The following is a 72,089-nucleotide window of genomic DNA, read 5'->3' on the forward strand; positions in this document are numbered from 1 at the left end:
TTGCATCTGAAGCAGTGGGTGTTCTGTGTACCTTCAACACAGTACACACCAATCGTTTTTGGCTGATTTCCTATCTTGCTGCTGTGTAGTGGTTGTTGTCTGTGCCCTGACTGCAGTATACACCACTATATTCACCTCACCTATATAGCTAGTGATCTAGCTTTAACCACTTAACAACTGCCCATTGCCGATTAATGGCTTCAGGGCGGTTGTTTAACTCAGAGAGGCCGTTAATTAACGGCCTCCCAGAATTCTGCTCTCGCGTGCCCCGAGGTGTGCGCACTCGAGAGCATCCGTGACCGCCGGGTCCATAGGACCCGGCGCATCACGGTATACGACCGCTCATAGCGGCCGTTTACCACGTGATTGCTCCGTCAAATGACGGAGTGATCACTTGGAAACAAACCGGCGTCATGTTATGACGCCTGTTCCTCCCTCCCCTTTCTGTACCGATCGGTACAGCGGAGGGGAAAGAGATCGGTGTCAGCAGCGATGTGGGCTGCATCTGCAGTGCCCACATCGCTGCTCACCGAATTTAACCCCTCAATTCCCTGCCAATACTCTGCAATACCAGTGCATACTCTGCAGTACCCTGCCATTACTCTGCAGTACCCCGCCATTACTCTGCAGTACCCCGCCATTACTCTGCATTGCAGTACCCCGCCATTACTCTGCAGTGCAGTACCCTGCCATTACTCTGCAGTACCCCGCCATTACTCTGCAGTACCCCGCCATTACTCTGCAGTGCAGTACCCCGCCATTACTCTGCAGTGCAGTACCCTGCCATTACTCTGCAGTACCCCGCCATTACTCTGCAGTACCCCGCCATTACTCTGCAGTGCAGTACCCCGCCATTACTCTGCAGTGCAGTACCCCGCCATTACTCTGCAGTGCAGTACCCTGCCATTACTCTGCAGTGCAGTACCCTGCCATTACTCTGCAGTGCAGTACCCTGCCATTACTCTGCAGTACCCTGCCATTACTCTTCAGTACCCCCCATTACTCTGCAGTAACCCCCATTACTCTGCAGTACCCCCCAATACTCTGCAGTACCCTGCCATTACTCTGCAGTACCCCGCCATTACTCTGCAGTACCCCCCATTACTCTGCAGTAACCCCCATTACTCTGCAGTACCCCCCAATACTCTGCAGTACCCGCCATTACTCTGCAGTACCCCCAATACTCTGCAGTACCCTGCTATTACTCTGTAGTACCCCGCCAATACCCCGCCAATACTCTGTAATACCCTGCCATAAATTGCCATACCCAGCCATACTCAGAGATACCCAGCCATACTCGGTGATACCCTGAAGTACCCAGCCATAGACGCCCCCCACCCCTCACCGCCCTCTGGTGCTTCTACCAACTCGCCAGTACGATCAAAGCCAGAATCTTTTTTTTAATTTTTTATTTCAGGCTTCCCAGCCTAGAGGTGAGATGTGGGGTCATATTGACCCCCCAGATTTCACTGTAAAGAGGACCTGTCATCCCATATTCCTATTACAAGGGATGTTTACATTTCTTGTAATAGGAATAAAAGTGATCAAAAATATATTTTTGGGAAAAAAAATGTCAAACTAAAATAAAGTAAAATGAACAATAAAAAAATAAAATAAAAATTAAAGCGCCCATGTCCCCATGTGCTCGCATGTGCCACACATGTGAGGTATCGCCGAGAATGTTAGAGCGAGAGCAATAATTCTAGTCCTAGACCTCCTCTGCAACTCAAAACATGTAACCAGTAAAAAAATATTTAAAGCGTCGCCTATGGGGATTTTTTAAGTAGCGACGTTTGGCGCCATTCCACGGGCATGTGCAATTTTGAAGAGTGACATGTTTGATATCTATTTACTCAGCATAACTTCATCTTTCACTTTATGCAAACATTGGGCTAACAAGTGGTTAATAATAGAGCTTGCAGTCAGTAGTGTTAGGAGATAGTGCGTGCTGTCTGCGTGCTCTGTACCCAGTACATACCGCTATAATATAGGGCAGGCCCCTACTTTCAAACATCCAACTTACAAACATCTCCTACTTGCAAACGCAAGGAGACAGCAGCAAGTGAGATGAAAAAAGATGGACGACAAAACAAAATTATACAGGGGTGATAACCCTTCCCTATGTTTTCCAAAAAGCTTAAAGATATTTTTTTTGACTGGAGCTACACTTTAAAAATGTACCGGTTGAAAATGACAAACAGATTCAACTTAACACAACAAACCTACACAGTCCCTGTCTTGTTTGCACCGCCTGTATACTGCTGTTCTGAGTATATAGGGCCTGGGGGCCACACGCATTTCCTTTTTTTAATATGGGTACGGGGTTCCCCTTAATATGTGTACAAGACCCAAATAGGCTGGTAATGGGCAGGGAGGGCTACCCATGCCATTTTTCTGAATGATTTTCAACCATATTGCAGGAACCAGATATAACATTAAAACCGCAAGCAGTTTTAAATGGTGTTATTTCCGTTTAATGTAATTTTGTGCAGGGACTGTTCTAAACACGGGAAACACGTGGCACTTCACAGGCATACTATAGACACCCCCCAGGCACCATATTTAAAGGAATATTTCACTTTTTTTTTTCACTTTAATCGTCATTAAAATCACTGCTCCCGCCAAAACGGTAGTTTTTAAAACTTTTTTTTGCAGTGACCCATGTCCCCTGAGGCAGGAGTCAGGTCCCCAAACCCTTTTTAGCACACTATCTTGCATATTAGCCGTTAAAATTAGCACTTTCCAATTCGAACGTTCGAGTCCCATAGACTTCAATGGGGTTCTAACGTTCGTACCGAACGCGGGGGTCGTTCGCAAGTTCTGGTGCGAACCGAACCGGGGGGTGTTCGGCTCATCCCTATTGCAGATCAAACAGAGGCTAAGATGGCAACTTCCTTGGCTGAAAAGTATTGGAGGGTTTAGTTCCACTGCTGTAAAATATACTGACCTACACATATAATTTGAATTGAACGTAAAGTCAGTTTTTTTTCTATTTTTGGATACAGTATGGATTGCTTACTGTGAAAGTGAAGACCACATATACTGTAAATATGCTTGAAATCACTACTTCCCCCTTCCCTTCTTCCTACCTATGCTGTATACTGCTTGTAAAAAAGATCCATGCCTATACCTTATTTCAGTTCACTTCCATCCAGTCTTGGGATGCAGAGCCGGAGCTCGAAACAGGAGTTCTGGACAACAGGACTGAAATCCAGGAGGCATGATGTCACCCACTGGCTTCCATTGCCTATCCACCATCAGTGCTCCCTCCTCTCCTGTGTGATGGAGCAGCTGCTGCAGGGGACAAGAGCAAGTGCCAACAATAGACAAAGGAAACGGTGGGTGACATCATGCCTCCCAGAGATCTGCCCCTTGACGTCCGCTTCATGACACAGGGGAGTTGAAGCTTCTGCATTGTGATACTGGAGTGGACTGAAATAAGACATCTACACAGATCTTTCTTATCTTTTTTACCAGCACCAGGGGTTTACCAAGGGTGACATTGCCCACTATGGACCATGAAACATTTCAGAGGCTCAGTAGATCCCATTTTTCGCTAATGGGGCTGGATAAACACCATGTGCTTTGAGTTTAGAGTGTGTTGATGCACGTCAAATGCACTTGAGTTGAAACGCATTTATATGCTTTTTTAATGCATTGGTTAAAGCGGGATTCCACCCTAAATGGGAACCTCCGCTGATCGGAACCCCCCCCCCCTCCGGTGTCACAATTGACACCTTTCAGGGGGGAGGGGGGTGGAGATACCTGTCAAAGACAGGTATTTTCACCCACTTCTGGGCATAGACTCCCACGGGAGTCTACGCCATTTCCTGCCCTGCCGCGCTGTCTGCTGGGACACACACAGGTCCCAGTGACAGCGCGGAGATTTCCGATTGCGCGGCGCGGCTCGCGCATGCGCAGTAGGGAACCGGGAAGTGAAGCCGATTCGCTTTACTTCCTGATTCCCTCACCTCGAATGGCGGCGGCAGCAGCCGAGGCCCGAGCGGTCGATTGGCCTCGGCTGCCGGCATCGCTGGAACCCGGGACAGGTGAGTGTCCATTTATTAAAAGTCAGCAGCTGTAGTATTTATAGCTGCTGGCTTTTAATATTTTTTTTTTGGGCGGAATCCCTCTTTAATGTGATTGTGTGCGCGGTTTGCACAGCAGAAGTTGTAATGCTTTATTTTGTTTTTCTTAAAAATGCACTGCAACATGTTCTGACATGTTGTGTGGGTTGCACTTAAAAGAGAAGTAAAGGTTTTTTTCCCCCCCAATTATACGCACCTAGGTGTATGCTGCAGTGAGCTGCTGACTATCAGGCACCGCTCTCTGCTCTGCCTCCTCCTTGCTCGCTGGAGAGCTGAGCTGTGGAGGGGCAGGGAGCGGCCGGTGTTCTGTCGCAAAGTGCCCCCCACCGAATAGTGTCCGTGCAAGCGCAGGACTGAGCCTCACTTCAGCTGATTTTCCGATCAGCTGGAGTGATGTGACAAGGGTGCAAGCGCACATCGTAGGAGGCATCTCTCGATGGAAGATACCATTTCACGGCCACAATTGAAACCTATAAAAACAGCGGGGGAAGACCGTAGTTCTCACATTGTGCCTCGCTAGTGCGGGCGGCTTTACAGTGTGCTGATGATCCGGTTTTGTCTGTGTTGCAGGGCGGGTTTGCTGTGTTGAATGCCCAGTTTTGCTTGTGTCAAAGGGCTGGTTGCAACACAGACAAAACCAGCTCTTCAACACAGGCACTAGCCTCTCTCCAGCAGCAGCAATGCACAAACTGAGAACTGTGGCCTCCCCCGCTGTTTGCATAGGTTTATTTGTGATTGTGAAATGGTATCTTCCAACGAGAGATACCTCCTACTATGTGCGCATGTGCCCTGGTTACGTCAGCCCACCTGATTGGCAAATCAGCTGTTGTGCTTTTCCGTACAGTGTATGCGCAGTGCAGACCGGGTACTATTGGGGGGGGGCACTTCTTGACAGAACACCGGCTCAGTCTCTCAGTGGCTCGCTGAAAGGCTGAGCGGGGTGTCAGTCCAGGCAAATGGGGGCGGATCCAGACTCCCATTGTTAGGATGACACGGTGCCTGGGCTGATTTCTGTGACGTCAGCAGAGAGCGGACTTCAGCCCACTCTCTGCTGAAAATGTGTCACAGGAGTGCAAAACAAATTGCACTTCTGTGATCCATAGGAGAAATACAACCAATCGAGCTTTGGTTATACTTCTGCTTTAAATGCAGCATTTTCCATCTACACCTAGCACAACACACATAGATGTAAGCCAGGCTTATAGGAAATGAAAGGTTCCTGTTTGTCTTTACATTGGGCCTATGTTGACTAACGCAGCCCAACAGACGTGGTGTGAATGAGCCATTAAACACATTTAGGTTTGATGCACTTGGAGCGTATGACTTTACATAGATCTTGCTGGCAGTGATATCCTATGTAAAATCTTGCCCAGCTATCTGGAACTCTTGTGCTAACATTTATATGCATACAGAGTATATAAATGTACCCTATTTATAGTTGCATAGTAGGCGAGGTTGAAAAAAAGACATAAGTCCATCAAGTGCAACCTATGTGTGTGATTATATGTCAGTATTACATTGTATATCCCTGTATGTTGTGGTCGTTCAGGTGCTTATCTAATAGTTTCTTGAAACTATCGATGCTCCCCGCTGAAACCACCACCTGTGGAAGGGAATTCCACATCCTTGCCGCTCTTACAGTAAAGAACCCTCTACGCAGTTTAAGATTAAACCTAATTTCTTCTCATTTTAATGAGTGGCCACATATCTTGTTAAATGCCCTAAAGTTTTATCCCTATTGTGGGGCCACCAGTACGGTATTTGTAAATTGAAATCATATCCCCTCTCAAGCCTCTCTTCCATCGCTGTTTCTTAAATTGCCCTGTATTTCCACATCCCTGGTTAGGTCTGTATTGTTGGTAATCAGTTGGTCTAGTAACGATTTGTTTTCTAGGTGGTGCGTCTACCATCTGTCCTGCAAGACATTTAGGAACTGGCGAGCCTTAGACGAATGCGCGGTTCCTTCTGCCCAGTCTAGATAATTAAAATCTCCCATTATGATAACACTTCCCATCCTTGCTGCCAATCCAGATTGTGATAGGAGGTCCACCTCCCCCTCCTCCCTCAGGTTAGGGAGCCTATAGCATTATTTTCTCCTTAGCTTCATCCCTTTGGAATTCTACCCGTAAAGATTCCACCTCCTCCCTTGCTCCCTTAGTGATGTCATCTCTCACATTCACTTGTACATTATTCTTGATATACAGGCATACCCCTCCCCCTTTTTTACCCTCTCTATCCCTGCGATATAGGGAATACCCCTCAATGGTTGCCAGGCAATCATGAGAGCCAAGTCTCTGAATTTCAAGAGAACCAAGTCTCTGAATTTCCCACAAAATCGAAATCCGCCTATTGGCTGCTAGGCTCCTGCCACCTAATCTCCTTGGTTGCTAGGACGCAGGCGGCTCCAATAAAGTAAATTTGCTATAGGTTAGCACAAATGTTTACATGTATACTGTGTGAAATAAGCTCCAATTGAAAGTCCTTGAACGCAGTTTTTTGGTTTCTGCTCACAGTTATTACCTCTTGTTTTAACTTGACCCTCCCTTCTAGATTGTAAGCTCTAACGAGCAGGGCCCTCTGATCCCTCCTGTATTGATTTGTATTGTAAGTGTACTGTCTACCCACATATTGTAAAGCGCTGCGCAAACTGCTGGCGCTATATAAATCCTGAATAATAATAATAATGCTTTCCTCTGCAGACTAATGTGTATGGGCCCACAGAACACGATACTACGCCATTCACATATAAACTATGGATCTGAATGCAGAATATTCTAGGTCTGTACATGAAGCGTGGGGCTCATTCATACTACTGTGTTGTGCATTACAGTCTTTATGACCTCCAGGGACTGTGGCTTGCTGTGTTGAGGTGTGACTGGACTCTTTTATACTGAGCATGACATTAGGTGTGTGAATTATACTGTATTGTGTATGTTTTACTGTAATAAGGAGATTACTGAAGAACATTATGAGAAGCGTGCGGCTGGTGATTTCTCCTCAGCACATGGCAGCGATGGCACGGTTCTCTGTAGAAGCGGCTCCTCCCACCCCAGTCATCGGCGCCCGGCCCCTCCCCCAACTTCTGACTGACAGGGGCCGATTGATTGACACGCCGGAAGCAGTTTGAATTCTCCCGCCGGGTGACGCAATGGCCTGCAGGGGGCGTTCCGGGTGACGCAGGAGGCGGCAGATCGGGTGTCTTGCGAAGCTCCTCCCTCTCAGTAGTCAGTCAGCGTACATGGCGACTGCGGCAAAGAGCGAGCGAGAAGACGCAGGAGAAGCGGCTGAGCAGAGCGGAGAGGCCGAGCCTCTTCCCTTCTCCATATGAAGCTGACAAGAGCTGTAAGTAGACGCCGCTGTGTCCCCCGTGTGTGCGGTGCCCGGCTCTCCATTGTGTCACACAATAATGTGTCCGGCTAGTCCACACTGGTCGGAACCTTGTCTACACACACACCGGCCACCCCCCCCCCCCCCCCGCCTCTCCTACACCTCGGACAGCCTCACCCTCATACATACCGGGGCCGGCGAGGATTATAGCGAGCGCCCGGGCTCCCCTCCTCGGGTATACCGGCTACACCCGCCACCCACCCGGGTCTATCACCCCGCCGCCACCTGTGTGTCCCCCCAGCTCCCTATACACCGAGTCACCTTCACTTTGTAGTAGAGGGGACGCGGCTGTGTAGGGGGGCAACCTGCGCTTTTAGCGTACGGAGCCCTTACGTGGACGTAAATCCCGGCGTAGAGCGGATGGTGAATCGGGAGCTCCGTACGTAACGGCTTTGATTGACGTGAGGCCGGCCCAGCTGGCAGCTTCGGAATGAAGCCGGGCTGGAGGGGTGGGACTTCTCTCGGCGCAGCCAATAGGGGACTCGCATCCTCCTCTCCAGTCATCTGATTGAGCTAGGGTGACATACACACACCGCAGCCTAATTTGCATTTACTAGAGAAAGGCGAGAGGGTGGGATAGGCGGCGTGCTCCTCTATGGCGGATGTCCCATGATTCCTCCTTATCGGGGGATGACTGATACTGGAACAATATTGTCATGCGGTGATTCACATGGTCGTATGTGCCGCCCGAGGGCTCGGGCTTCTCCCTCCGCTATTGTGTGCTGTCACAGATAGGGACTTTGTTCTCCCTCCCACCACGTGTGTGGGCTGCCGGCTTCCTATTGGCTGAGCCGTGATCTCTCAGCGGTGCCCGGGGCCAATAGAACGCCCCCGGCAGATGTATGGAATTCCCTGCAGACTGGCCGGAAGGTGCGCGTCACTGGCTACGTCACCGCCGCGTCGGCTAATTTCCGAGAGCGAGGTCTGCTGCCGACTGCTTTGTCTCCTCATCCGGGCATTTCATCACACCTACTAGACCTGAGAATAATTTTATATATATATAAATATATATATTTTTTCTGTGGTATTGTTTTAACAATTCAGTATATAAAAAGTCCACAAAATATTTATAGTGCTCTTTTTTTTCGCTATGCATTTACTTATACAAAACGTATAGCGAACAAAGAGCACTATAAATTTTTGTAAAAAAAAAAAAAAAAAAAAAATATATTATTCATGTATTTCTGTGGATGTAGGCACACTTGCTAGCGATAATTGGCCATGAATAGGTAACACATTTATTTGGTTGTGGCATTGCTGGACAGTCCTCATTAATGCTATTTATCCCTTTTTGTTAGCTTTTTTTTTTTTTTATCATTTTAGGATTATATCAAATCCCCAAAACAGTGTTTTAACAATTCAGTATATAAAACAGAAAATAAAAGCGTGTGTGTGTATATAGCTATTGTCTGGTGGTGCTTAAAGTCCTATGAGATATACTTACTGTTTGAGAATTTACACTTGGAATGCGGTACTGCTCATCGCCTCTGTTATTGGATAACGTTAATGTGTGTTACTGAAATTTTGTAAACCGACATATGTTAATAAAACACTTTTTTTTTTTTTTTGCTACCTAGCAAGTTGCATAACTTGCCTATAATGAAGTGTTTCCCGTGTCCGCCTGGCTGCTGTGTAGTATTGAAATCTCCCCACTGCTGGGTCTTCTCCATAGAGTTGATCTTCTGGCGCTGTGTAGTAACATCAGCTGCACTGCTTTTTTACAGCTCTAGTATTGGTTGTTGGAGTGTAAATCTCCTCGTCATTCATCTGCCTGTCCTTCATTCACCGAAACTTTGTATTCTGACAATTAATACGATAGGTTTTATAAATGAAGTGGGATGAAAGGGAGGGCGCAAAACTTGCACTTGCAGTGGTTGATGTTAACCTCACAGTGCCAGAAGATCATTTCAAATGGGGGAGAAGTTTTCTGAAATATGCAGTAGCCAACCGTACATGTACAGGTAAGTTATATTCCTAGTGCTGCATGGGGGGGGGCACTTCAGTTTTAATCATGCTTCACAAAGTAGAATCCCAGACAAAATTTTGTTTTTTCCTGGGTGAGAGTAAAGGGCTTCTATCTCTGCTAGGTTTATTCGCTGCTCTTTGTGACCTTGTGGAACTACTACACAGGAAGTAATGGGGGAAACATGATGGTAAATAACTTGGACATTAACCACTTCTATACCTTTCTATAACCTAAAGATGGCTACAGCATGGTCATCCAGTTCTGGGAGGGTGTGAATGGATTTACTTTCAGAATCCTGCCCCCTGAGCGCCCATTGGACCATGCTCTGTGACCATTGTGTCCTTTGGACACAGCTGACGACATGGTAAAAGGCCGCTGTGATCGGTCCTTTACCCTGATCTGATCAGCTGTGTCCAATCACAGCTGATCACATGTGAACAGACTTGCTGGTTATCAGCAGTCCTTTCCTTAAGCGTTGTCTGAGGAATGGGTGCAAATAGCCATCAAGGCTACACATCAGTGAAGAAGAAAAGTGACTTTTGCAAAATGTTATAACGAACTCAAGAAAAATATGCGTTTTTGTGTGTTTTTTTTTTTTTTTTTTTTATGAAAAACCTAGTGGTTATTAACCACTTCAATACCTGGTGCTTTCACCCCCTTCCTTCCCAGGTCAATTTTCAGCTTTCAGCACTCGTGCACTTTCAGTAAGAATTACGCGGTGATGCAACACTTACCCAAATGGAATTTTTTTTTTTTTTTTAACATTTTGTTCCCATGGAGTTTATTTTGGTGGTATTTATTCACAAATCACCCCCGGTGCTGGACGCCAAAGCTGGGGAGGGCCGTGGGTCCAGCCAGGATTTATTCCACTTCAGGGGGTCCCTACGGCCAAGGGTCATCCCCGGCGAGGAGCTTCCCGGCACAAGAACTGTTCCCAATGCTCCTGTGGATGTATAGCGCTTCTCTCTTCCAGGGGTCTGTGGGGGCTAAAGGAGATGGTGGGTCTGCTCGAGAGAGGCGGAAACAGTGATTGTTGCAGCCCAGGAGCAGGCCACGGGTTGTGAGTCTACCTGGGTTTGCAGGTGGTGGGGTAAGTGTGACATTGCCCCCACCCCCTGGGGGGGGGGGGCATGAGATGTACAGCCTTGTTATGGGTACGGTCTTTTCTCATCTCCCCAGAGCTACTGGGCTGTAGTATAGAGGAAGCCTCTAAAAGCCAAAGACGGCTCCTTACGTTTATCATTGTCTCGGGTAAAATCACAATAGCAAAAAACTGGAAGTCAGCAGCAATATCATTTGACCAATATAAACATAAGCTTTCATGGATAATGTTAAACAAGAGGCTAACAGCAATTATACAGGATAAAATGAAACTGTTTGAAAAGGTATGGGATCCATTGATTGGTTACCTGACAAATGTCCCGTGGACACTAAGTCTCCGGGGAGAAACAACACAGAGCATGGAGTCATTTCCCCCCTTTCCTTCTCTCACTCCCCCCCTTCCACCTAATCCTATTCATCTTTTACTTTTTGAGATTTTGGTATTATTGGGTGGGGGTGGCCCCTCGGCGGATGGGGGGGGGGGGGTTACCAGAAGCCCCGTACATTAGCCGGGCCGAATGGTGCTCCCTAGGGCAGAGGGTCACCCTGAGGCCCGTATGATAATATGGTTCTACGAAAACAAGTTGTGGCAAGAGGCCCAACACGGGTATCCAGCCTCCTAATGGGCTGAAACCAATCAAAACTGTGTATCAAACTATATATAGGTTGATAACAAAAGTCAATACCCGGCCCCAGTTTATAAGGGGTGGAGGGCTCGCGATTTCAATGCCTGTGTTTTGCATATGTAAGTTATGTACTGTTGAGCTCAATGCCAAATGTCTATTTTGTTTTGCTGAAAAAAAAAACTATTAAACTAAAATTGGCTTTAGAAATTTTAGGTTGGGTCAAAAGAACCTTTCAGTCCATATTGGCAGCCAACATAAAGGGGGGACCACCAATGTTGTGGCAGACTTCTTAAGCTGATGGCCCAGCCACCAGGGGGAATGGGAGTTAAACCAAGACGTATTCCTTCAGATAAGTCAGCAGTGGGAAGCTGGACCTTTTTGCCCACAGAAGGAACAGGAATTTGGAGCGATTTTTCTCACCCACAGAGGGGGGATGCGCTAGCACAGGACTGGGATTGCTACCCAGCTGATCCTGGTAGCCTCGTGGTGGCCAAAAAGGACTTGGTTTCCTACTCTGACTAAATGGTCTGTCTCTTCACCGCCCCCCCCCCCCCCAATTCTCCCGCCCCACAATGTGTCCTGTCCAGGCAGGATCTCCTTCTGCGAGGGCTGGTCCTTCACCTTGAGCGGATTCTTCAATTTGACAGCCTGGCTCTTGAGAGGGAGATATTCAAAGACAAGGGATGCTCTGAAAGAGTGATTGAGAATCTCCTAGGAAGCCGATCACTATTAAGATCGACACAAAAATCTGGAAGGTTTTTTTCACACGGGTGCCAGGATAGGAGAATCTCTAGGCCTTCGGTACCAGTAATACTTTAATTTGTCAGGCTGAGGTAGACCAGAGGATTGCTCTGAACTAGAGGTCGACCGATATATCGGCCGGCCGATATTTGCCGTTTTTTAATTAATCGGCATCGGCCAATTGTGCTGATAAAAAGGCCAATTTAGAACAGCGGGACTTGGAAATGACTTCTGTAATAGAAGTCAGTGTAAGTTGCCTGAGTCGTCATAGAAACGACTTTCCTCCTCTCTGGGCAGTCTGCCAAGAAAAGAACAAAATGATACAATGTTTACACTTCTGAATGAATGAAATCATCTCAGTGTGTAGGAGTTCTCAGTTTAACCATTTAAAGACTAAATCTTTTCTGACACTTGTTGCTTACAAGTAAAAATCCTGTATTTTCTGCCAGAAAATCACTTAGACCCCCCCCCCCCCAAAAAAAATTATATGTATGTATGTGTGTGTGTGTATATATACATATATATATATATATATATATATATATATATATATATATATATATATATATATATATATATATATATATATATATATATATATAAATTTTTTTTTTTAGCAGAGATCCTAGGGAATAAAATAGTGGTTGTTGCAATATTTTATGTCGCACGGCATTTGCACAGAGGTCTTTCAAATGCATTTTTTGGGGAAAAAAACACACCATTTAAAAAAAAAAAAAACAGTAAAGTTAGCCCATTTTTTTTTTTTTTCGTCCAAAAGTTTTGACTACCTGTTTTTATCTAAATCATACATACAAGTAAACTGGAGGTTTGTTTTGTTTAATAAATGTTTAAGAAATTTTCTGTATCACTTATGAAGGCCGCTTTCACACTGGAGCGGGCAGGCGTTGATGGTAAAGCGCTGCAAGTTTTAGCGGCTCTTTACCATCATTTTAGCAGCACTATTTGGCTGCTAGTGGGGCACATAAAACCCAGCTAGCGGCCGAGGAAGAGGTTAAATGCGCCCGTGAAGCACCGCTGCCAAATTGCATTGCATGCGCTTCGGCAGTGGTGCCCATTCAAATCAATGGGCAGGAGTGGTGGAGGAGCGGTATACACCACTCCAAACGTGCTGCTTGCAGGACTTTTTTTAAGATCCTGCCAGCGCATCGCCTTAGTGCCCGTTCACACTACCACGACTTGTCAGGCGACTTAGTCGCCTGACAAGTCGCGCTCCGTTCTGTACTATGAAACCATTCTAATAGGAGCGACTCAAGTCGCTCCGACTTAGAAAAAGGTTCCTGTACTATTTTTGGGGCGACTTGCATTGACTTCTATACAGTCATCGTTTTGCAAGTTGCTGCTGAAGTCGTGTGCAGGTCGCGTCTGTGAGTCGCGCTGCAAGTCGTGTCGCCCCTGTGTGAACGGGCACTCAGTGTGAAAGCGCTCTTTCACACAGACTGCAGGGGAGCCGTTTTGCAGGCACTTTACAGGCGCTATTTTTAGCCCAAAAGCACCTGAAAAATGTCCCAGTGGGAAAGGTGTGTTAGATTTTATGAGATCAAGGGGGATTAAAAAAAAAAAATCGGCCTAACATATCGGCCCAAAAAAAAACGGCATCATATATCGGCCATCGGCCGTCATGATTTCTAAATATCGGCATCGGCCAGAGAAAAACCCATATCGGTCGACCTCTACTCTGAACACCTTAAAAGTACAAATGGCAGCCCTGTCTGTTTTTGTATTAGAGGCTTGTGCTGGAGCCTCCGATTTAAAAGATTTCTGTTAGTGAGGGAGAGGTTGACCCCGGTAAGAATTAAGATTCCCTCCTTGGAATCTGACTCTGGTCCTGGAGGCGCTGACAAAAGCACCTTTCGAACCAGTACTAGAAATTTCTGTTATATTTTTGACGGTTAAATTAGCCTTTTTACTGGCCATCACTACAGCCAGAAGTATAAGCAACCCGCCTCCCAATTTCATAAATCAGAAGAGATTATTTTGCCCCTTCTTCTTCTTCTCTTTTTTTTATTTTTTATTTTTTGTTCGTGAAAATCCGAAGAATTGGGAGAGAAGTAAAATTTTGTTTACTAGGTGTTTACTGTTTACTGAGTTAGGCCTTGAACTTCTCGTTCATCCTCTCAGGTGTGCCGTCCTGGAAGATGACTAGAGAAAATTACCAGTTACTGGTAACTGCTTTTCTAGGAAATCTTCCAGGATGGCAGGCCTACTTCCCACCTGTTTTGATGTAATTACTCGGGGAAAAGTTTTCCTCATGCCAAAGTAATAGGTTATCCTGGTGCCACTGAGGTGCAGGTGGCAGGGAGGGGCCCTTTAACCTCATGTGTTTGTTTCCTGTCAGGTGGACCAGTCATATTTCAGAATTGCCGTCCTGAAAGATTTCCTAGAAAAGCAGTTGCCAGTAACGCTGGTAATTTTCCCACAAATAGAGCTTTCTTTTGGTGATATTTGATCATTTTTTTATTTTATTTTTTGTGTGCTATAAAGACCGACAATTTTGAAGAAAAAAACTATTACTTTCTGCTATAAAACATACCCAATACATTTTTAAAAATCAAATTTCTTCAACAGTTTAGACTTGTATGTATTCTGTTACATATTTCTGATTTTAAGAAAAATGGCAATAAGCGTATATTGGTTTGCACAAAAGTTATAGCGTGGTACAAAATAGTGGATAGATTTATAGCATTTTAATATTATTATTTTTTTATTTAATTTTTTTTTTTTTTTTTTTTTTTTTGTGTAATTGCGGCTACAGATTGAATTCTTTTGACACTTTGGGAACAGTGACATTAATACAGTGATCAGTGCTAAAAAATGCACTGTATAGAGGACACTGGCAGGGAAGAGGTTAACATCAGGGACGATCAAGGGGTTAATTGTGTTCCCTGGGTGTGGTTACTAACTGTATGGGGAAAGGTCTGGTCACCGTTCTGACTCTGGGGAACAACCGTGGGCAGCTGGCGGACATCTTGTGTGCTGGACCTGCTGATTGGCTCCCCTGCTGGCCAATCGTGCATGCCCACACAGGCTAGTGCATGAAACTACACACCAGTACATCGTTTCGTGCAGCTGAGCAACTTTGGTGCAGTATAACTGCGGTGGGTGGTAGGCAAATGGTTAAATATCACCAGAAGAAAGCTCTAATTTGTCTGAAACAAATTATAAAAAATCCTTATTGGGTACAGTGTTGCATGACCGGCAATTGTCACTCATAGTGCGACAGCTCTGAAAGCTGAAAATTTACCTGGTCAGGAAGAGGGTGAAAGTGCCCCGTACTGAAGTGGTTAATAACCTAACCTCAATAAAAAAAAATTGCCTGAAGTTCCACTATAAATTAAGTACATCCCCCTCTCTCCTGTGATGTACAGCAGTATATTTATTTATACTCTGCCTCTCTACTTCTTTCTCCAGGGACTATAAGCACCTCCTCCCTTTTTTATTTTTCGCTTAGGTATATAACACAATTCTCCAATTTATTATAGAATATTCACAGCTGGCAAAGACCTCAGGTGACCAGTCCTCCAAGTTTACTTGTCAGTTCTGAATTATTCTGGATAAATTTATCTTGATCATTCATGGTTCACCTTTCACTAAGGGTGTTACAGATTTGCAGTTTGCAAGGCTTTGTATTGGTTGGTGTACTGAGGAGTTACATCCCGGTGAGTGTCAGACTAGTAGTGGAGTCTTAAGCCCCATACACCCTATCAGATTTTCTGGTGATTTATTTATTTTATTTTTTTCTTCAGATTTACCAAAACCATGTATTGCAAGGGCCTGCCCGATTGCATACAATTTGAAACGCCTAAGGTTTGACCTCCATATTATGTTTTTGGTAAATCTGAAGGAAGAAAATCTGATAGTGTGTATGGGGCTTTATACGTAAAGCTTTATTCTTCCTGGTGACTTAGTGTAATATTTATAGAAAAATGTGCCTTATGGTTTTTGTTGGATTTCTAAACGGGAATTTTTCTTTTGTTCTTTCAGGTGTTCTGAAAATAAGATGGATAGCAGCTTTGATTGTGATTGTGGTGAGCTGGAGCCACCTGATCATTAGCAGAAGAACTCTTCTGTAATTTAAGGTCTGCCACGGTTTCCTCTTCGGATGCACTGTACACAAACATCAAATTACAAATAATTTCTAGTGCTTACCAGCACCATAGAATGACGCTGCTCAGGACCAGTTCAACACTGAATGTATCTGCACTGTGAGGAGGATGATGATAGAAGCCTATATCTTGCATATTTATTCACATTTTTGTTCCATGTCAATTTGTTTTGCACACTAGAGCCACGTGCATAGTATGTCATTTCATTCCGTTTCACTTCCATTGAGTGTTTTTGTTGATGTTTACTGGAATGCTGCATCTCTTGTGAACTATGACTACAGTCATTTTTATACAATCCAAACTGAGCTTTAGAATTGTGGCTTGTGGGATCCACCAGGCCTGGCAGGCTGTTATGCAATGAGGATTGGAGCTGACCGGTCTGAAGAAGAGTGTATTTATATTTTTTATTTTTTTTGGTTAGGTTTTTGAAATCTTTTCTTTAGATACCAGCAGTGGTTTATCATCACGTGTTTAGGAAAATTGAAGATTTCTAGACGAAGGAAGTAAAGTAGCCAAAATGGCAGAAAAGTTTGAAAGCCTCATGAACATTCATGGGTTTGATTTGGGCTCTCGATACGTGGACTTAAAACCCCTCGGCTATGGTGGTAATGGCTTAGTTTTTTCTGCTGTTGATAATGACTGTGATAAGCGAGTGGCTGTGAAGAAAATTGTCCTGACTGACCCTCAGAGCGTCAAACATGCTCTGCGGGAGATCAAAATTATCCGAAGACTTGATCATGAAAATATTGTTAAAGTATTTGAAACTCTCGGCCCTAACGGAAGTTGCCTGACGGATGATGTGAGCGAGTTAACTGAGCTGAACTGTGTGCATATTGTTCAGGAGTATATGGAGACCGATCTAGCCAAGCTTCTAGAGCAAGGCCCACTTCGTGAAGAGCATGCTAGGCTCTTTATGTACCAGCTGCTACGTGGGCTTAAATATATCCACTCGGCTAATGTGCTGCATCGAGACCTTAAGCCAGCAAACCTGTTCATAAACACTGAAGATTTGGTGGTAAGAATCGGAGATTTCGGTCTTGCACGGATCATGGATCCCCATTATTCCCACAAGGTGAGGGTTTTTTTTTTTTTTAATAGTGGTAATGTAAATAAAGCCAGTGACGTTTGTTTTCTGATCAGTTCCAAATGTCAGGTATAGTTAGCACATGGACACATGCTTCTTGCTCTAGTCCAAGGATCTCCAAACTTTCTAAACCAAGGGCCAGTTTACTGTCCTTCAGACTCTAGGGGGGCCATTGAGAGTAGAAAAGCTGATGGGGGAGGGGGGGGGGGGAGACGATGCCCCATTGTTTGTGTCATTGTGCCCCATAGTTGGTGTCAGTGGGGAGGAATTGTGCCCATAGTTGGTGTCCGTGGGGAGGCATTGTATTCAACCAAATTGGCAAACGTATTGTCAACTTTAGAAGTATTCCAGTGTTTAAATAGCATAGCTAAAGAGCTTATCTGTTTGTTTCCCTTTTTTTTAATTTTCTCTTTGAGGCTCATAAGTACTATCGCCAGATGTGTGTGGTGTGCATTCTTTATTATGAAGTCCTCTTCATTATCCTGAGCAAGTGGAACCCTACTGGGGCAGCTGTGATTGTGTTTTGAGCCTCCTGCTTTGGTCTGGCACCTGGGAAGTTCTCTTTTGGCTTGGCAAATGCAGGTCAAACACCCTCTGTTGTATCTTTGGGTGGAGGACTTTAGTGCAATATTTTTTTCCAACCTTTCTGCTGGGGCCAAGTTTAACCTTCTTGACTTAATGGCTAAAATTCATGATTCATATGGACCGTAAGCTGAAATTTTGATTAGAATTCGCTCTGGCAAAATAAAAAGCATTTTAGACATTTACATACAAGATGAGATAACGCGATCAACTCTAATTTTAGGATTCCTGTTGCCATGTGAACCATGGTCATAGGAATTTGCAGTTGTTCTGTTGTGGCAAATTTTGTCACCATTTGGGTAGCTGACTGCCTTGGTTCTAAGCCCCGTGGGGAGAACATAATGGCTCCGCAGGAGAGATTCCTTCATTAAAAAGCGGTTCTGCACTCATAATAATACATTTGCCCGTTCTGTTGCCTCTAGACCGTACATTTGATAATGCCACATGTTTGTTTTTTTTTTTTTTTTTTTTTATTAATCTACCTTTTGTAATTCGTAGTTTTTTATTTTCCTCCCCTGCGGCAATGGGCGGTCTCTTTCGGGGATCAGCATCACTTCCTGCTGAAGCCCGCACTGTCTCCTGGGATCTCGTCCAAGTAATCCCAGGAGACATTGCGGCTAATGCACCCGAAATCTCGTGAAATTTCGGGTGCATTAGCTACAATGTCTCCTGGGATTACTTGGACGAGATCCCAGGAGACAGTGCGGGCTTCAGCAGGAAGTGATGCTGATCCCCGAAAGAAACCGCCCATCGCCGCAGGGGAGGAAAATAAAAAACTACGAATTACAAAAGGTAGATTAATAAAAAATAAAAAAAACATGTGGCATTATCAAATGTACGGTCTAGAGGCAACAGAATGGGCAAAATGTATTATTATGAGTGCAGAACCGCTTTAACACAAACTATATTGATGAGGGGGAAATCGAGCATTTTTATTTTTCTCCCCTCCCCCTTTACTGCCACCTGTGGTTAAAGGAAAGAAAATCGTACCATCTATGGCATGCCTAATTTATTTTACATTGTGAGAAATCAAGACTTGATGTGTAAAGTGTAGTGAGCAAATGTATTTTATGGGCTCCAGAATGATTTGGTATAAATGGTATTTGGGTTGCAGCTTCTCCCATAATAGTATTTGTTATAATAAAATGAATGGACGTGTTTCCATGATTGTGTGCAATTTTCACTGATTAAAGCAAAGCTATGTGTGAATACATTCCAAACAAATGGGACTTCAGAGATTTATAAGCTGTGTGCACATCCTGTTGTTGACTGTAATTGCAGTTGTCTCAATGGGGGAATTGTTCTGCAGTGCAACTTGTTTAACCACTTGCTTACTGGGCACTTAAACCCCCCTCAGTCCCAGACCAATTTTCAGCTTTCAGCGCTGATGCACTTTGAGTGACAATTACGCGGTCATACAACACTGTACCCAAATGAAATTTTTATCATTTTTTTCCCACAAATAGAGCTTTCTTTTGGTGGTATTTAGTTACAGCTCGGAGTTTTATTTTTTGCTAAACAAACAAAAAAAGATGCAAAAAAAAAAAAAAAAAAATCATGTTTTAATAGTTTGTTATAAAATTTTGCAAACGGGTCATTTTTCTCCTTCATTGAAGTGCGCTGATTAGGCGGCACTGATAGGCTGCATTGGTGGGCACTGATGGGCTGCATTGGTGGGCACTGATGGGCTGCATTGGTGGGCACTGATGGGCTGCATTGGTGGGCACTGATGGGCTGCATTGGTGGGCACTGATGGGCTGCATTGGTGGGCACTGATGGGCTGCATTGGTGGGCACTGATGGGCTGCATTGGTGGGCACTGATGGGCTGCATTGGTGGGCACTGATGGGCTGCATTGGTGGGCACTGATGGGCTGCATTGGTGGGCACTGATGGGCTGCATTGGTGGGCACTGATGGGCTGCATTGGTGGGCACTGATGGGCTGCATTGGTGGGCACTGATGGGCTGCATTGGTGGGCACTGATGGGCTGCACCGGTGGGCACTGATGGGCTGCATTGGTGGGCACTGATGGGCTGCACCGGTGGGCACTGATGGGCTGCACCGGTGGGCACTGATGGGCTGCACCGGTGGGCACTGATGGGCTGCACCGGTGGGCACTGATGGGCGGCACTGATGGGCAAAGATGGGCACAGATAAGATGGCACGGATGGGTGGCACGGATAAGTGGCACGGATGGGTGGCACGGATGGGCACTGATAGGTACCACAGATAGATGGCACAGATAGGTGGCACTGCTGGGCACAGATGGGCGGCACTGCTGGGCACAGATGGGCGGCACTGCTGGGCACTGATGGGCGGCACTGGGGTGCAGCACCTTTGAGGCAGATTGGGTGGCACTATGGGCACTGACGGGGGGCACTTTTGCTTTTATTTTATTTCAGGATGGCACTGCGGGAGGCAGGTGGGCACAGGCAGGTGGCAGGTGGTCCCTTGTATTGATGGCCGTGATCGGGACTGATGTCCCGATCACGGCCGCCGGCGATCGGCTTTTTTTTTCTCTCCTCGCGCTGTCAGCGCGAGGAGGAATAATAGCCGATTACCGGCTCCGTTCTATCACATGATCAGCTGTCATTGGCTGACAGCTGATCACGTGATAAGGGGTCGGGATCGACCCCTTACACGGATCGGTGATCAGGCGAGTCTCACGGACTCGCCGATCACAGCGCGCGCCCCTCAGGGGGCGCGCAGGCCGCTCGTAACCGGGACCACGTCAATAGACGTAGTCCCGGAAATGTAGGTCCGCGCTAATGCCGTCATTTGGCAATAGCGTGGATCTGTAGTGGTTAAATATACAGCTAATGTTTTGTTACTCAGCATTAAACTCATATTTTATTTAATGCTAGTTAAATGCAGAAAAATAAACTGATTTGATTGGTTTGATCACGTATGATCTTGATTGTTGTGCCTTAAGTGTTAAAATGTTCCCTGGCTATACGTTGCAGTAAGAGCCCTTTCACACTGAGCCGCATTAGCGTTAAAGCGCTGCTAGTTTTAGCGGTACTATTTGGCTGCTAGTGGGATGCTTTTAACTCCCGCTAGCGGCCAAAGAAAGGGTTGAAAGCGCCCTAAAGGTGCTGCTGCCGAAACACTTTGCAGGCGCTTTGGCAGCGGTGCCTATTCATTTCAATGGGCAGGGGTGGTTTAGGAGCAGTGTATACACTGCCCAAAGATGCTGCTTGCAGGACTTTTTTTTTTAATTATTATTAATTTTTTTTTTTTTTTTTTTAACTATAAAGGGCTAATTTTAGTTTTTGTTAACCCCATTATGTTGCATCTTAGACCTGGTTCACATCTATGCGTTTTATTGTGCTTTTTTTTTTCAGAAAAAATGCACTACAGTTCATTTACATAGTTTCCTATGGGACACGCTCACATCTGAAAGGGTCAGGGACTTTTAACGCAAAATGGTGCTTTATTGGTTCAATATACTTCAATGGAGAAGCTGCAGAAAAGCGTGAAATGCGTTTTTGCAGCAATTTTTGGTTTTTAATCTGCCCAAAAAAAAATGCAAATTGCAGTAAAATCACATGTGCAAAAATCATAATGTACAGCAAAAAGCACTGCAGAAACAGATCAAAAGTAAACTGCATAGATGTGTACCGAGCCTTATGCTGGCCACACGGATCAATTTTCAGATGAGAATATTCAGACTAAAAATCTTTACATTCGCTGAATGAAAGAAATTTGTTTGAAATTTTCACTTGTTTTTAACATTCTGTTTTTAAAATAATTTCTGAATGAAAATCACATTCACTGTCTGAAAATTCCTTTTGACTAAGAAGTTTTCTATTTCCAAATTTACCCGTCGCTGTGGTTGAAAATGAACATCAATTTGACCCACTTTTTCTTTTCATAAAAAAAAAATTGTTAGTTGCAGCCCTAAATGGCTGACAGGGAAGATTCCTCCATCCCTCCATCCAGGCTGTTTAGCGTGGAGGGGGAACTCCCCCCACAACACTTTGCATTGTCCAAAATTGTTTTTGTTTTTACACCTACACAGGGACACCTTTCTGAAGGACTTGTTACCAAATGGTACCGATCTCCACGCCTTTTACTTTCACCAAATAACTACACTAAGGCTATTGATATGTGGGCAGCTGGGTGCATCTTTGCTGAAATGCTGACTGGAAAAACCCTTTTTGCAGGTTAGTACTACTGGTTTTTATCTGTTTTCCCAACAAAATTGTTTGCTTCTGCATATTGGGTTTTTGGACAAAATTCAATATTGTAAAAAAAATTTTTTTACTAATATAAAAAAAAATTTGTTTATAATGCAGTATCTCACAATTGAGTACACCTCTTGCATTTTTGTAAATGTTATCTTTTCATGTGACGGCACTGAAGAAATGACACTTTGCTACAATGTAAAGTAGTGAGTGTACAGCTTGTATAACAGTGTAAATTTGCTGTCCCCTCAAAATAACTCAACACGCAGCCATTAATGTCTAAACCGCTGGCAACAAAAGTGAGTACACTAAGTGAAAATGGCCAATTTGGGCCCGACAATGTCAATATTTTGTGTGGCCACCATTATTTTCCAGCACTGCCTGGGTATGGAGTTCACCAAAGCTTTACAGGTTGCAATTGGAGTCCTTCTCCATGACGACATCACGGAGCTGGTGGATGTTAGAGAGCTTGCACTCCTCTGCCTTCTGTTTTTGAGGATGCCCCACAGATGCTCAATAGGGTTTAGGTCTGGAGACCTGCTTGACCAGTCCATCACTTTTTTGTTCTCAGCTTCTTTAGCAAGGCAGTGATTGTCTTGGTGGGTGTGTTTGAGGGCGTTCTGTTGGAATACTGCCCTGTGGCCCAATCTCTGAAGGAAGGGGATCATGCACTGCTTCAGTATGTTCACAGTACATGTTCCCTTAATGAACCCAGACTATGAAACTCTCACCACCATGCTTGACTGTAGCCAAGACACACTTGTCTTTGTACTCCTCAACTGGTTGCTGCCACATACGCTTGATGCCATCTGAACCAAATAAGTTTTCTTAGTATCAGACCACAGGACATGGTTCCAGTAATCCATGTCCTTGGTCTGCTTGACTTCAGCAAACAATTTGCGGGGCTTTCTTGTGCATCATCTTTAGAAGAGGCTTCCTTCTGGACAGACATATAGATCAATTTGATGCAGTGTGGCGTATGGTCTGAGCACTGATGGGCTGAAACCCCCACCCCTTCAACCTCGGCAGCAATGCTGGCAGCACTCATACGTCTATTTCCCCAAAACAACCTCTGTATATGACGCTGATGCACTCAACGTCTTTGGTCGACCATAGTGAGGTCTGTTCTGAGTGTAACCTGTCCTGTTAAACCGCTGTATGGTCTTGGCCACTGTGCTGCAAATCCGTTTCAGGGTCTTGGCAATCTTCTTATAGCCTAAGCCAGTGATGGTGAAGCTTGGTACCCCAGATGTTTTGGAAATACATTTCCCATGATGCTCAACTACACTGCAGAGTGCATGAGCATCATAGGAAATGTAGTTCCAAAACATCTGGGGTGCCAAGGTTCGCTATCACTGGCCTTAAGACCTCTTTATGTAGAGCAATAATTCTTTTTTTCAGATCCTCAGAGTTCTTTGCCATGAAGTGCCATGTTGAACTTCCAGTGACCAGTATGAGAGAGTGAGAGCGATGATACCAAATTTAACACACCTGCTCTCCATTCACACCTGAGATCTTGTATCACTAATGTCACATGACACCAGGGAGGGAAAATGGCTAACTGGGCCCAATTTGGATATTTTCACTTAGGGGTGTACTCACTTTTGTTTCCAGTGGTTTAGACATTAATGGCTGTGTGAGTTATTTTGAGGGGACAGCAATTTTACACTGTTTTACTCAAGCTGTACACTCACTACTTTACATTGTAGCAAAGTGTAATTTCTTCTTTTTGTTTTTCAAGCCGAGGTATGTCCAGAGGCTTTGTTTTGTACCCATTTCAAACGCACTAATAAGAATTTGCAAAAAAAACCTGCGTGTTGGGCATGGCTGATACCCCTGTGCCATGTACAAAGTAGCTGAGTTATCTACATGTGGTTTGTGTTATGCTATATTTTCACTGACTGCAATAGGTGTATTTGTAGAGAAATTTCATATTTAACTAATGTAATAGTAAATAAGTCAGTAGTTGACATATCTATTCACCCACATACTGGTGTTTTACCTCTCCAGTGTGTTCTTGGTTGGCAGTACAATACCTTTTTATTCACTTACCATCACTGTTGTGGTCAGTTTTAATAAGAGCTTCACTTTATTTTTATTTTTTTTGCCTCAGTTTCCACATTTGTAAGGCCCCTTTCACACATGCGGACGGTATGTCTGTATTTCATCCATCCGTTTGCGGATGAAATACGGACATACATGCATTCCTATGGGATAGCGGGTGTCTGCGGATGAACTTCTGCAGACGCCCGCAATTGTCCGATTCTGCAGACGGAGGAAAATCCTATTTTTCTATCGGTTTGCAGAGCGGATGAACACTGACAGACGGTAGATAGAGGAGAGCGGAGAGCTGACAGGGCGGTCCCTGCACAGTGTGAAAGCGGCCTTAGGAAGAATTTTGATGCTGAAGCAAGATTATCATTTTGTGTGAGTGCTTCAGGGATAAACCTTTTGTTAAAGTGGTAAACTGTTCCTCACTTCAGGTATTACCATTGCCCGCCAACTTGCCAAGGTGCGATGTACAGTTTAACCAGTTTTTTTTTTGTTTGTTTTTTTATTATGAGTCATCACTACCTGTTTGTGGGTGTTTGTGTATTTTTTTTTATTTATATTTTTTATATATTGATGTATTTCCTCTTAAAAGGTGCACATGAACTTGAACAGATGCAGCTAATTCTGGAGTCTATACCTGTTGTTCATGAAGAAGATAGACAGGAGCTTCTCAATGTAATCCCAATCTTTATCAAAAAGGATATGACCGCGCCACATACTCCTTTAACACAGCTACTTCCTGGGATCAGTCCTGAAGGTAATCTTTTAATACATTTTATAATTTGAGTAATTACATTTTTTCACTTAAGTACCACAAATGCAATTACCTCCTCATATCCTTTAACAGCTCTAGACTTCCTGGAGCAAATTCTGACATTTAGTCCTATGGACAGACTAACGGCAGAAGAAGCTTTGTCCCACCCATATTTGAGCATCTATTCTTTCCCTTTGGATGAGCCAATTTCACACCATCCTTTTCACATTGAAGATGAGGTAGATGATATATTATTGATGGATGACAACCACAGCCATGTCTATAATTGTGAAAGGTAATATTACTAAAATGCTATATTAAACTTATGTGAGCGCACTTAAAGTTTCTAATTAGTGGCTCTGTTGCTGGTCCAAAGAAGTTTGACTACAAGCACTCCACAAAGTAAGATTATCAATATTTGCCTGTGTAGCAGGCGGCAAGAATCTCCATGAGAAATGGGATATTCAATAAACGCCAAAATGTCAGATACCACTTGGGGGACCCTAGCCTTGGAAAGCCGTAACTCCAGTCTTCGCTGATGATACACATAGGTACGTTTTTAGGGCTTGTTCACACCAGGTGCAGTCCACTGCATTTTTATTCTGCATTAAAAACGCATGGATTCCAAAGGCCCTATTTCACACTAGTGCAGTCAACAAAAGTAGAACCTGTTGAATTTTTACTGTATGGAGCACATCTGGGACATGGCAAAACGCAAAGCATACGTCCTCAGTTTTTTCTAAGAAAAAAAGAAGGGGGGAAATGGAACGCCTCAAAACCACACATGCAGGAATGCTTTTGGAAAGCAGACCTTGTGATGTGAACCGACCCTTGATGATCTTTTGCTGGATGCTTGTGGATGAAATACTTTGAACTTGCTTTAAAAATCCCCTCTGTTTGGTACGATATATAATGTAAACTGTAAAATCTGATGTGATGTTTTTGGTCTTTCACCATTTAACTATATTTCACATTTAGTATTTTCAGCAGAGCATCAAACTGTTTTGTTTAAACCCCTTTGCAAATAATGGATATATTTGACTAATCGATTGTATCTATTATTGTGCCATACATACTTTGCACTTCTCTGCATTTTAAAGTAGTAGTAAACCACAGTTTAAACAAATAAAAAGAAATAAACTAGCACATTATGAGAGATTTGGCTTAAAATGAAGCCCTCTAGCATTGTGGCCAGGGGGCGTGATGTCCCTCCCGCGCATGTTCATGGGAGCTGATGTTTACAGCACAGGCTCTTAAGTTCTAGCATGATGTGCCGGACCTTCAGAGCACATTTGGTAGCGGTGTCACCAGCTGCGTGAAGTGGGAATATCTCCTAAACTGCAAGTTTACGAGATAGTCAGAGTACCTACAGGTAAGCCTTTATTATAGGCTTACCTGTAGGTACAAGTAGTAAAACTCCTAAACGTGGGTTGCTACCGCTTTTAATATAGTGAGTAGCAACCCGTGTTTAAGAACTTGTTCCTTTTTCACTACATACTTCACCAAAAAAAATAAAAAATCTTACAAGGGACTACATCTGGTTTGAAAAGGGTTTGGTGTCTAATTTTCACTATGCTATAACTTTTATTTTTATTTTTTTTCTTCTCTCTCTTCAACTAAATTAATAGCAGACATTAGCACAACATTAGCACAACATTAAAGCTATTCTACACATGCCTGGTTAACACCTATGCATATTATACATTTGTTTGTTTTTGTTTGAGTTTTCAGTTTTGCAGAAACGCACTACAGTCAATTAAACATGGTTTCCTTTGACTGTAGTTCACATCTGCATTTTATGGAAAGGGCCAGGGACTTTTTTTTTCAGTTTTTTTTGGTTTCATAGACTTCAGTGGATGAAAAGCATGTATTGAAAAACGCAAAATGCACCTGGAATATGCAAACTGTAATCTGCATAAGTGTGAATCAGGCCTAAAGCAGCAGCACATGTAGGTGCTGATGACTCAGAGGTAAATGCAAGATTTTAGCATAAGAATTACAAGCAGCCATATTAAACGTATTTGAGTCCTCATCCACTCATTTTAAGTTTTAATACCTGTATGCCCAGTAGTAAGGGTAGAATTTGCTCTTATGGTTTCTTAACAAATATACATTTATGGTTTTGGGTTTAAGACCACTTTCACACTGGGGTGTTTGTCAGATGCTTTAGCGTTTAAAAAAAAAAAAAAAAAGCGCCTGTAAAGGTCTTGAAAGAAGCCTCATCTGCAATCCCAATGTGAAAGCCCAAGTGCTTTAAGTGCCTTTTCACACTGCCAGTGCCCGAAAAACGCTGCTAAAGCGTCACTTTACCAGCCTTTTTTGGGTGCTTTTAACCCCTGCTAGTGGCCAAATAAAGGGTTAAAAACTCCTACAAAGCGCCGCTGCCAAAATCGCTTTTCACCGCTCTAAAAGCGCTGCAAAGAAGCTGCTTGCAGGACTTTTTATTTTATTTTTATTTTTTTTGACGCCCTGCCAGCGCAGCGTCTCAGTGTGAAAGCACTCGGGCTTTAACATTGGGATTGCAGTTGTGGCTTCTTTCAGGCTTTTTTTTTTTATTTTTTATTTTTTTCTAAGCTAAAGTGCCTGAAAAAACGCCCCAGTGTGAAAGGGGTCTAAGACGCCTTTCACACTGGGGCGTTTTTCAGGCATTTTTCATGCGCTTTAGCGTTAAATACGCCTGAAAGAAGCCGCAACTGCAATCCCAATGTAAACGCCCGAGTGCTTTCACACCAAGGCGCTGCGCTGGCAGGGCGTCAAAAAAAGTCCTGCAAGCAGCTTCTTTGCAGCGCTTTTGGAGCGGTGAATAAAGCGCCCCTTCCCATTGAAATCAATGGGAAGCGCCTGTAAAACGCCTGGAAAAACGCTATTGGCAGCAGCGTTTTGTGGGCGCTTTTAACCCTTTATTTGGCCACTAGCAGGGGTTAAAAGCGCCCCAATAACGCTCGAAAATGCTGGTAAAGCGCTGCTAGTTTAAGCGGCGCTTTACGAGCGTTTTTCGGGCGCTGACATTGTGAAAGGGTTCTTAAAGCACTTGGGCTTTCACATTGGGACTGCAGATGAGGCTTCTTTCAAGCGCTTTACAGGCGCTTTTTTTAACGCTAAAGCGCCTGAAAAACGCCCCAGTGTGAAAGGGGTCTAATACTGCTGTAAAGGGTAGAGTGGGAGGCTTGCTGTAGTTCTGCCTATACTTGTGTTAACTGGCAGTAGCACTGCTGACTTGCCTGGTTGATTTACTAAAACTGGAGTGTGCATAATCTGATTCAACTTTGCATAGGAACCAATCGGGTTCTTTTTCTTTTTTTCTTCATTCATTGAACATGATTGGCTACCATCCACAGCTACACCAAATTTTGCACTCTACCTTAAGATTGGACAGTGAAAGGAGAAGCAGCACAGTGCTGACTGCTAGCTTTCATCTCCAGAGCATGCTGCCCTCTAATCATTTTTGATCTACTCTTGTCAAAGGGACATGCTAGAAAACTTGTCGGTCAGCGGTTGCAGCCACTGGTAGGCATATCCTGACAGCAGGGATTCCCATTCTCAGAATGCCATGGGGTTCAGTTAGTAAAACTGGAGCGTGCAAAATCTGGTGCATCTTTGCACAGAAGCCAATCAGCTTTCAGGGTTTACTGTCAAAGCTTAATTGCACAAGCTGAAGTTGGAATCTTATTGGCTACCATTCACAGCTTTACCAGATTTTGGACACTCCACCTTAAGTCAACCACAATGTATTTTCCTTATAGTATGCTCTGACAAGGGTGGGTCCCTCAAGACATGATTTACATGAATTGAAGGTTATCTGGCCAGCCGCACATCAGGTGCAGAACAGCGCAGGTGTAAGCAGAAGTTATTGTGGTGGAAAGGCAACTGAAAGCAGCATATTCACATTGTACACTGCAAACTCAGCCAGACAGCTTGTAACATAATTGGTTTTGAAATGATCCTCTGGATGGTGTTTTTTTTTTTTTTTTTTTTTTTTTTTTTTTTTTGGGGGGGGGGTGAAAGCTAATTTGATGGCATTGTTTTTCCTATTCTAGATATCATGACAGCCAGTATTCTGACCATGATTGGCCTATCCATAATAATTTTGAAGCTGATGAAGTTCAACGTGATCCAAGGGCTCTTTCGGATGGAAGTGATGAGGAAGAGGTTCAGGTGGATCCTCGCAAATATCTGGATGGAGAGCGAGAGAAATATCTGGAAGATCCTGCATTTGATCATTACTTCTCTGCTGAGCCTTCTTGGCCACATCCAAATCACCACGAGAATAAATATTGTGATCTTGAGTGTAGCCATACCTGTAACTACAAAATTAGGTCCTCGCCTTACCTAGATAACTTAGTGTGGAGGGAGAGTGAGGTCAACCATTATTATGAGCCAAAACTTATTATCAATCTTTCCAACTGGAAGGAGCAAAATAAAGAGAAGCTAGATAAGAAGGGGAAATCAAAATGTGAAAAGAATGGTTTAGTGAAGGCTCAGATAGCCCTTGAAGAAGCATCACAGCAGCTAGTTGAAAAAGAAAGGGAAAAACGCAAGGAGTTTGACTTTGATTCTTTCATAGCAGGTACTATTCAGCTTAGTCTGCAAGATGATTCTTCCAGTGTTGACAAGCTCAATGACTTGAATAGCTCAGTAATACAACTTGAATACAAGTCCTTAATATCAAAGTCTGTAAGCCTGGAAAAACAAGAGAAAGGCATGGTAAACCTAGCACAGTTGGGTGTGCGAAACCAAAATTCTTGGGACAGTCAAATCGTAACTGGTGAAGACTGCTTCCTAAAAGATCAGTTTTGTTGTGAAGTAAGGAAAGATGATCACAATCAGAAGGAAAACACTTACACAGGTTACCTAGACAACTTGTTCAGTAGAAAGGAAGAGCCAGAAGTGTCAGACCCTGAGCCAGCAGAAGAAGGAAAAGATAGCCGCAAGGAAAATGAGGAAGGCTTACCAAATTTTAGTGACGACATCATCCTTAGTAAGCAGCTGGATTGCATAGGGATTCCCCAGTTTCACAATCCTGTTGGCTCACCCCTCAAATCAATACAAGCCACATTGACGCCTTCTGCAATGAAATTCTCTCCTCAAACCCCTCACAAAGCCTACAGCAGCATTCTAAAACATTTAAACTAAAACACTCTTCTTGATTTTCTTTTTTGTATTTTTCATTTGTTGTGTCTGTTTTTCTCTCCTTTTTTTTATTTTATTTTTTTTCTTTCATACTTGAATTGTATTTTTAGTATGTATTTAAATTTAGTTTTGTTTACCATTGTTTTTACAATTTCAAACTACTTTCTACATATTAATTTTAAACTAGCATGACATTTGCACACAAGGATTAAAAAAAAGAAAAAAAAAAAAGATAATGCAATGTAGGGTGGAGACAGGAAATATGCACTAACTAAAGAAAAACCTAAAAATTGGTTGCTATGTTTCTAAATATTATCTTGCCTTGATGTTAACACAGTGAGACGTTACTTACCTTAATGGAGATGTCAGTTTTATATCGTTTCTTTTCTAAGCTAGGTCATTGTGTTTAGCTTTTTTTCTTTCTTTTTATTTTATTTTTATTTTTTCATATCCATTTCTTGAAACACATGATACCAGCAGCAACTGAAGAATGCCAGATTTTGGTACGCATGTGTTATCTACCTCAAGGTAACAACATTTTGTGGCTGTATATTTGCCACCGATAGTGCTATCCATCACGCACCTCTTTTAAGCCAGCATTATTGTAGTAGCTATTCTTGAAATGAGAAAATTACAGAAATATTTATAAATGTTTTTGACTGCATCCTATGTAATGAAGTGTTTTTAATATGCAGTATTTTTATTTATAAAATTCACGTGTGTCAAATCGGCGCCTCAGAAATGGCTTAGATTGGTAAATGGACATCTTGGCATCTAGCTGTCAAAATACAAGCATGCCATATTATTCAGGCAGGGGTTAAATAATTAGGTAAGTAAGATATTGGGAAGAGCAGTAATGATTTGCATTACGTCCTATAAAAATACAGATTTTAGCTTACTATGGTCATATCGATAGAATATTCTAAATGGGTTGCTATGGAATGCTACCCTGTACACATTGCTCTTTGTCTTTCTTAAATAAGCCCTTTGGAATATGGCAGTTGGACTGTTTAAAGGCTGTCCAGATCTAGTGGAGAAATTTAATTTATAGTTTACATTGTACAGTTAGCCTGCATATTAACAGGTCATTGTGTTTTCGCTTCATTCTTTTTCCCACTCTTCTTTCATTTCAAGGAAAGTGCTCACTGTGTATAGGATTTTTTGTTTTTTCAAAGTGCTTGACCGATCTCTACAAAACATAGGAACCTTGTAAAAGTAAAATACTCCTAGAAACTTTTTTTAATTTTTTTTTTTTTTTTTTTTTTTATTGCAATGTTAAAGGCGTGCATGGAATTAATTATGGTACAACATTACTGTAAGTTAAGAGTTGATGTAAGGGTTTTTTTTTTTTGGGCTTTTACTGTATGTTTTTACTGAAATTCTTTATTTTTTATTTTTTTTGTTTTCAAACCTGCATGAGAAGAAAAGCATGTAGTATCTCAATTCTCTGGAAACTCGTTTTGCCTTGGAATTTTGCATACTATTTATGTACTATCATTTCCCCTATTTAAGAATAATAAAACATGGCCAGCAAGAAATGTGATTTTTGTGTCTTATTAAAACTGCATTGCTATAATTTAACATTTTCTTAAAGTGGAACTGAAGTCTTTTTTATAATAGACTGCATGCATGCAGACTATCATTGCATATGAGCAATGCAGTGTCTGTGGTGTGATAAAATGCGTACTTGCTTATAGTCTTCTGTGGGAGGTAAACTGAAATGCGCGTGTAGCTGGGTGACTGACTCCTGCACAGGAGTTATGCCATCCAATGAAGATGTCTGAAGAGCAGCACTCAGATGGGGGGGGAAAAAGGGACTTGGATCATTAGAGGAGGTGAATAATGTGTGTTGTGTGTGTTGTTTTTTTTTTTTTTTTCCCTTTTAGAACAGGCTTTGCAAATCAGTTTCAGTGTGTGTTCCACATGTAGACAATATAGATGTGTTGACTAGAGGTCGACCGATATATCGGCCTATATTTTGCGTTTTTTAATTGGCATAGGCTGATTGTGCTGTTCAAAAAGGCCGATGATATCTTAAGCGTGACTTGCAAATGACTTCTGTAATATAAGTCAATGCAAGTTGCCTGAAGACATCAGTGAAGCGACTTTCCTCCTCTGGGCAGTCTGCCAAGAAAAGAGCAAAGAGATACAATGTTTACACTTTCTGAATGAATTCAACTTGGTGTGTAGGAGTTTTCAGTTTAACCATTTAAAGACTAAATCTTTTCTGACACTTGATGCTTACAAATAAAAATCCTGTACTTTCTGCTAGAAAATCACTTAGAACCCCCAAAAATGATATATTTTTTAGCAGAGACCGTAGGGAATAAAATAGCAGTTGTTGCAATATTTTATGTCACATGGTATTTGCGCAGCAGTCTTTCAAACGCAATTGTTTATTAAAAAAAAAAAAAACACTAAAGATTTTAAAAAAAAAAACTAAAATGGTAAAGTGTTTTTTTTTTTTTTTAATCCAAAAGTTCTGATTACCTGTTTTTGCGTATTAAATTCTATTTATCTGTATCTAAATTATACATACACGTGAACTGATTGGATGTTTGTATTGTTTAAATGTAAAATTTTCTGTCTTACTTAAGGCTGCTTTCACACTGGAGCAGGCACGTGTTGACGGTAAAACGCTGTCAGTTTTAGCGGTACTATACCATAATTTTCACGGTGAATAAAGTTTGCTTTATTGATATTAGACACACAGGTTACAATCCAGAAAAAAACAATGTTAAAACACACAACAAAAGGAAATTGGAATACAGTAAGGTCCACATGGAATACAATATATTATACAACCTTCCCATACAGTACCCTGTGAGGGCAGTGGACATTCAGATATCACGGAACAGATAATGTAATAGGGTAGCCACTATACCCCCCCCCCCCGAACCCCGTGGGGGGGGGAATAAGGGAGGGGGGCGGGTAGCAAAGGGAAAGACCAAGGGGAGAAGGGGGGGGGGGAGCAAGGGTGGGGACATGGAAAGGGAAAGAGGGGGGAGAGGGAGAAGGACCAACCCACGTATCCTCCGGAGGAGGAGGTCCTTCTTGGCATAATAAGGCAATCAGGAGTTTGGAGTAGCGAGGCCGCTGATCCTCCTCCTGAATGCCAAGAAGAGACAGCTCTGGGGACAAGCCAAGACGCTTATTAATGGTGTCAAACACATCAGTCCAAAAGCCGGGCAGCTCCAGAACATGTGGAAGAACGTTCCCACTTCCGCCCTACACCTGGTACAGGCAGTGTCTCTCTGCTGATACAGTCTGTGCAGCTGCTGTAGAGTGTAATAAACTCTATGTAGAAACTTGGTCTGTATTACCTTATCCCTAGAGGAAATCACCAGGCCAAGGCTATCCTCAAAGCAGTCAGTCCAATCCTCTCTCTCTCCAGGGTGGGAATATCCCTCTTCCAAGCCTCCCACAATTTCTCCATCTTAGGAGAGTCCACACTAAGTAGTGAAATGTATAAGGACGAGAGAGGCTTGGAGAGCTGGTCCAGAGTTAGTAGCTCCTCCACAGGATCCATAGAGAGGCTCGTAACTGCTGGCAGCTGCGCCCTGGCTGCATGTCGTAGTTGGTGGTAGCGGAAGTACATCCACCCGGGCAAATTAAATTTGGCGGCGAGTTCCCCATACGACTTCAATCTTCCCCCCATGATAATGTCCCCTATCGTCTGCACCCCGTAGCGCACCCACACCATCGGGTCAGGCACTGTCTGTAAATGTGGGAACCCAGGGTTCTCCCACAGCGGCTGCCGGGGAGACCAGACTCCTGGCCAACCCCCCCACACCTTAAGTGTCGTTCTAGTTGGGAGTGGAAGCCCTGGACGTGCACCAGGGCCTCTGTATACTAAATTGCTAAGATCATCTAAAGAACCCACCCCAGCTGCCTCAATGCAGACCGCGGCGTTTGTCCTAGAACGGGCAAACCACCAACGGACCGACAGGAGGATCGCCGCCCAGTAATAGACCCTGAAGTTGGGTAGAGCCAGCCCTCCACATCGCACAGGCAGACACAAAGTGGATCTTGCAAGTCTAGGGGTGGAGCCCCCCCAAATAAAGGACCCAACACAGCTATCGAGATCGGCAAAAAATGCACCCGGGATCAAAACGGGGGAGTTCCTGAAAAAATAGAGGAATTTGGGGAGGAACACCATTTTTAACAGATTGATGCAACCCAGCAAATTCAGGGGAAGCTTCCCCCAGGAGGCACATCTAGCCTTCAGCTGAAGTAGGGCAGGTTTCAAGTTAAGGTCGTAGTAGTACGTCGGGTCACTGCCCACCACTACTCCGAGATACCTGAATTCACTGACCCACTGGAGTTGAGTGTCTGCTGCAGCCGCCCTCGACCCTGGGTCCAGAAGGAACAGGACAGATTTGGTCCAGTTTATTCTGACCCCAGAAAAACGACGAACTCGTTAAAAATTTCCAGAGCCGCTCGTAATGAGGAGTCCGCGTCCCTCACATAGAGCAGAGCATCATCAGCGTAGAGCAACACCTTCGCCTCAAGGGAGCCAATTTTCAGCCCCTCCACCCTCGAGGAGGCCCTCAGGGCCCCACCGCCAGAGGTTCCAACGCCAGCGCAAATAGCGAGGGGGAGAGGGGGCAGCCCTGACGGGTGCCCCTCTCCAACTGAAAACCCCCCAACAGCCTACCATTAATTCGCAACCGCGCTCTGGGTCTCTTATAAAGCAGCTGCAGCCAACTCAGGAAATGGGGACCAAACCCATATCTGCGGATTACCTCCCATAGGTATCCCCATTCCACTGAGTCAAATGCCTTTTCGGCATCCAGTGAGGCAATGACCCATGGGCAATAGTCAAATTAAGAAAAAGACACCTTAGATTAATGTCGGTACCCTTACCGGGCATAAACCCCGTCTGGTCAACATGGACAAGGTCCTCCAGGACCTGCGCCAAACGATTCGCCAACACCTTTGCCAGCAATTTGACATCAACATTTATCAAGGATATCGGATGGTACGACGCACAGTCCTTGGGATCCTTACCCGGCTTGGGCACCAACACTATAATCGCCTCTGACATGGAGTCGGGGAGCAACCCCCTCTCCAGAGACTGGGCAAATAAAGAAACCAGCTTAGAGGCGACCAACTCCTGATAAGTAGTATAAAATTCAACGGGGATACCATCCGCCCCCGGGGACTTCCCCACCTGCATTTGGGCCATTGCCACCTGTACCTCCTCCAACGATATGTCCCTCTCCAGATGGTCCGCCGCCTCCCGGGACAGGGCGGGAAGTTCCACCCCGTCCAGGAAGGCCAGCCCTAGTGGAATATAAGGCGCCATAGTAGCGCACAAACCTTTTGAGGATCCCTTCCGGGTCCGTGATAGGGGTCCCTCCTTCGTCTCTGACCCTACCAATATGGGCGCTGGTAGAATGTCCCCGGGCCAACCACGAGAGCATCCTCCCATTTTTATCCCCATACTCAAAGATTTTCTGAGCAGTGCCCAGCATAGACTTCTTAGGGCGGTCGAGCTGCATAGGATAGACTTGACTAAATGCCATCTGCCATTCCTGATATCTAGGGGGGGTGGGGTCCGCCACATGTCTACTCTCCTTTTCCCTCAACACCCCCTCCAATTCCTCCAGCAACTGCACAGACCTTTTGCGACACCTGACAATTCGGGAAGTATATTCACCCCTCAGCCAGCTCTTGAATGCATCCCAGACCACCAGGGGCTCCGCAGAGTCAGCATTATCCAACCAGTAGTGACACAGGGCCTCTGGCATATCTTCCTGAACCCTAACATCCGCTATCCAATACCCCAACAGCCTCCACAGTCCCCTCCGCAAAGGGAGCCCAAGGGAAACCCCAAGGAGGAGGGGAGCGTGATCAGACACCCCCCTGGGCAGAATCCGCACGTTCACCACTCGCTGCAGCATAGCCCGCGAAACATACCCCAGGTCTATATGGGAGAAGGTGCGAAACGTGGTGGAATGGCAAGTAAACTCTCTGCCCGAGGGATGAAAGTGGCGCCAGACATCCACCAGCCCAAAAGTATCAGCCAAACGTGTCAGACCCGGAGTCTCACGGGAGGGCCGGTGGAGCCTATCTAGCTCCGGGGATGGGGCCATGTTATAATCCCCTATCAACAGAACATTCTCTATGCCATACTTTATGACTAAGTTCATAATGACAAACAAAAGGTCAGTATCTGCAGGGGGAGGCAGGTAGATACCCACCAGGACATATTCCACATTCGCAATAGTAGCATGCAAAACAAACCTGCCTCCCGGATCCGTTTTTAAATCATGGAGCTGGAACGCGAGGGATCTGTGAACAAGCACACTCACCCCCCTAGAATAACTCGAGTAGGTGGCATGATAGTGATGGCCAACCCACGCTCTTCTGAGGCCAAGCACTCGGGAGCCCACCAAATGTGTCTCCTGAAGGATACAGATATGGGGAGAGTAACTTTGTAGAAAATTAAACACCAGCGAGCGCTTGACCGCAGAGTTCAGATCCCTCACGTTCCACGTGTTCACGAGAGAACAGAAAATTCAGCCATACCTGACAACAGTTGGAAATATGTCCCCGGATTCAGTCATACAGCCCCCTCCCCAAAGAAACAACCATCTCGCCCCCGAGAGTGCCCCAGTACGTACATACCCATAGGCCGCGGGGCCCCCCTGATTAAGAATGGTGAACCCTGAGACCATACTCCACCTCCCAAAATAGGATTGTACATGTGTCAATAAACCGTGAAAAAAACTAAACGCAAAACCCAGACCTAAACAGAACCAAAACCAGAACTGATCAGCAATGGCCGACCTCCCCCACCCCGCGGACCCCCAACAGTGGAGTCCTGCATAGATCCCCAAACCAAACAACAAAATAACCCCTAAGGCTTTTTGAGCAACTTACTCAGGTAGGCGTGCACCAGACCGTCAGGAGTACACAGCCCCCCCCTCACCTCATACACACAGAGGCGGAGACCACTATCCTAACCTGCCACAGGCGCGTTTAGCCCCCCCTTAAGAGTTGCTAGAGCACAGCAGTCATATTAATTAACCACTTGGGTACCGCGCTATTGCCGAATGACGGCATTAGCGCGGACCTAGATTTCCGGGACTACATCTATTGACGTCGTCCCGGTTACGAGCGGCCTGCGCGCCCCCTGAGGGGCGCGCGCGGCGCGCTCTGTGATCGGCGAGTCCGTGAGACTCGCCTGATCACCGATCCGTGTAAGGGGTCGATCCCGACCCCTTATCACGTGATCAGCTGTCAGCCAATGACAGCTGATCATGTGATAGAACGGAGCCGGTAATCGGCTATTATTCCTCCTCGCGCTGACAGCGCGAGGAGAAAAAAAAAAAGCCGATCACCGGCGGCCGTGATCGGGACATCAGTCCCGATCACGGCCAGCAATGAAAGTCACCACATGCCACCTGCCAGTGCCCACCTGCCTCCCGCAGTGCCATCCTGAAGTTTAACAAAGTAAAAGTAAGTGCCCCCCATCTGTGCCCATAATGCCCACAGTGCCACCCCACAGTGCCACCCACAGTGCCACCCAATCTGCCTCAAAGGTGCTGCACCCCAGTGCCGCCCATCAGTGCCCAGCAGTGCCGCCCATCAGTGCCCAGCAGTGCCACCTATCAGTGCCACCTATCAGTGCCCATCAGTCCCATCTATCTGTGGTACCTATCAGTGCCCATCCGTGCCACTTATCCGTGCCACCCATCCGTGCCATCTTATCTGTGCCCATCTTTGCCCATCAGTGCCGCCTTATCTGTGCCCATCGGTGCCGCCTTATCTGTGCCTATTAGTGCCGCCTTAACTATGCCTATCAGTGCCCACCAGTGCAGCCTATCAGTGCCGCCTTATCAGCGCACTTCAATGAAGGAGAAAAATGACCCGTTTGCAAAATTTTATAACAAACTATTAAAACATGATTTTTTTTTTTTTTTTTTTGCATCTTTTTTTGTTTGTTTAGCAAAAAATAAAACTCCGAGCTGTAACTAAATACCACCAAAAGAAAGCTCTATTTGTGGGAAAAAAATGATAAAAATTTCATTTGGGTACAGTGTTGTATGCCCGCGCAATTGTCATTCAAAGTGCATCAGCGCTGAAAGCTGAAAATTGGTCTGGGACTGAGGGGGGTTTAAGTGCCCAGTAAGCAAGTGGTTAAAGTGCACCCAACTACCGCACATGGCACAGTCCTGGGCAGTGATGTCACATCAAAATATGCAGGGTGTACAAGTCCAGGCAGGCCCACGGCAGCAGTCCACCGGTTCCCAGCCGGACGAAGGTGATGGTGGGGAGGATATGTCAGTAACACTCCATGACCGGGGGCCCAGCCCTGGCAAAGGCACCGAGATAGGCACCAAACGGAGAAAAAACAGAAAAGAGGGGGGGGACAAAGAACCCCCTAATCCAAATCCCCAGTTACCCATGTCAGAACAAAGGCCAGGGCCCCTCATCCAAACCACCCCCTCTAACCAGTCCCCAGGCTGGGAATATTACCAGATGATCCCTCACCAGAGCAGTTCTCAGCTACCCCGGCTCAAAAAAGGAAAAAAAAGAAACAAAGGCAGAATATCCTTATCAGACTCATCATCCAGGAGTAGGTGAGCTTGGTAGTCAGCCAGGTAGTGTCTCCAACCAAGAGGCAGCATCTCTGGGATTAGTAAAAAATCTGACAGTCTCGCCGTCCACCCCACGCAGTTTCGCTGGAAAGAGGTTGCTGTATTTGATCCCTTTGAGCCCTCATGGATGCCTTGACCGCGTCGAAGGACCGTCACTGTTTCTGGGTCTCCGTGGTATAATCAGGAAAGAACAGCAGTCTAGAATTCTGATACTTGACCTCCTTCAACAGCCTCGCCGCTCATCACGGTCTCTAAAGTTCATCAAGCGCAGGATCAGGGTGCGCGGGGGGCTCCCAGCCGGGCTTCTCTGCGGAGGGACCCGGTGAGCTCTTTCCACCGTGAAGTAGGGGGACAGCTGCCCCTCTGTGAATAGGGAGCGAATAAGGTCTTCCACGAACACCGTGGGGTTCTGCCCCTCTACCCCCTCCGCCAGGCCAACGATCCACAGGTTGTTCCGCCTGCTGTGGTTCTCTGCGTCCTCCGCTTCGAAATTCCAAGGTCCTCACCTTAGTCTGCAAGGTCCGGATCGCCATCGAGTGTTCCGCCAGCACATCCTCCGCCTGGCCCACCCGCTACTCCCAGCCTTGCATGGATCTTGTCCAGGTCCTGTCTAATCAGGCCGACCTCCATCTGCACCGCCTCCATCTTCCCCGTCAGCGCTGTCTGGCAGGTCGCTATAGCAGCCTTCACTTCAGGAATGCCCGGGAGGGGAGATGCATCAGCCTCCGCCGGCACGGTCTGTGTCGCCATGTTGGAATGGCCGTGTGGGCCTCCCGCTCCACTAGTCTCCGGAGCGTCTAGTGCCGGTTCCCCAGGGGGAAGCCGAATCCTCCTACTTCCCTTGTGTCCCGCCGAGGAACGGGACGGCATAGGGGGGGCCAGACAAGCAGCCAGTAGCACGGGTATAAGGATATATCAGGATCAGTCTCTAGCAGAGCTCGGGGAAGCACGTCTGCTCACGCCGACATCTTGGCCACGCCCCGCTATACCATCATTTTAGCGGCGCTATTCGGCGGCTAGTAGGGCATTTATAATCGAGCTAGTGGCAGAGGAAGGGGTTAAGCGCCGCTGCCAAATTGCATTGCAGGCGCTTCGGCATCGGTGCCCATTCATTTCAATGGGCAGGAGTGGTGTACACCACTCCAAAGATGCTGCTTGCAGGACTTTTTTTTTTTAACGTCCTGCCAGCACATCTCCTCAGTGTGAAAGCACCCGGGCTTTCATACGGACTGCAAGGGAGCCGTTTTGCAGGCACTTTACAGGTGCTATTTTTAGCCCAAAAGCGCCTGAAAAAGGGGGAAAAAAAATCGGCCTAACATATCGGCCCAAAAAAATCGGCATCATATATCAGCCATCGGCCGCAGCGATTTCTAAATATTGGCATCGGCCAGAGAAAAACCCATATCGGTAGACCTCTAGTGTTGACTGGTGCTTTTTGTAGTTCAGCATACCTCTTAAATTCCCCTCTGGCTGCATCAAAGTAATGCAGATGTTTTCAAATTGCTGGATTAGCCAACAGGGATTGGAGAACTATAGTGAAGCCTGTGGCCTCTGCAGTCTGTAGTGGGAACACTGATTATAGGGTAATAGTATTTCTACTAACCTCATGTAACACATTTGCCAGTTTTTGATGTCTTCTGCAGCATATCCCCACACTCTGACCCTCATTTCTTCTATTGGGTCTGTAGTGTCTGACAGTCCTCCCAAGCATTGCATATATTGAACATTATGTACGGCCCTTTGATGCTGCCATGGGTTGCATTTGAGGCCCACTTTAGCTCATAAGTTGACAACACTGTTCTAGATGTAGTTTGTGCTGTGCTGGATTACTTTGAAAAGAGGCTCGGGCCTATATATAGGATTTTTTTTTTTTTTTGGTACCTGCCATGGAATCCTTTTCTCTACATTTTATCGAAGGATGTAGTACTCGCCTATTATCCTGCTCCATGATGGTGATGCTGTGATTCAAGATGGCTGCTGTTTTTTCTTTTTATTAATGGCGAAAATAAGATCACGTTTGTTTTTTTCTTTTGATGTCTGGGTCCACCTGTTGGCTGGACTTTTTCACTTCCAGCCTCAAAGCGTAACAGCAAGGGAAATATCTCTAAAGAAAGGATAATCCTCTCATGTCACCTTTTGAAAGGTTTCCTCTCTTCCAGTGACAAATCCAACATTTTGTATTTACAATCATATTCTGCCTGACAAATTGTAAATCCCTCCAACTGCAACATACACCTATTAACACCTGACAAAGGTTCAACCCTTTCATTACTGGTCAAATTTTTTTTTAAATAAATAAATAAAATATATTCTGGCTTTAGAAATGCTTTAAATTTCTCTTTTAATGTGGAGGTTGCATGCATGTATCTAAGCAAGATGACTGTGTAATGCTTCAGCTCTATACCATGTCAGGTGTTTATATTGCTGATTCTAGCCAATGCAGGGACCACATAGTAACTCTACCCCCACCACTTCAGCTCTTGCATCACTCTGCCAATGCTCTATGGCAGTGATGGCGAACCTTGGCACCCCAGATGTTTTGGAACTACATTTCCCATGATGCTCCACTACACTGCAGAGTGCATGAGCATCATGGGAAATGTAGTTTCAAAACATCTGGAGTGCCATGGTTCGCCATCACTGCTCTATGGTGTGGGGCAGATACTGACAACCAGTTGTCAGATGATCCTCCATCACAGACGAAGGGCTTGCAATATGGCAGCAGCAATGGCCTGCCAAATTGTGAGAAGTGATGTCTCATTGGGTGAGGGTTTCCTCCCTAGAGACTCCTCAATCCACTCCTTCCTGGAACAATCTGTGGGGGATAATATAGCTAACAGTAGGGCAGCAGTATAGCCCTGCACACTTCAAAAGACCCAATTCTTCACATTGCTGGAACAAGTATTATAGAAAGCAGGCTCTCCATATCTGAATTAAAATGTGATATTAAAAAGCTAGGCTCTCACATAGCATCCAGTTTGCTTTCTATGATCTCCACAAATTCAGGGGTTTCAAACTGGCGGCCCTCCGGCTGTTGTGAAACTGCAAGTCCCATCATTCCTCTGCCTGTGGGAGTCATGCTTGTAACTGTCAGCCTTGCAACGCCTCTTGGGATTTATAGTTTTGCAACAGCTGGAGGGCTGCCAGTTTGAGACCCGTGGAACTTTTGATAAAGCTCTTGCTAAAATAGCGGACCTGCAGAATAGATCATGGTGCTATAAATTCTGTATTCTTTACCTGCCAGTTTCCTATACTAAGGCGGGGGAAGAAGTGGAAAAAAAATTGCGCTTGCCCACAGTTCTCGGACTACCCCTAGCAAGACCTTATCCCCAGAGATAGAATTGTAAAATCACACTTCTATACTATTAACGAGCAAATGATGCAAGAGAATCTGCCAACTGCAAACTTGGGGGATAAAAACTGAGGCCTCTGTGAATGTGTTTTTTTTTTTCTCTACATAAACTTCTGCATCTATTCTGGCAACTGCAACAGACTTCAGGGGTCTGGATTAAGTAATGTTCAGAGGGTCTAGCAAGGACAACGTAATTGCAGATTTGTGCCCTCCCTCAGCATCGTTTGTTGAGCAGCATAGTGTTAATGCATTGTGCAGCCTCAATTTTGAAATGATTTGGCTTGCCCCTCTAATTATTTCCTAAAATGGGCTTTGCAGCTAAAACATGGAGTAAAAACACTTTTTTCATTTATCCGTGTGTGTGTGTGTATATCGTAAACAACAGATTGAAATTAGAGTTGTCTGTCTGCTCTTAATATACTCGAAATAATCAAAATGCAATCAATATGTGCATCTTTTAGGATGCAAGCTGTTAAGTTCTGATAGATGCTCATTTCTGAAAGCAGAACTGTGGTCGAACTATAAAATCACATATGTGATGTAGGCTGCCCATATTGGTAAGGTTGGTCTTTCTGTTTCATTGAGTACTCCCTCAGTCATTTTGTATATACTGTACCTGTTGCTCTTTCCACTATAACCATTGGATAGGTCCTTCATTTGTTAGGGTGCCAATGCTCTTCCCTCAGCATGGAATTTATTGCAAGGTTGTCGCCCTCGCCAGTTTGCATTGTAACTAGTAACTTCAAGCTACTTGTAAAATCTGATGTTGTCAAGGTAAAAATTAAAATGTGCAAAAGACAATGTTCATGCAGCTTGGGATAACACCTAATTTTTATATTTGTTACCCCAAACACACAAGATAATGAATGAGTGCTTAAATGCATCACAAAACCTTGTATTTTATTATCATGCATTTTAGTGCAATGCAATTTTTTGTGTGATTGCTGCTCATAGGATAGCCGATTGCAATGAATGTGCTGTAGGCGCACTGTTGCAGCTGCACAGGTGTGAACGTAGCTCTCATTTTTTATGAGGGGACTGGGGATCTTTGTGTGCCATAGTTAATGGTTTCTTCCCATGGGGAACAGAACTGTAAAATAAAAATAGATCTTCTTTAAAGATGGCAACATAGAGTACCAGGAGGATAATTTGAGCAAGACAATGTTGCGCCATTGGTTAAACTTTCCCTGTTTATCTAAATTTTAGCTGGGCCCACACTGAATACCACCACTATTCTATATAGCAACAAGTATTCCCCACCTTCATGGGGCAAACACAGGCTGGGGTTGACACTGGCAATTATCTTGACTCAAGTGTTATCTCGGCTGAAGTATTGCCACACTTCAACACAGCACTTTAGTTGAGGCACAAAGAAATCCACAACAAACTACTTTGCAAAACAGCAAAAAGACTAGGTGACCCTGTTTTCCCATCCAGCTTTCATCTCTTTCCCAGCCTCCTGCTTAATCTCTACATTCTGTAACATTCACCCTCTACCTCTCCTCAAAATTGTGTCTCTCCTTAAAAGCAGTCCCTAGAACTTCCGGCCACTGACATCTTTGAACAGGGTGCACAAAGGATGTCTCTTCTGCATTACAAATTCTGCCTGTTCACCTATTTTCTAGCCTAAAGTTCCACTTTAAGGGGTAACCTCCACTTTGGTGGGAAAAAAAATGTATAGCATATGCAGCTGCGACACAAGTCATATGGTCTTTTAATGTTATTAAAAATTAAATTTTCTTTTTAATCTGCAGCACTGTCATTTTCTGTAAAATGCAATATGGCTACCTGGAGGCGTTCTGTATACAGATGGTTCTACATCCTTGTTAACGTTAAGGCTGGGTTCACACTATTGTGAACTGGATGTGGGTCTCCATGCATCCAATTTGCATAGGAAAAGATTGCGATTGTTTCTCACATCTCCGCGGCGGTTCCAGCGTAAATTGCATGGGAGTCCTTTGCATCTTTTGGTCTGTTTCAGGTCCGAATTCAGCCGAAAATTCAGGCTGAAATCAGACCTGAAACTGTGAATGGACACACCAGACTCCTGCTGTGTGATCCTAGCCTTAGCCTAGGTTCGCATTGCTGTGGGTTACAAATCGTGCGAGATCAGCTAAATGCGCAGGATTTCAACCCGGAAATGCAGTCTGACCTTGGGGGCTGTTTGACAGACATCTGTGTGGGTTCCTGCACAGATGTCTCTATACAAATCAGCCTCTGAAGTCACCAAAAGTAGTACAGGAACTACTTTTGGGAAGCGGTGTGGCACTGCACCGATTCAGACGGTGTCATTGCTGGCAATAGCTGCCGATTTGACATGTCAAGTCACATGCCTAATCATACCAATGTGAACCTAGGCTTGCACTCCAGCTACTTCTGAACGTCTCAGCCTAACCTTCTCCTTTGATCTTAAACAATGTCACATACTTCTACTCACTCTGATGGCAGGGCCCTTGACCTTGTATTCTGTTTACCTCTTGCAAGCTCTCCAGGAATCCTTTTCCCCCTCAGATCACCATCTTATTAGCTTCACCCTCTCCACGTTTTCCCATTTCATTGAGCTTTTGGTCAGAAATTTCGACCGTGTCTATGCTTCATTGGACTTTTTCTAGCAGAATTCCAGCCAGCAAAAAATTGAGAGCAGGTTCTCTATTTTTCAGTCGGAAAAAGTTCCGAAAATGCGTTAGTCTGTATGCAATTTGGACGCGCATTTAATCACGCATGCTTGGAAACAATTTGACGCATGCTCGGAAGCATTGAACTTAATTTTCTCGACTCAGTGTTGTACATCACTGCGTTCTTGACAGTCGTAAGTTCAGAGAACTTTTGTGTGACCGTGTGTATTCAAGGCAATTTTGAGCAGAATTCCTTTGGAAAAACCATCCAAGTTTTTTCTGATGGAATTTCTGATCATGTGTATGGGGCATTATTTTCTACTTCATCCTTTTGCTCCTATCCTCCATCCAATAATTAACTTACTTCCCAGTAGGGATGAGCCGAACACCCCCCGGTTCGGTTCGCACCAGAACTTTCGAACGGACCGGAAATTTTGTGCCAACTTTAGAACCCCATTGAAGTCTATGGGACTCGAACGTTCGAAATAAAAAGTGCTAATTATAATGGCTAATATGCAAGATACTGTCCTAAAAAGGGTTTGGGGACATGGGTCAATGCCTAAAATATTTTTAAAAATGGCTGTTTTTGCGGGAGAACTGATTTTAATGACGATTAAAGTGAAAAAAAAAAATATTCCTTTAAATATCGTGCCTGGGGGTGTCTATAGTATGCCTGGGAAGTGCCACGTGTTTCCCGTGTTTAGAACAGTCCCTGCACAAAATGACATTTAAGGGAAAAAAAGTCATTTAAAACTGCTTGCGGTTTTAATGTAATATCTGTTTCCTGCAATATGGATGAAAATCATTGAGAAAAATGGCATGGGTAGCCCCCCCTGCCCATTACCAGCCCCTTTGGGTCTTGTACGGATGTTAAGGGGAACCCCATACCCATATTAAAAAAAGGAAAGACGTGGGGCCCCCAGGCCCTATATACTCAGAACAGCAGTATACAGGCGGTGCAAACAAGACAGGGACTGTGTAGGTTTGTTGTGTTAAGTAGAATCTGTTTGTAATTTTGAACTGGTACATTTTTAAAGTGAAGCTCCAGTCAAAAAATATATTTTTAAGCTTTTTGGAAAACATAGGAAAGGGTTATCACCCCTGTATAATTTGTTTTGCCGTCCGTCTTTTTTCATCTAACTTCCTGTTGTCTCCTTCCATTTGCAAGTAGCAGACGTTTGTAAGTTGGATGTTTGAAAGTAGGGGCCTCCCCTATATGCTATGCAGAGATGGCGGAACAGGGTGTTGGTGTTGCCACAACGTTGTAAGCCCTCAAAGTGACTCTTGGTGGGTTTTGGAGTGCCCTGCTGTGAACGATTATATCAAGAATTGTAATTACATGCCATTGTTGAACAGTGGTAGAAAAATTGGGCCTTTGGTGGTTGTGGTGCTGGTGCCACAACACTATAAGTCCTCACAGTTACTCTCGGTGATCACAGGGGCTGAAAAATTGGGCCTTAGGCACTGGTGCTGGTGCCACAACACTGCAACCTCTCCCATATACTCTAGTTGTAGTGCAGGAATGAGCCCTGCTGCAAAGCATTGCATCAAAAATTGTAATTAAACGCCCCTGTTAAAAATTGGGCTGGTGGCATCACCGAGAACCAAAAATGTTCTTCCAACATATCAGCGGAGGAGGAAGAGGATAGACAATCAACATAACAGGACAGTCACTCAGCATCAGCATAGGCAGTCTTGAAGGGATGTGATATTTTTTAAAAAAATTATTCGGTTACATCAGCTTCAGGTGCTTGGTAGCTGGTGGTGTTCCAAGACTGATTCATCTTTATGAAGGTCAGTCGATCAACCAAGTCGGTGGACAGGCGCACCCTGTGATCGGTAACAAAGCCACCAGCAGCACTGAAGGTGCGTTCCGAAAGAACGCTGGATGCAGGACAGGCCAGTAGCTCAATTGCATACTGTGCAAGCTCTGGCCAGTGATCCATCAACAAGACCCAGTAAGCCAGAGGATTTTTGGTGGGAAAGGTGTCCAAGTCTGACCTTGCCCCTAGGTATTCCTGCACCATGTAAATCAGACGCTGGCAATGGTTGCTGGAACCGATCATACCTTGGGGCTGCGGACTAAAAAATTGTCTGAACGCATCAGTCAGACGGCCACCTTCTCCACCGCTCCTTCTGACCGATGCCTCAGCAACACGTTGTCCAGGACCTGGAGTTTGTAACCTCCCAGTCTCTGGGAACGCGTTGCACAGACCTTTCGGCAAGGCCTCCCGGAGATGTCTCATCCTCTGCGAGGGCAAGATAAGGTCGGCAACCTTACCCTTGTACCGTGGATCAAGGAGAGTGGCCAGCCAGTAATGGTCCCTCTCCTTGATCCGAAGAATACGAGGATCCTTCCGCAGGCTTTGCAGGATCAGGGAGGCTATGCAGCGTAGGTTAGCTGAGGCATTCAGTCCGGAGTCCTCTGGGTCACTAAGGACAACATGATCCGCAGCTATCTCCTCCCAGCCACGTACAAGTCCACGGGTTTCTTCCGAAAGTAAATCATCCCTACAAGACTGCTGCTGATGCTGAGTGCCAGCCTCCACCTCCATGCTGACACAATCATCCTCGTCCTCTTCCTGTGTGATGGGTGGGACAGCAGGAACACTGTCTGGATAAAGAGGGCCTTGAGAGGCAAGGAAGTCCTCCTCTTCCTGCCTCTGTTCTGCCTCAAGTGCCCTGTCCGTTATTCCACGCAGCGTATGCTCCAACAGGTGGACAAGAGGTACAGTGCATGCATCCCTGATCATGCCCCACTGGCGTGGTGAGAAAAAACCAAGCTCCCCTGACCCTGTCCTGGTGCCGTAGTCGCACAGGTACTCATTGATGGCCCTCTGCTGCGTGTGCAGCCGCTGCAGCATGGCCAACGTTGAGTTCCACCTGGTGGGCATTTCACATATAAGGCGGTTCTTGGGCAGATCCACTCCTTTTGGAGCTCAGCCAGCCGAGCACAGGCATTAAATGAACGGCGGAAATGCGCACAGACTTTCCTGGCCTGCTTCAGGACATCCTGTAAGCCCGGGTACCTGCCCAAGAACCACTGTACCACCAGGTTAAGGACATGAGCCACACAGGGTACATGGGTCAGTTGTCCCTGTCGGAGGGCGGAGAGGAGGTTGGTGCCATTGTCGCAAACCACCATTCCTGGCTTAAGCTGGCGTGGCGTCAATCACCTCTCAGCCTGCTCCTGCAGAGCTGACAAAATATCTGCCCCAGTGTGGCTCCTGTCCCCCAAACAAACCAGCGCAAGCACGGCATGGCATCGGTTTGCCTGCGTACTTGCGTAGCCCCTTGAACGCCTACGGAGCACCGCTGGTTCTAAGGACAGAGCACTGGAAGAGGCCATGGAGGAAGAAGAAGAGGTGGGGGTGGAGGAGAGAGGTGTGTCACAACCAGTAGTAGCATTTTGGAGACGTGGTGGCGGAACAACCTCCAACACTACTGCACCTTGTCCTGCATCCTTCCCATCTGCCAGAAGAGTGACCCAATGGGCCGTGAAAGACAGGTAACATCCCTGTCCATGCCTGCTGGACCATGAGTCAGCGGTAATATGCACTTTACCGCTGACCGCCCTGTCCAGCGAGGCAAGGACATTGCCTTCCACATGCCGGTAGAGAGCCGAAATCGCCTTCCGTGAGAAAAAAGTGGCGTTTGGGGACCTACCACTGAGGAACCGCCAGTACACAAACTCACGGAAGGGGGCCGAGTCTACCAACTGAAAAGGCAGCAGTTGAAGTGCTAGCAATTTAGCCAAGCTAGCATTCAACCGCTGGGCATGTGGATGGCTGGGAGTGAACTTCTTTCGACGGTCCAGCAGCTGGGGCAGGGAAATTTGCCTGCTATAATCAGACATGGGTGTACTGCTAGCAAAGTGCCCGCAAGCACTTGGCTGTGACACACCTAATTCTACACCTTCATTCCTCTCAGAGCAGGTTTCAGAGAGGACTGAAGGTCTAGTGGGGTTGGAGATCCCAGCTGATGAGGAGCAAAAAGAGGTCCGCTTTGTTCTTTGGTGTGGGTCTTTGAGGTACGATTGCCAACGAGCTGCATGGCAGGTCAACATATGTCTGGTCAAGCATGTGATGCCCAAGCGGCTGATGTTTTGGCCACGCGAGATACGCTTGAGACATATGTTGCAAATAGCAGCGGTGCAATCTGATGCGCTCGTCTCAAAAAAGGCCCACACCAAAGAACTTTTAGAATAATGCGCAGAGGCAGCGCCCTGCACAGGCGGAGCTCTGAGGTGTGATTCAGTCGGTGTGCTGCCCCTGTCCTGTCCATCTTGAGCATCCCCTCTCTCTGCGCTAATGCTAGTGCCTTCCTCTAGCTGAATATCATCATCAGAGCCTGCAAAACACTGGGTATCCTCCTGGAGCATGTACCCAACACTGTGCTCAAAGAGTTCAGGGGACTCCTCAGGAGGATGTGGTAGGTCTAGGGAAGGACTCACTGATGATGACATTGAGACGAGGGAAGACGATGCGTTGGCAGCTGCTTTGCTAGTATCCTGAGCCTAGGTGAGAGAGGATGAGGAGGATGAAGAGGGCTTGGTCATCCACTCTACCAAGTCTTCGGCATGATGCGGCTCAACACGTCCAGCTGCCGAAAATAAGGACAAGCGTGTCCCATGGCCACGTGCTGATGATGACGATGCACCGCGTCCAACACCAGCACCGTTGTCTCTAGACACAGAGCCTGCTTGCCCTCTTTTATCGGCTCGTGCCTGTCTTCCTCTCCTTGTTGGCCTTCCAGACATGGTAATGGCCTGAAGGGAGATGGGAAAACTAGCAATTGAGTAGTGTATATTGTGCTGGAGGCACACAACACCCACTAACTCCTGCAGATGCCTTTATTATGGAACATGAATTAACCACTTCAGCCCCGGACCAATTATCAGCCTAAGGACCAGAGGTCTTTTTTTTTTACAATTTCGCACTGCACTGCTTTAACTGGTAATTGCGCGGTTATGCAATGTTGTACTCAAACAAAATTTGCGTCCTTTTCTTCCGACAAATAGAGCTTTCTTTTGATGGTATTTTATTGCCTCTGCGATTTTTATTTTTTGAGATATAAATGGAAAAAGACCGAAAATTTTTAGAAAAAAATATATTTTCTACTTTTTGTTATAAGAAAAATTGAATAAACTAAATTTTAGTCATACATTTAGGGCAAAATTTATTCAGCCACATGTCTTTAGTAAAAAAAAATGTCAATAAGCGTATATTTATTGGTTTGCGCAAAAGTTATAGTGTCTACAAACTAGAGTACATTTTCTGGAATTTACACAGCTTTTAATTTATGACTGCCTATCTCATTTGAGGTGCTAAAATGGCAGGGCAGTACAAACCCCCCCCCCCCCAATGACCCCATTTTGGAAGGTAGACACCCCAAGGAAATTGCTGAGGGGCATGTTGAGCCCATTGAATTTTTTTTTTTGTCCCAAGTGATTGAATAATGACACAAAAAAAAAAAGTTTACAAAAAGTTGTCACTAAATGATATATTGCTCACACATGCCATAGTTATATGTGGAATTGCACCCCAAAATATATTCTGCTGCTTCTCCTGAGTACGGGGATACCACATATGTGGGACTTTTTGGGAGTCTATCCGCGTACGGCACCCCGAAAACCAATCACTGCCTTCAGGATTTCTAAGAGTACAAATTTTTGATTTCACTCCTCACTACCTATCACAGTTTTGAAGGCCATAAAATGCCAAAATAACACAAAACCCCCCCATATGACCCCATTTTGGAAAGTAGACACCCCAAGGAAATTGCTGAGGGGCATGTTGAGCCCACTGAATATTTTTTTTGTCCCAAGTAATTGAATAATGACACAAAAAAAAAAAAGTTTACAAAAAGTTGTCACTAAATGATATACTGCTCACACATGCCATAGTTATATGTGGAATTGCACCCCAAAATATATTCTGCTGCTTCTCCTGAGTACGAGGATACCACATATGTGGGACTTTTTGGGAGTCTAGCCGCACACGGCACCCCAAAAACCAATCACTGCCTTCAGGATTTCTAAGGGTGCAAATTTTTGATTTTACTCCTCACTACCTATCACAGTTTCGAAGGCCATAAAATGCCAAAATAGCACAAAACCCCCCCAAATGACCCCATTTTGGAAAGTAGACACCCCAAGCTATTTACTGAGAGGCATGTTGAGTCCATGAAATATTTTATATTTTGCCACAAGTTGCAGGAATATTACAATTTTCTTTTTTTTGCACAAAGTTGTCACTAAATGATATATTGCTCACACATGCTATGGGCATAAGTGAAATTACACCCCAAAATAAATTCTGCTGCTTCTCCCGAGTATGGGGATACCACATGTGGGGGACTTTTTGGGAGCCTAGCCACGTACGGGACCCGAAAACCAAGCACTGCCTTCCGGATTTAAATATAAAACGCTACCAAAAAAAATTGTTAGCGATTGCAGGGATCAGGCCTGACTCTGCGAACGCTGCAGTTATGTGTTTAGTGTTTTGTAAGTGACAGTGATCGATCGATACTGCACTTGGGTGGGCTGGGCGGAGGGGCAAAACTTAGGTGCTAGCAGGTATCTGGGCTTATCCTGCTAACAATGCGTTTTTTTGGAACCCTAAACTGCTGGGGACGCTAGTATAGATTTGATCAGATCAGATATTGATCTGTTCAGATTCTATACCACTACGGGAGGTGTATGCTTTGCGCGTGGGTGTTAGCGGTACTGGCACTAACCTAGCGCTGCCTGGGGCGACGCAGACCCTGACCCTAAAACCTAATTGATATCACCCGCCGGGTGATCAGGGGGTTAAACCTTTATTGGGTAATAAATGGTGGGGGCCCTGATGCTATAAAAAGCAAACTAACTAACCAGAGTCACCCATAACACGTATACAGTGATCACTGGTGAAAGGGTTAACTAGGGGCAATCAGGGGGGTTCAAATTTTTATTAGGTAGTATATGGGGGTCCCTGACGCTATATAAAAACCTGACGGGCAACCTAAATAACTAACTGGCTAACCAGCGTCACCAGTGACACTTATACGGTGATCGCTGGTAAAAGGGTTAACTAGGGGCAATCAGGGGGTTAAAACCATTATTGGGTAGTATATCGGGGTACCTAGCGCTATAAAAACCTGGCGGTGAACCTAAAAAAATAACTAGCTAAATAAGGGCACCAGTGACACTAATGCAGCGATCAGAAAAACTATTGCTTAGTGATACTGGCAAAAGGGGGTGAAAGGGTTAACTAGGGGCAATCAGGGGGTTAAAACCGTTATTGGGTAGTATATTGGGGTACCTAGTGCTATAAAAACCTGGCGGTGAACCTAAAAAAATAACTAGCTACCCAGCGACACTAGTGACACTAATGTAGCAATCAGAAAAATTATTGCATAGTGACACTGGCAAAAGGGGGTGAAAGGGTTAACTAGGGGCAATCAGGGGGTTAAAACCATTATTGGGTAGTATATTGGGGTACCTAGTGCTATAAAAACATGGCGGTGAACCTGAAAAAATAACTAGCTACTTAGCGGCACCAGTGACACTAATGCAGCGATCATAAAAACGATCGCTTAGTGACACTGGAAAAAGGGGGTAAAAGGGTTGACTAGGGGCAATTAGGGGGTTAAAACCATTATTGGGTAGTATATCGGGGTTCCTAGCGCTATAAAAACCTGGCGGTGAACCTAAAAAAATAACTAGCTACTTAGCGGCACCAGTGACACTAATGCAGCGATCAGAAAAAACGATTGCTTAGTGACACTGGCAAAAGGGGGTGAAAGGGTTAACTCTAGGGGCAATCAGGGGGTTAAACCCTTATTGGGGGGGTAGGGGGCTACCCTGGACCTAACACTAACTGCCCTAACAGTTTTTACTGTCACAACTGACACTGAATGCAGTGATCAGAAAATAAATGATCACTGCAATCAGTGACACTGTGACTGGGAGGGGGGCGGGGGGTGATGGGGGGGGGGGGGGTTTGTGTGCCTATGTGTGCCTACATGTCAGTGTAGTGTTGGTGCACACTTACTTTCACTGTTCTCCTCGTAGAACGGTCAAAAAGACCGCCCCGAGGAGAATGACATCACTTCCTCCCTGCCTGTGTTTACTATACACAGCGGGGGAAGCTTCTCATTCGCCAGGAGCGATCGAGAGGGGATGGCCAGAAACCAACGGCCATCCCCTCATCCCGGATCGCTCCTGCAGCGAAACGGACTGCCGCATTCAGCGGGAGGGGGTCCGATCGGATCCCCCACCCGCTGGAAGGCGAGCACATACATGTACGTGCTTGTGCCTGTCGGTGCCATTGCACCGGCGTACATTGCCATGCGGCGGTCCTTAAGTGGTTAAAGGGTAGATACCGGTGTATACTGTGCTGTGCTGGAGGCACACAAAACCAACTAACTCCTGCAGATGGCAGATGGCTCAATTAGAGAAGAGCTATATAGGTGGATAATGGTGTATACTGCGGTCAGGGCACACAGACAACACCCACAATCTCCTACAGCTGACTAAAAGCTCTATTACAGAAGAGCAATATAGCTAGCTATATAGGTGGATATAATGGTGTATACTGCGGTCAGGGCATGCAGACAACACCCACAATCTCCTACAGCTGACTGAAAGCTCTATTACAGAAGACCAATATAGCTAGCTATATAGGTGGATATAATGGTGTATACTGCGGTCAGGGCATGCAGACAACACCCACAATCTCCTACAGCTGACTAAAAGCTCTATTACAGAAGAGCAATATAGCTAGCTATATAGGTGGATATAATGGTGTATACTGCGGTCAGGGCATGCAGACAACACCCACAAACTCCTGCAGATTGCTAAAAGCTCAATTACAGAAGAGCAAGAACTCTAAATTGTCCGATAACGAATGGTGTATACTGTGTTGAAGGTACACAGAGAACACCCACTAACTCCTACAGACGCCAATACACTACACAAGGCCACTGCGCTGGCAGCCTTATATAGTGTGGGGCGTGTACTACACAGCCTGAGCTATGATTGGCCACAGGCATCCTGCCTGTGGCCAATCATGGCGCTCCTCGCTGCCGGCGCTGTGATTGGCCAAGCATGCGGGGTCACAGTGCATGCTTGGCCAATCATGAGCCAGCAATGCACTGCGATGGCGCAGTGCATTGTGGGCCGTGAGCACCACACGAATTTGGCACGAATGGCCCATAACGTTCGGTATTCGCCGAACGTGCGAACAGCCGATGTTCGAGACGAACATCAAGCTCATCCCTACCTCCCAGGAGATCGTAAATCACTTCAAAAATAAGATTGCTGAAATTCATGATGAGATCTCCACTATACAGGTATCTTCCCCACTTAACATTCATACTTACCTCATTTAACCATGTTACTATAGAGGAGGTCGCTAAACTTGTTTCTCTTATATTCACCAACTGACACAGCTCCTCTCTTAGCCATTGGGTTGTTACGCCACCTTTAGGAGAAGACTAAGCATAACATGTTATTAACCACTTGCCGACCGCCGCACGACGATATACGTCGACAGAATGGCACGGCCAGGCATATGGGCGTATATATACGTCCCTGCCTTCCCGCGGGTGGGGGGCCGATCGGGCCCCCCCCCCGGTGCCTGCGGCGGTCGGTATTCGTTCGGGAGCGATCCGGGATGAGGGGGCGGCCATTCATTCATGGCCACCCCCTCGCGATCGCTCCCGACGAATAGAAATGCTCCGTGACATCACTTCCTCTCCTGTAATGTAAACACAGGAGAGGAAGTGATGTAATCTCTCCTCCGTGTCGATATTTTTCGTTCCGACACCGAGGAGAGAGGATCGGTGAGTTGCACCAACACGACACTACACAGTAGAACATGCCAGGCACACTCACACCCCCCCGATCACCCCCCCAATTACCCCTGCCCCCCAGTCACAGTGACACCAATGTCATTTTTTTTTTGCATTGGTGTCATTTGTGACTGTAATAACTGTTAGGGCAGTTAGGGTTAGCCCCCTTTAGTTCTAATGTACCCCCCTAACCCCCCCAATAAAGGTTTAACCCCGTGATCACCCCCCGTCGCCAGTGTCACTAAGGCTGGGTTCACATTGCAGCGGTTTATGAGAACGAATGTGATTCGCACCGCACTGCAGTGCAAATCACATCCGATCTCTGTGCGATTCGAGTTCAGCCATACAGATAGTATGGCTGAATTTGCGTCACACCCGCCGCACCCGCCGCAAATTCGCACGGGACCCTTTTTTTGGTCCGCAGCAGAATCGGATCGCATGGGTGTTCACACCATGCGATCCGAGTTTGCAGATCGCACTGCGATATGCGAACTGATCTGGGGGTGTCATTAACATTTCACTGACACTCCCAGCAGTTCGCATAGGGCAGTGTGAACTGCCGCCGGGAGGCATGCGATGCGGGAACCCGCCGCGGATTCGTGGCGTTCCTGCATCGCTCCAGTGTGAACCCAGCCTAATAAGCGATCATTTTTCTGATCGCTGTATTAGTGTCACAGGTGACGCTAGTTAGGCAGGTAGGTATTTAGGTTCGCCGCAGCTTTTTATAGCGCCAGGGACCCCCATATACTACCGCATAAAGCCCCCTGATTGCCCCCTAGTTAACCCTTTCACCAGTGATCACCATATAACTGTTACAGGTGACGCTGGTTGGTTAGTTATTTTTTTATAGTTTCAGGGCACCCGCCATTTATTACCTAGTCTCACTAGTGTACCCCTAAATTTAGGGGTGTCTACTTTCCAAAATGGGGTAATTTGGGGGGGGGGGGGTTTGTGCCATCTTGGCATTTTATGGCCTTCAAAACTGTAACGCCCTTAGAAAGCCTGAAGGCGGTGCTTGGTTTTCGGGGCCCCGTACGCGGCTAGGCTCCCAAAAAGTCCCACATATGTGGTATCCCCGTACTCAGGAGTCGCAGCAGAATTTATTTTGGGGTGTCATTTCACATATGCCCATAGCATGTGTGAGCAATATATCATTTAGTGACAACTTTGTGTAAAAAAAAAAAAAAAAAATTTTTTTTTTGTCATTATTCAATCGCTTGAGGCAAAAAAATAAAATATTCAATGGGCTCAACATGCCACTTATCAATTTCCTTAGGGGGTCTACTTTCCAAAATGGGGTCATTTGGGGGGGTTTTGTACTGCCCTGCCATTTTAGCACCTCAAGAAATGAGATAGGCAGTCGTAAACTAAAAGCTGCGTAAATTCCAGAAAACGTACCTTAGTTTGTAGATGTGACAACTTTTGCGCAAACCAATAAATATACAGTTTACCAAAGACATGTGGCTGAATACATTTTGGCCTAAATGTATGACTAAAATTGAGTTTATTGGATTTTTCTAATAACAAAAAGTAGAAAATATCATTTTTTTTCAAAATTTGCGGTCTTTTTACGTTTATATTGCAAAAAATAAAAATCGCAGAGGCAATCAAATACCATCAAAAGAAAGCTCTATTTGTGGGAAGAAAAGGACGCAAATTTTGTTTGGGTACAACATTGCATGACCGCGCAATTACCAGTTAAAGCAGCGCAGTGACAAATTGTAAAAAGACCTCTGGTCATTGACCAGCAAAATGGTCCGGTCTGAAAGTGGTTTAAAACACAGAACTTTTAGTTCCGCCTGCCATGCAGCCCTCAGTTTTATTTTGCCTAGTGAAGAAGGACCTAGGAACCCTGCAGGCCCATCGGTCCGTGTTTTTTTTTTTTCTGCAGAAGCTTTTCTTTTTGCGCAAGGTGAAAGATCCTGTGATCTGCTATCAACAGCCGGCTGGGTGACAGGCTGGATACTCTTATCCTTGTAGTCTCCCCAGCCTGGCCAGCGAGCGTGTGCAGGTCAGAGCTACGCGCTGGGCTGGCCACAATGTACCTCAGCTCCAGAGATGGTCGTGAGCTTTAATGCTCCAGGGCACACATATGACCAGGCTACTGATGTCTGCGTCAGTGAGCCATGGCCAGCAGCCACCCTGTACTGATCGGAGAGTGGGTCTGTGATGGAATGTCTCCCAGCTCTACAGCACTGGTAAGTACAGCTCTCCCTGCCTCAGTGGGACTGAGCAACTGGGCATTGCCTGGGAGGTCGATTTAGATGGTCCCTCACCACCTCCTCTTCTCTCCCTGTCCCTATCTCCCCCCCATGGGGGATGCTACATGTGGCTGCTGAGCGGTGTGTGTGTCATGTGCAGGGGCTCTCACCTGGGGGCGGGGCTTCGCTGGCTGGCTGTGCCCTGATGTGTGTTTTTTCTCTCTCCCTGGGGGTGTCTGTTGAGGCTGTGTCTGTGATCCCTGCAGCGCTGTCCACCGACATTTTCTGTCACTGTCCCTCATGGTATTCAGTGTTGAGCGGCCATCTTAGGTGAGGGCATGGAACAGCATGCTCTCCTGTAGCTTGGCGGCCATTTTCCCTGTGGTTTTGTCCTTTATACTGTATGCCCGACAGCCATTTTCTTGAAGCCTGAGCACGTTTTTGAGCAGTCTCTAGGAGCAGCATGCTTTCTTGTAGTTCAGCAGCCATTTTCTTTGTGCTTTATGTCCTAAGGCTCCATGCACACTGGAGCTCATAAACTGTTGTTTATTGGAGTTTGGGCGGGTTTTTTATAAGCCCATAAACTCCACTCTATGTTAGCCTATGTGTCCATGCACACATGGACGTTTTTTAGCTTTAATGAGCAGTGGAGTTTATGGGCCTTTTTCTGAATGCCAGAAATTTGCGTTCAAAGTGCCGTTTTTCACCGCCAAAAAACGAAAAACGCCGGTAAATGCTCATAAACGCTCATAAACACGCATTAATTAGTGTTTGGCATTCTATTTTTTCAATGCATTGTGGGAGTTTGGAATGCACTGTGGGATTTTTGGAGTGTCCTCTGTATTTTTATTGAAAACTACCATAAATGTTAACGCTAATAAACGCTCACAAACGCTAGTACAAAATGCTGTTAAAAGCACTTTTTTCAACCAGCGTTTTCTGCCAGCAATCTGGCGTCCAGAAAAAGCTTGGCAGCCATTTTCTTTGAGCCTGGGCACATTGTAGATCGGTTTCAGTGCCATAAGTAGCAGCTCTAGATGACACAGTGTGATTTCCTCTGCACCCGGGAGCTGACAGAGAACACAGGCACTACTTGCTGGACAGCGCAGAACCAGTCAGGGGGGTGAGTCCTGCGGGAAAGAGCCCCTCAGCCAGCAGAAGTTAGGAGGATGGGACCATCACTGTCCTAAGTCCCCATCAGGTGGCAGACAGGGTAGGGTCAGCATGGCTTCAGAAACTGCTGTTTCTTCCCCTGAAATCCAGGCAATTGCAACTAGTTCGCCTGCAGAATGTGCAGTGTCCCTGGACGCTTTGTCGGCGGTCCTCAATTCTTTCATTGCCAAGATGGAGGCGGTGCTCTGAGGAGAGCGCTGAGGCTGGTGACCGCTGTTCTGTCGTTTCAGATGACGCTGACCAGGACCGTCCGGATAGTGAGGACGAGTCCCTGTCCGGGTCCTTGCGTGACAAAGTGCTTGTTGGAGCACTTATCACAGCTGTGCTTGATACCCTGAAGATTCAGGAGCAGCAGATTCCTCTGCTGATGTAGCGGTCCCCTTTGGGTCCCGCAAGCCAGCCCGTTCACCTAAGGTGTTCCCGTATCTGACTTATTTTGATAAGTTCATTTACAAGGAATGGGGTCAACCGCAACAGACCTTTTCGGTCCCCAAATACATGGCGGTGCCCTACCCCTTTGAGGAGAGCCTTCTCAAACTGGTCGGCTCCTCCGGTCGTGGACCCCCCAATATCCAGGTTAAACAAAGTAACCACGACCCCAGTAGAGGGGACTCCTGCATTTAAGGATCCCATGGACTGGAAGGCCGAGGCAGTGGCTCATTCCTTGTTTTCGGTTGTGGTGTCAACCATGCGACCAGTACTGGCATCCGCACTTGTGTCGCAGACAATGAGTGGACAAAACTGTTGCACCGTGAATTGGGAGAACAACAGGCTTCTCCTGTCTGCGTGGAACTAGCAGACCAACTAGTGCAATGCCTTAAGTACATATGTGACGCAGCCCTGGATACTCTCCCTCTGTTATCCAGGGCTTCAGTGTCAGCAGTGGTGCTGAGGCGCCTGATTTGGTTAAAATGCTGGTCTGCTGACCAGGCATCCAAAAATTCCCTGACAGATCTTCCCTTTCTTGGCGAGCGGCTCTTTGGAGCCTCTTTGGATGACATTATTAAAAATGCCACATGCCAGGAAAGCTAAGGAGCCATGTCGTAGGCAAGGGAGGTTCGACCAAACATCCCCAGTCCGACAGGATGACTTCTGAAGGACAAAAGCGTCCCTGGAACTGCAAGCAACCTACCGCATGAAGTTTTGCCCCCCACCCGGGTCGTCTTTGGGAGTTTGCAGCCCAGTGGGCCTCTCGGCTGTCTTCGACCAGTGGGTCTGCGATCTGATTTCCTCTGGCTACAAGATAGAGTTCCTCTCTTGGCCGCTAAACAGATTCTTCCCCTCCAGCACACCCGTACTCCCGACTCGCTGGGAGGCCCTCTTGGGGGTGGTAAGGGACCTGCTGAATCGTGGTGTGATAGTACCTGTTCCGGAATCGGAACGTTTCCAGGGGTTCTATTCAAACCTGTTTGTAGTCCCCAAGAAGGAAGGGGTACGTTTGTCAGAAACCATGAATCAGACTGAGACAGAAGTACAATTAAATCTCACTTGTTTATTAATAAAAATAAAAAGGTAAATAGAAAAAGCGTAGTCAAGCATATCCAGAGTCCAGTAACCAGATCGGGTAGTCAGCCAGTCCAAAGTTCAATAACCAGATCGGGTAATCAGCCAGGCCTGAAGTCAGGGATCCAAGTAGAGCAACTGCAAGCAGGATAAGGAGCCAGGAGGGATGTCATCAAGCCAGTCTTGAAACAAACCGCAGGAGATGGTGTCAGGAACCATGATTTAGACTGAGACAGAAGTACAAATAAATCACACTTGTTTATTAATAAAAAGGTAAATAGAAAAAAGCGTAGTCAAGCATAGCCAGAGTCCAGTAGCCAGATCGGGTAGTCAGCCAGTCCAAAGTTCATTAACTAGATCGGGTAATCAGCCAGGCCTGAAGTCAGGGATCCAAGGAGAGCAACTGCAAGCAGGATAAGACGCCAGGAGGGATGTCAGCAAGCCAGTCTTGACACAAACTGCAGGAGATGGTTCCTTGTGATGTGACCAACGCTAAGGCAAAGGAGAAGTGAGCTGGAAGGCTTTAAATAGGCAGGTCAGACGAGCATCATCAGGAACAGCTGTTAACTGTGGAAAGAGAAGAGAGCTGGCAATTAGCCGACAGCTGAGTGGCCAGCCCAGAGGAGGAAGGGCTAAGCAAGCCCTGACAGTACCCCCCCTCAATGACCCCTCTCCCTCGGAGGGCCACCGGGCTTGAGGGAAACCGTCTATGGAACTCACGGAGGAGGACAGGGGCATGTACGTCAGAGGATGAAACCCAAGAGTGTTCCTCCAGACCATACCCCCTCCAATGCACTAGGTACTGTATGCGCCCACGGAACCTACAGGAGTCAACAATGGATTGTACCTCATACTCCTCATGGTTCTCAACCTGAATAGGGTGAGGACGTGGCACCGAGGTGGTAAATCGGTTACAGACCAACGGTTTCAATAAGGAGACATGAAACACATTTGAGATGTGCATACTAGGAGGAAGGTCCAACGCGTAAGCTACTGGGTTAATCCTGCGAAGGATACGGAAAGGCCCAATAAACCGAGGTGCAGACTTAAGTGAGGGAACACAAAGCCGGAGGTTGCGAGATGACAGCCAGACCCTGTCCCCAACCTGGTAGGAAGGCGCAGGCAGGCGTCTATACCTATCATTGGCATGACGCAAAGCCTCCTGGACTTGCACCCAAGTGGACGAAGGCCACGGAGATGCTCCTCTAACACAGGAATACTCTGCGGAACAAACGAGTCAGGCAACATGGAAGGTTGGAAACCATAATTCGCCATAAATGGAGACAATCGGGAGGCAGAATTCAAGGCACTGTTGTGAGAAAACTGTGCCCAAGGTAATAGGTCAGACCAGTTGTTATGATGGTCAGAAATATAGCAACGTAGGAATTGCTCCAAGGATTGATTGGCTCGTTCTGCGGCCCCATTAGACTGCGGGTGAAACGCAGAAGAGAATGCAAGCTGGATTCCCAACTGTGCACAAAAGGCTCGCTAGAACCGGGAGACAAACTGACTGCCCCTGTCCAAGACAATCACCTAGGGTAGCCCATGAAAGCGAAAGATCTCCCAAGCAAAAATAGAAGCTAGTTCCTTAGAGGTGGGCAACTTCTTAAGTGGAATACAATGACACATCTTTGAGAACCGGTCAACCAACATAAGGATAACAGTGTTGCCTTGGGAGTTGAGCAATTCCACAATGAAATCCATAGACAGATGAGTCCAGGGCCTCTCTCCATTGGGTATGGGTTGTAGGAGGCCCACTGGAAGGTGTGGTGGAGTCTTACTCTGAGCAAACACGGGACAGGCAGCTACAAAGGCAGTAACATCAGCCCGTAAACCAGGCCACCAGAATTGTTGGGAGATGGCCCAAATGAGTTGATTATTCCCAGGATGGCCAGCTGCCTTGGGAGAATGGTAAGTCTGGAGCGCTGCAGTACGGAGACTCTCTGGCACAAAGCAGCGGTCACAATGTTTATCAGGAGGAGCATGGACCTGAGCAGCAAGAATTTTGTCACCCAAAGGAGAAGTAAGACTGGTGAGAACCGTAGCCAAGATACGATCAGGAGGAATCATAGGAACCGGAACCGACTCCAACTTGGAAGTGGAGGAAAATTATTGTGACAAGGCATCAGCCCTTACATTCTTAGTACCGGGTAAGAATGAGACAATGTAATTAAAGCTCGACAAGAAAAGAGCCCATCGCGCCCTTCTGAGAGAGAGTCGCTTAGCCTCAGACAAGAATGTAAGATTCTTGTGGTCAATAAGAATAAGAACGGCACAGTGGTACCTTCAAGGAGATGTCTCCATTCTTTCAGGGATAAAATGTTCGCCAACAGCTCTCTGTCACAAATCTCATAATTGCACTCAGCAGGTGACAATTTCTTGGAAAAGTAGCCACACGGATGCATAGCGCTATCAGAGTTAGGACGTTGAGACACAAGGGTGCCAACTCCAGTCTCAGAAGCATCAACTTCTAGGATAAAAGGCAACGTAGTATCAGGATGTGCCAACACAGGAGCAGAAACAAATGCAGCCTTGAGAGCCTCATAGGCCTTAATGGACTCCGGAGACCAACTCTGTAGGTTACCGTCCTTTCTGGTCATATCAGTCAGAGGCTTGACCAGAGACGAGAAGTTACGAATAAACTTCCCATAGTAGTTGGCAAAGCCCAGGAAACGCTGCAGAGGACGTAAACCCACAGGTCGAGGCCACTGTAGGACTGCCGAAAGTTTCTCTGGGTCCATCAAAAAACCAGCAGTGGAAATTACATAACCCAGGAATGTAACCTGTTCACGATGGAACTCGCAGTTCTCCAGTTTACAATAGAGATTAGCCCCTGTACACACGGTCGGAGATTCTGCCAACCAAATCCGTCGGATTTTGTCCTTCAGATTTAGTCTGACGGATTGTGTCCGAAACTGTTGCATACACACGGTCGGACTAAGTTGACAAAAAATCTGATCTTTCAGAACGTGATGACGTAATTTCATTACGATGGGACTACATTCAGGCTAGTAGCCAATAGCTTTGATGTAGGAATTTGATCTGAGCATAGCTGGCACTTGGTCCGATCAAAATTCTCTACACATGATCGGATTAAGTCCGACCGGCCCAGTTGGTCGGGAAATATTTCCAACATGTTGGAAAATTGGGTCCGACGGAGATTGGGACAGAATCAGTCCGATGCATACCACACACAGTCGGATTATCTGACGACACGGTCCGATAAGATGCATTCCGACGGATTCTCCGACCGTGTGTACGCGGCATTAGTTTCTGAAGTACACGACAGACATCTGTGTGGTGGCTCTCCAGGGACTTGGAAAATATGAGGATATCATCGAGATAAACCACCACACACAATTGCAACAAATCTCGGAGGACATCATTAATAAATTCCTGTAAAACTGCCGGGGCGTTACAAAGGCCAAAAGGCATTACCAGGTGTTCATAATGGCCTGTTCTGGTATTAAACGCAGTTTTCCACTCGTCGCTCTCCTTAATGCGCACGAGATTGTATGCCCCTCTCAAGTCAAGCTTCGTGAAAACCGTTGCTCCCTTGAGGCGGTCAAATAACTCTGTAATCAATGGAATCGGGTAGGCATTCTTAATCGTGACACGATTGAGACCCCTATAATCTATACAAGGTCTCAGTTCACCGCTCTTCTTTTTCACAAAGAAGAAACCAGCACCAGCAGGAGATGAGGATTTGTGGACGAAACCTTGAGAAAGTGCGTCAGCAACATACTCCTCCATGGCCTTGTCCTCCAAGACCGACAAAGGATAAACCCGGCCACGAGGAGGTATGACACCAGGTTGAAGGTCAATTGCGCAATCATAAGACCGGTGTGGAGGCAGACTACTGGCTTGACCTTTATCAAAGACATCGCCAAAATCACGGTACTCCTCCGGCAGGGAGGGGAGTGAAGAGGTGCACAGGACCTTGGATACCTTCAGGAAGCACGTCTCACTGCATTGTAGTAACCAGGAGAGAACCTCAGCATGGAGCCAATCAAAAGAGGGGTTGTGCCTCTGTAACCAAGGATAACCAATAACCAGCGGAAACCTGGGTGAGGAAATAACTTGGAATTGGATTATCTCATGGTGAAGAGCCCCTACGGCCATGGACAACGGAACCGTCTCATGAGTCACATGGGCAGGCTGTAAAGGTCTCCCGTCAAGAGCCTCAATGGCAAGTGGAGTGTCATGCAGCTGCAGCGGAATCGAGTGCTGCGAAACAAATGCACATCAATGAACAGACCTGCAGCCCCAGAGTCGATTAGAGCCTGTATCTCGATGGACAACTCAGCCCAAGAAAGGGTGACCAAAACCACGGGCTTATCCTTCTGGATAACTGGGGACGAAACAACGCCACCTAAGGTCTGTCCATGACAGGACCTCAAGGTTCGGGTGTTCCCTGGACGGGTAGGACAAGACTTCAAAAAGTGACCTGCCTGGCCACAATAAAGGCACAATCTCTCCCTCCTCCTAAAGGCTCTCTCATCCGCAGAGAGACGCGTGAAGCCCAGGTGCATGGGTTCATCTTCACTGACCAACTCGGTACCAGGAGGCATGGGAGGTGAGGGAGGCATGGGTGGGACTAAAAAGCTCGGAGGCAAACGTACAGGAGGCTTCCGCAAGCGCTCCTTAAGAGAAAGTCTTTCTCTGAGTCTGGAGCCAATGAGGATGGCAAACGAGATCAAGCTCTCCATCTCAGTGGGTATATCTCAAGCTGCTATCTCATCCTTGATGGAATCCGAGAGACCATGAGAAAAAGCAGCCATGAGGGCCTCATTGTTCCAAGCAACCTCTGCTGCCAGAGTACGGAATTCAATGGCCTAGTCGGCAACAGTTCTCATACTCTGTTTGATGGACATGAGGCACTTGGCAGCAGAAGCGGAGCGTGCGGGAACGTCAAAAACCCTTTTAAAGGAGGCCACAAACTGAGGGTAACTCAAGACAACAAGGTTTAGCATCTCCCATAGAGGGTTAGCCCAGACCAAGGCTCTCTCAGAAAGCAAAGATATCACGAAACCTACTTTTCTTCTGTCCGTGGGAAACGCCTGGGGCAGCATTTCGAAATATATCTCAACCTGATTGAAAAACCCTCTGCATTGAACTGGATCGCCCCCAAATCAATGGGGAAGCGGAGCAGAACCTTACATACCTCCTATAGAGGTAATACTCGAGGCGGGTGCCTGCACAGGGACTGGTGCAGCAGCAGGGACGGCCTGCGACTGTACCGGAGCAGCCACCGTGGGGGAATCAAGGTGAGCTGTGCGATTCAGGAGTGTTTGTAACACCAAGGCAAACTGATCCATGGGGTGATCTTGCTTATCCAATCTGGAAAAAATATTACCAACAAGTGGTTTGACTGTATCTTCTGAATTCATGGCCTTCGCGTACTGTCAGAAACCATGAATCAGACTAAGACAGAAGTACAATGAAATCACACTTGTTTATTAATAAAAATAAAAAGGTAAATAGAAAAAGCGTAGTCAAGCATAGCTAGAGTCCAATAACTTGATCGGGTAGTCAGCCAGTCCAAAGTTCAATAACCAGATCGCGTAATCAGCCAGGCCTGAAGTCAGGGATCCAAGTAGAGCAATTGCAAGCAGGATAAGGAGCCAGGAGGGATGTCAGCAAGCCAGTCTTGAAATAAACCGCAGGAGATGGTTCCTTGTGATGTGACCAACGCGAAGGCAAAGGTGAAGTGAGCTGGAAGGCTTTAAGTAGGCAGGTCAGAAGAGCCTCATCGGGAACAGCTGGTAACTGTGGAGAGAGAAGAGAGCTGGTAATTAGCCGACAGCTGAGCAGCCAGCCCAGAGAAGGAAGGGCTAAGCCAGCCCTGACAACGTCCAATCTTGGATCTAAAAACCCTCAATTGCTTTGTAAAAGTACAGAAGTTCAGAATGGAATCAGTTCGCTCAGTAGCCGCTGCACACCATCAAGGGGACTCCCTGGCATCCTTAGACATCCAGGATGCGTACCTGCACATACCCATATGTCTCCGGCATCAGAAGTTTCTGCAATTTGCAGATGGGGAAGCCCATTTTGGTTTGGCATCAGCCCCCCGACTCTTTACCAAGATATTGACTCCTGTTTTGTAGTTACTATGGCAAAGCGGGATCGCGATCCTGGGATACCTAGACGATCTCCTCCTGAGAGCATCTTCCGCCTCAGAATTAGAGGAGGATGTGGCGATCACCATACAGACGCTGCAGGAACTTGGGTGGCTGTTGAACCTAAAGAAGTCAGTGATCTACCGACTCAGTGTTTGGAGTACCTAGGCTTGCTGCTGGACTCCATGGAAGCGCGAATGTTTATTCCTTCAGACAAGCTGCAGACTCTCAAAGCCACGGTAAAACTGCTGATGAACCGCAAGTGGTCATCGCTGCGCTTCTGCATACGAGTCCTGGGACTCATGGTGGCCTCCTTCGAGGCAGTACCATATGCCCAGTTGCACACCAGAGTCCTGCAGAAGGAGATTTTGAGAAAATGGGACAAATCTCTGTTGTCCATGGACCGGCAGATCCAGGTGAGCCAATTAGTCGGGGACTCCCTGATCTGGTGGCTGAGGTCCCCTGTACTTCAGTCCGGGAAGTCGTTCCTACCTCTGAATTGGACGGTGATCACAACGGACACCAGCCTATCCGGCTGGGGTGGGGTAATGGGAGTTCAGTCGACCCAGGGCCTCTGGTCGATGGAGGAATCCAAGTTGCCGATCAATCTGCTCAAACTGAGAGCGATCAGGCTATGCCTCTCCACATCGTTGATAAGACTTTGAGGGCGTCTGATCAGGATCCAGTCGGACAACGCCACGGCTGTGGCATACGTCAATCATCAAGGAGGAACAAGAAGCTCGGCCACCGCATGGGAGGTTGCTCACATACTTCCGTGGGCAGAGCAACATGTACCGGCCTAAGGTGGGGCACACAAGACATGGATCTTCTGGCGTCCCGTCTCAACCAGACGGTGCCGAGATTCGTATCCAGGACAAGAGATCCATGGGCAGACGCGTCAGGTGTGCTGGTGGCTCCATGGGGTCGGTACCAGCTGATCTATGCTTTTCCTCCGCTGAAACTGTTACCACGTCTGCTTCGCAGAGTGGAGTCTGAGGGCTTTCCAGTAATTCTGATTGCCCCTGATTGGCCCCAGCATCCCAGGTACACAGACCTGGTGGCAGACGCCCCTTGGCGACTGCCGTTACGAGAAGACCTTCTGTCTCAAGGTCCGATTCTCCATCCAGCTTTACCATCACTGGCTTTAACAGCATGGCTATTGAGGTGTTGAGGAACTGGGGTGTGTCGGACTCGGTGATCCCAGCTATGCACGAAAATCTTCTTCTCAGAAGATATATCATCGTACCTGGAAGGCTTACATCTCCATGTGTGAGAAGAAAGGATGACATCCTTTTCTATAACCAGGATCCTGCTGTTTCTTCAGCAAGGAGTAGACCAGAAATTGGCATTGAGCACCATTAAAGGACAAATATCAGCTTTGGCTGTCTTTTTTTAGCGACCCCTGGCATCTCACTCTCTAGTGAGTACTTTTGTCCAAGGGGTCCGGTATGTTGTTCCTCCGGTGTGTCCACCGTTACCTCCATGGGATCTGAATCTGGTGTTGTCGGCGCTGCAAAAACCGCCATTTAAAAATATCAGAGAGATCCCTCTGTTGACTCTTTCCCAGAAAGTGGTCTTTCTAGTGGCCATCACATCGGCCAGGAGGGTTTCGGAACTGGCGGCCTTGTCCTGCAAGTCACCCTATCTGGTTATCCACAAGGATAAGGCAGTGTTGCATCCGCAACCTTCTTTTCTGATGAAAGTGGTCTCTGTGTTTCACATCAATGAGGACATTGTGTTACCATCTCTGTGTCCTAAGCTGACACATCCTAAGGAGGTGGCCCTCCATTCCCTGGACGTGGTTCGGGCTCTGAGGGTGTATATGTCTGCTATGGCTCCCTTTCCGGAAGTCAGACTCCCTGTTAATTTCGGTGGCCAGTCCAAAGAAAGGCTTGGTGGTCTCGTCGGCCACCATTTATAGGTGGATCAGACAGGTTGTAGTACAAGCCTACGCCTTGAAGGGGCAGGTGCCCCCCTTTCCGGTCACAGCCCACTATACAAGGGCAATCTGAACGTCTTGGGCCTTCTGACATCAAGCGTCTGTCGCTCAAGTGTGTAAAGCGGCGACCTGGTCATCTGTTCACACCTTTACGAAGTTCTACAAGGTAGACATCAGTGCACCGGCTGATGCCTGTTTTGCAGGCGGCTGTATAGTTACAATTGCATATGCAATTTTTCCATTTTTTTGGGGGTAAAAACACAGTACCTTTTCAATTACACGACGTATGGCGTTTACAGCACAACGGTAAATGGTACTACACCTTCTACTCTGCCCCACACAAACTGTACTCAAGGATAGACCTTTTACTAATACCTCATGACCAACTCCACCTAGTAAGCACCACTACAATAGGTCAGATAACTTGGTTGGACCATGCTCCAATTTCCCTCACATATGCACTTACCGAGAGATCCTCACCCAGACCATTATACTGGCGGCTGAATGAAAGCCTCCTTCAGATACCGGAGGTTGTGACAGATGTGTCTAAGCAACTGGACCTATACTTCCGGGAGAATGACACACGTGACTGTGACTCGGGAGTACTGTGGGAGGCTCACAAGTCCGTTATACGCGGGGTCCTTATTAGACACGGGGCAAAAATCAAATGGGAAAGAAATAAGCTCCTGAACACTTTGCTTGACAAGTTGAATGCAGTGGAGGCTCAACACAAACACGCCCCCACACAAGCCCTAGAGGCCGAGTTGAAGACCCTCCGGACTCAAATAACAGACCTATTACAGTATAGAGCCAAGGCAGCCCTGCAGTTTTGCCGCAGGTTGTCCTACGAATCAGGATATAAGTGTGGGAAAATGCTAGCCAGGTCGGTCAAAGAGGTCAAATCGGCGTCATACATACCACAGATAATACGATCGGACGGGACTAACGCCACAGCAACGGCACAAATCTCAAACGAATTTGGTGAGTTTTATTCTAGCTTATACAACCTACCGAGCTCTACATCCAACCAGCTTACTAAAGATAAATATATCACAGAATCACAAATGCCTTCATTCTCGACGGAGACGAGAACTCTCCTGGATGAACCAATAACAATGGATGAGCTTCAGGAGGCGGTTGCCTCCTTGAAGATTGTCAAGGCCCCAGGACCAGACGGCTTCACCGCCCAATATTATAAGTCCATACTCCCTATTTTAGGCCCACGTATGGTTACACTCTTCAACGCTCTGGGCTCGGGGAGTGTCTTCCATAGGGACACACTAAGAGCCCATATTGCCGTGATACAGAAGGAAGGGAAAGACCCAAACCAATGTGGCAGCTACAGGCCCATATCCCTGCAAAATACAGATCTGAAGATCTTTTTGAAAATCGTAGCCAGAAGACTGACACAACATATCCAGGGCATAATTCACCTTGATCAGGTGGGTTTCATGCCCTATAGGGAGGCTAGAGACAATACCATCAACGTGCTAAATCTCCTGCGAGTAGTGCACACCACCGGGATCCCCTGCGTATTTGTGAGTACCGATGCTGAGAAGGCATTTGATAGAGTGAGCTGGGATTATATGATTATATGAGACAAGATGCTGCAATGGATAGGCAGCATGTACTCCAGCCCCTCAGCTCAAGTGAAGGCGAACAGGGTTCTTTTGAGCGCATTCTCTGTCGGGAATGGAACAAGGCAGGGATGCCCGTTGTCTCCCCTCCTTTTTGCCATTTCACTGGAGCTATTCCTAAACACCATCAGGTCAAACCCAGACATTACGGATCTTAGGATGGGCAACTTCCGTTACAAAATCTCAGCATACGCCGATGACCTCCTTTTCTCTCTGACGAATCCCAGAATATCCCTCCCGAACCTACTCCGAGAATTTAGAGTATAGATCCCATCTTAGAATAAACTTTGCGAAGTCGACGGCTATGTGTGTAGCAACCTCTCCCCACACGCAGCGTGACCTACACAACAATTTTGGCTTTAAATGGACTGACACAGCTTTGCCATACCAGGGCACACAGCTACCACCTGATTTGATCTTAACTTCCCACTCCTCCTGACCAAGACTCGTACACATTAGAGAAATGGCAGCCAGGCTTCCATTCTTGGTTTGGTAGATGCAAGCTTATAAAAATGAGCATCCTCCCCAAGTTCATCTACCTCTTCCAAGTCCTGCACATTCGGATACCAACATCCTTTTTTAAGCAAGTCCAGGCCCTTTTTACCAGGTTTGTGTGGGCTCATAAAAAACCCGGACTGCGTCGCTCACAACGGACGCTCCCCAAGCATTGTGGTGGTCTGGCGTTACCCGACATCCACCAATACTATCTGGCCTCCCACCTGGGACGTATACTGGATTGGAGACGAAACGAGTCATCCAAGCTGTGGATACGGATTGAACAGGCCCAAACCCAAATACCTCTAAAAGGAGCGCTGTGGTGTTTTGACGACTTGCCTCCTGACCTGAAGTTGCACCCATTGTTGGGCGTTACTTTGGGTCAAGTCACCAGATTGCTATGCAGACTTCACTGACATCTAAACATTCCCCGTTACTTCCCATACTGGGCAACCCAAAATTTGAACCAGGCTTACAACCTATGGCTTACTCCTCTCTTAGGGAGGCTGGCCTTGACCATGTGGGCAAATTTGTTGTAAATGGGAAGTGGCCATCACTCTCGGTACTGCCTGACTCCACAGGAACCTTCCGACTTCCCTTCTGGAGGGTGCTACAGCTGCACCACTTCCTCCATTCACTGCCTGATCCCCAGGACTTTGATCGTCAACTAACGATGTTCGAGGACCTGTGCTCTGACAAGGGTCCCTTGACCCACATCCTGTCTCAAACATATTCTATGCTCATTACACCGAAGGAACAGCCACACTTGCCATGCCTCGCCAATTGGGAGAGGGACCTGGCGTGTAAGTTTACAACAAAGCATACACAATGTATCATTTCATTCGCTCTGCAGTCCTCCCGCTGCACAAAGATGCAGGAAACAAATTTTAAATTGCTAACACACTGGTATCTAATGCCCTCCAAGCTACAGAGGTGCTTCCCTTTGGCCTTGAATAGGTGTTGGTGCTGTGCTGAGGAGGAGGGAACGCTACGCCACATTTTCTGCTCCTGTCCTAGATTGAGGGAGTTCTGGGGAGAGGTCTGTCGTACAGTGGTGTGAAAAAGTGTTTGCCCCCTTCCTCATTTCCTGTTCCTTTGCATGTTTGTCACACTTAAGTGTTTCAGAACATCAAACCAATTTAAACAATAGTCAAGGACAACACAAGTAAACACAAAATGCAATTTGTAAATGAAGGTGTTTATTATTAAAGGTGAAAAAAAATCCAAACCATCATGGCCCTGTGTGAAAAAGTGATTGCCCCCCTTGTTAAAACATACTATAACTGTGGTTGTCCACACCTGAGTTCAATTTCTCTAGCCACACCCAGGCCTGATTATTGCCACACCTGTTCACAATCAAGGCATCACTTAAATAGAGCTGCTTGACACAGTAAGGTCCACCAGAAGATCCTTAAAAGCTACACATCATGCCGAGACCCAAAGAAATTCAGGAACAATTGAGAAAGAAAGTAATTGAGATCTATCAGTCTGGAAAGGGTTATAAAGCCATTTCCAAAGCTTTGGGAATCCAGCGAACCACAGTGAGAGCCATTATCCACAAATGGCGAAGACATGGAACAGTGGTGAACCTTCCCAGGAGTGGCCGGCCGCCCAAAATTACCCCAAGAGCGCAGCGACGACTCATCCAAGAGGTCACAAAAGACCCCACAACAACGTCCAAGGAACTGCAGCCCTTACTTGCCTCAGTTAAGGTCAGCGTTCATGCCTCCACCATCAGGAAAAGACTGGGCAAAAATGGCCTGCATGGCAGAGTTCCAAGGAGAAAACCACTGCTGAGCAAAAAGAACATCAAAGCTCGTCTCAATTTCTCCACAACACATCTTGATGATCCCCAAGACTTTTGGGACAACATTCTGTGGACCGATGAGACAAAAGTGGAACTCTTTGGAAGGTGTGTGTCCAAGTATATCTGGCGTAGAAGGAACACTGCATTTCATAAAAAGAACATTATACCAACAGTAAAATATGGTGGTGGTAGTGTTATGGTCTGGGGCTGTTTTGCTGCTTCAGGACCTGGAAGACTTGCCGTGATAAAAGGAACTATGAATTCTGCTGTCTACCAAGAGATCCTGAAGGAGAATGTCCGACCATCTGTTCGTGTATTCAAGCTGAAACGAACTTGGGTTCTGCAGCAGGACAATGATCCTAAACACACCAGCAAGTCCACCACCGAATGGCTGAAGAAAAACAAAATGAAGACTTTGGAGTGGCCTAGCCAAAGTCCTGACCTGAATCCTATTGAGATGTTGTGGTATGACCTTAAAAAGGCCGTTCATGCTCGAAAACCCTCTAATGTAACTGAATTAGGACAATTCTGCAAAGATGAGTGGGCCAAAATTCCTCCAGGACGCTGTAAAAGCCTCATTGCACGTTATCGCAAACGCTTGGTTGCAGTTGTTGCTGCTAAGGGTGGCCCAACCAGTTATTAGGTTTAGGGGGCAATCACTTTTTCACACAGGGCCATGATGGTTTGGATTTTTGTTTTCACCTTTAATAATAAACACCTTCATTTACAAATTGCATTTTGTGTTTACTTGTGTTGTCCTTGACTATTGTTTAAATTGGTTTGATGTTCCGAAACACTTAAGTGTGACAAACATGCAAAGGAACAGGAAATGAGGAAGGGGGCAAACACTTTTTCACACCACTGTATATCCCAGAAATTTACGGAATATGTCATCCCTGACCACGCGGCATTCTTTCTTTTGATTATATGATGTTAGTGTGGGCTATTGGCGCTACCTCTATTACTGCTAAGAGTTAAGT

General features: G+C 46.1%; 1 protein-coding gene across 2 annotated transcripts; it reads left to right on the forward strand.

The window, feature by feature from the left end:
* The first annotated feature begins 7,288 nt into the window (after positions 1-7,288).
* Positions 7,289-31,365, forward strand: MAPK6 (mitogen-activated protein kinase 6). Of its 2 annotated transcripts, none has more exons than XM_077471134.1 (6): positions 7,289-7,430; positions 15,912-17,105; positions 21,721-21,865; positions 24,531-24,695; positions 24,786-24,987; positions 28,730-31,365. In XM_077471134.1, exons 2-6 carry the CDS (start codon positions 16,551-16,553, stop codon positions 29,823-29,825), a joined length of 2,163 nt encoding a protein of 720 aa, XP_077327260.1. In that variant the 5' UTR covers positions 7,289-7,430; positions 15,912-16,550; the 3' UTR covers positions 29,826-31,365. The 2 variants fall into 2 exon arrangements, with proteins under 2 accessions (XP_077327260.1, XP_077327259.1); XM_077471133.1 differs by lacking the exon at positions 7,289-7,430 and adding an exon at positions 15,439-15,586.
* Positions 31,366-72,089: the final 40,724 nt, after the last annotated feature.

The sequence above is a fragment of the Lithobates pipiens genome, unplaced genomic scaffold (genome assembly GCF_037356315.1).
Source record: "Lithobates pipiens isolate NorthernLeopardFrog02 unplaced genomic scaffold, aLitPip1_a1.2 Scaffold_8, whole genome shotgun sequence".
Taxonomy (NCBI): domain Eukaryota; kingdom Metazoa; phylum Chordata; class Amphibia; order Anura; family Ranidae; genus Lithobates; species Lithobates pipiens.

Bases quoted from the DNA above. Each gene is read 5' to 3' on its own strand.
- MAPK6 (XM_077471134.1), top strand. From the start codon at position 16,551: ATGGCAGAAAAGTTTGAAAGCCTCATGAACATTCATGGGTTTGATTTG. The intron at 21,866-24,530 runs GTTAGTACTACT...TCCTCTTAAAAG, and splicing joins TGGAAAAACCCTTTTTGCAG to GTGCACATGAACTTGAACAG. The intron at 24,988-28,729 runs GTAATATTACTA...TTCCTATTCTAG, and splicing joins CATGTCTATAATTGTGAAAG to ATATCATGACAGCCAGTATT.